The sequence below is a fragment of the Cryptotermes secundus genome, unplaced genomic scaffold, assembly GCF_002891405.2.
Source record: "Cryptotermes secundus unplaced genomic scaffold, Csec_1.0 scaffold816, whole genome shotgun sequence".
Lineage (NCBI taxonomy): Eukaryota > Metazoa > Arthropoda > Insecta > Blattodea > Kalotermitidae > Cryptotermes > Cryptotermes secundus.
In genome coordinates this window covers 970282-1042370 of record NW_019724601.1, presented here as the reverse complement: position 1 = coordinate 1042370, position 72089 = coordinate 970282, and the positions used below count along the sequence as shown (strand labels likewise).

The window sequence follows — 72089 nt, the reverse complement described above, 5'->3', positions numbered from 1 at the left end:
GGAGATCGTCTGGTCTGAATCCTGTCTGAAGACAGCTGTTCTGATGTTGGTTTCTTGTGGGTTTCCTTCATCTTTCTGAGGTGTATGTAACCTGACTTTACATCATTGAAAAATACTAAAATGAGCAACTATGAATGGAATTTGAAGTAATGTACTTTTGCTGCAAGTCCAGTAAAATCTGAGGACCTCAGTTCATGTTCAACTCATCTGGTAAGGAAAAAGGCGCAAATTCCGCTCTTGGAAGTTTTGCTCTCACTTATTTATAGCATTTACTGGGTAACAGAGTGAGAATATTGTTTTTAATTTCACCAAAATTTGTTTCCAACTTCAAATGGATGTATCAACAAATATTTGTCCCTTTGTTTCAGCTGGGGAGGGAGATGCTCTGGTTGTGTGTACTTATGAAGACTTACTCAAATCCACAACACTGCAAGTGGGAGACTTTGACTGTCCTCAGTGCTGCAAGAGGTACCGCTGGAAGAAATCGCTGCTGCGCCATATGAGACTTGAGTGTGGCCAGGAGCCCAGTCTCTTCTGTCCACACTGTGACTGGCGATTCAAGCACAAACACCATCTCATGTCCCATATTATTTTTACTCACAGGAAGAAAATGGAGTAGGCATAACCTATAAAGATTTTCAATTTTAATTCTACCCCTCTCTTGGCTGAAAGCTTGGGATTTTGTACTGAATTGTACTACTTATACACTCTGTGATACTGGAGAGTTCTTGTGTGGTATTAGTTTTAAGAAGTAAAAAGGTAAATGGTAAAGTTATCCCTGTGCTTAACTAATTAAGCACTACACCATGAAGGAATATGGGGAAGTGATGTATAGATCCACATTTTCTTGACCTCAGCACAAGTTTGATATGAGTCGTCAGCTTCACATCCCAGCCACTTTACCCCTGGTACCCATTGGATAGGAGGGTGAGTGGGCCCCTGAATGGATGTGGATGCTTCGGAGAAGAGAATATACACTAAGTCTTCTCAGTCTGTTATATCTTCACTAGTCATTCCTAGGTAACAGCATCTAAGAATGTAGATTCCTGTGCTCATGGCTAACCACCAGCTATGAGTGCTAACTCCTGACCCACAAGTGACTGACTTTGGTAGGGTCAGGTAAATTTCTGCTGACTCTTGCCTGCACAGTCACTCTTGGTTCTGGGTCCCATTGCCTAGCAGTGACCATCTCTTCTGGCTCTACTATTCCAGCTTTCAGGCAACATATTACAGTACTTCTAATGGGCTGGATAAAACCTCTGCCTGTATGTGTATATTACTGCCACGTTCCTTTGGACACTTTTACTACTTTTTAGTTTCTTTTCCTATTATCATCACGAAACAGTCCCAGAGTTGGGCCATTTGTTGACGAACTTGTGTAAAATGACTTTTGTGCACATAACAGTTTGAGAGTGACAACTCAGGCTCTTATGATATGGGTGTAGAAACTTTTTTTTTTTATTGTTGGGTAAAAAAAAACTAGGGTACAAAAGTGGCCTAGGCAATGCCCATCCGGCCTTCTGTAGCACATTCTAGAACCTTCTCTTTCTGTAGTAGCGGTGGGCCCGCGGTTAATTCCCATCTTAGCATAAATTTGAGAATGTTGTGAGTGGTCCGTGCCTTTTCCTCTTGTTCTTTCCTTACGTATCCGTTTTAAATATATATGGGAATGTTGTTTATGAAGTAGCAGACGCCTTGCAGAAATCTCTTTTCTTCTAACCTCAAGAGCTCTGTGACTGATTTTGGGTAGTCCTTTTTACTGTTCTCGGAGAGGATGCCCATCATTATTGCCCTTTGGTCGTCGCACTGTTTGCAATCCCAGAAAATATGTTCCTCCGTTTGCAACCCGTCACCACATTCACATTCGGCCGTGGGCACAATGTTAAATCTGTTTAGACTTACTTTAAGACTGGTATGTCCTGCTCGCATACGGTTTATTGACACGAAGGCACGGCGGTTCATTTTTATCTGACTAAACCACGGAATAGAGCCTTTTCTATAGTACCTTTCAAAGTAGCGTTCTCCCCTTTCTTGTTTGGTGTTTTGACAAAAGCTGTGGAGTTCTTCTTTCCCTTTCATTTTCCACTCGGTTTTAAGATCAGCCACGGGTAGTAGTAGTTGGCTATCTCTGCCTTCTTTAATTGCTAGCTTTGCCTGCGAGTCGGCCCTCTCATTAATTTCGACTCCACAGTGCCCCGGGATCCAGTAGAATTGGATTTTTTTCCCTCGTGATTCGAGTCTCTCTATTTTATCCTTTAGCATGTGGATGATGTGCGATGCGTTGCTTATTTTAGTGGGATTACCAATGCTTTGTAACACGCTTGCCGAGTCCGAGAAAATCGTGAAGTTTTGCCCGGATTCTGTTTTTTCGATGATTTCTAGTGTTTCGGCAATTGCTAATGCTTCTGCAGTGAATATGGACGCTATCTTGGATATTCTGAATTTCATTCGACGACCATCGTTTATATCTATCAGTGCCAATCCTACAAAAGGCTTGTCCACCATTTTTGAGCCGTCCGTGGCGAAACTTTTGCTGGTCCTAATTCTTTCTTGGAATATCTTGTAAAATTCCTTGTTATGATCTTCTGTTTCCTTTATTTGTCTTCCCTCATCGAACGATACTCTAGCCTCGTAGAAGAGACTTTCGTACGTGTAGTCGTAGGCCTTGGGACAGTTCCCTGATTGGATTAAATGCCCAAGAGGGGATACCTCTTTGTAACATTTGCTAATGACTGGTAGTTCATTTTCTCCTCTCCCTGGGTTATCGTGTAGAGCTGATAATTCTTCCAGCAGCTGGATCATTGGATGATTGGTTGATGTATAACACCTGGACACGTAGTTCTTTCCCAACTGTTTAAATCTACTAAAGATTGGGACTTCTTTGGCCTCAGCTAGCATTACATTGGTCGGGGTGCTACTCCTGTAACCCAGCGCTCCACGAATAGCCCTATATTGTATCTTCTCAAGCTTCTGAGCTTGTTTCTTCTTAAGTTTATGAAATAAAAATGCTCCATATTCCATCCTCGACCTTATCAGTGCCTTGTAGAGTCTAATTAAAATTACAGGATCCGCTCCCCACCAGGTGTGCTTCACACAGTTCATGATTTTCATCGGGTTTTCGCACTTCCTGACTATTGCGTTTATTTCGTCCTCCCAGTCTAAGTTGGATTTTAGGTGCAGACCTAAAAATTTTATTGATTTGACTGAGGAAACCTTTTCCCCTTGTACCTTAATCTCCCATTCTCCTTCAGTTGTACCTTTTTTATCGAAGATACACAGTTGACATTTTTTTGGTGCTATTTCCAAGCCACTTTCCTTTAGATAGAGTTCAATGCTTTGTATGCTCTTTTCAACTTCTGCCACACCAATTCTGCTACATCTGTGAACTGAATAAATTGCAACATCATCTGCGTATTCCAGGATTTTGCAGTTCTGGTTGATTTTGGATTTCAGTCCAGCCATATAAAGTGAATATAAGGTTGGACTCAGTACGCTACCTTGGGGTAAGCCTTTGTATGTCCAGTCTTTGAGCTCTACCCCCCCGTAGTTTGCCTCTAATTCCCTTGCGGAGACCAGGTTAAATATAAAAGCTATCAGGTTTCCCGAAAAGCCAACGGCTTTGAGTCTATCCATCAAAGTGCCGCAGTGGACGTTGTCATATGCGCTTTTAATGTCTAAGAATACGGCCGATACTGTGTTCCGTTCTTCAAACGCTTTTATTATTTCAGTTGTTAATATAGCTAGGTTGTCTGTGCAACCCTTGTTTCGCCGAAATCCATATTGTGATTCTGAGAACTTCATATTCTTCTCTAGCCACCAAGATATGCGCATGTTTATCATCCTTTCTAGCACCTTGCACACGCATGACGCCAACGATATGGGTCTTACACTAGTCTTATCTGGTTTAGGGATAAAGAATACTCTATATTTTTTCCAATCATCTGGGAACACTCTTGCTCTTAAAATGTCGTTATAAATTTCTAGCAGGATTTCTAAGGCTTCCTTTGGTAAATTGCGTATTATGGCGTAATCTATTCCATCCCGACCCGGGCAGGATCGGACTTTGAGGTTTTTAATTGAGTAGAGGAGTTCTTGGATTGTGTATTCTGAGTCGAGGAATGAATCCTGATTTTCGTAATCGAATGCCGGTGCTTGATTGGGTTCATCCACCCCGGAGCATAGCTTTCCAAAGGTCGTTATGGCAGAATTAGTTAGTTCTTCTTTGCATTCTCGTTCCCGATCTGTCTTGTTAAATCTGTATTTTAATCTTTTCATTCTATCCCAGATATACGATGGGTTTGTGAATTGATTTAATCCATCGCAGAAGTTTTTCCAGTAATCTTGTTTGATTTCTCTCAATCTATTTTTTGCAATAACCGCTGCCTTTTTGTATTCCATAAATGTCTCTTCGGTTTTGCAGTATTTCCATTTCAGCAGTTTGGCTTTCCTAATTCTGGTAACCTTGTCGCATTCATTGTTCCACCATATACATGCTGGTTGTTTTTCTCTGTTTCCAGTTGTTCCATGTCCTCCGTTTCCGAAGTTATTTTGGCTTTTCCTTTTGGGGGTGGTATCTGCTACCTTTCCTTTAATTATCTGGATTAAATGGTCATACCTTTCCTTTACATCCCTCTCTCTGTTCCATCCATCATGGGTCTTAACTTCCCTGATTTTTTCTATAACTTTATCCATGAAGACATTCCAATCTGTGTGTTTATTGTGCAATCTTGAAGCCTTCTTGCTGCACTCCTTTGGCTCTATTTTGCCGTTATACTCAATGAAAATTGGATAATGGTCGCTATTCCATGGGTCTGTTCCAACCTTCCAGGTGTATACTAGTGCTGATCCTGGGTCCACAAAAGTTAGATCGAGGGCGGCATTGGAACCTGTGGCATCGGAGATATATGTCGGGGAGCCGTCATTAAGCAGCGTGATGTTTGTTTCCAATTCAGTGATGTTGTGATACAGGTTGTTGCCTGTTGTACAATTCTTTGAATTACCCCACGTGTGATGGTGGCCGTTAAAGTCTCCTCCAATCAGGAATTTTCCTTTGAATTGTGTGAAAAATTTTTCCCATGCTCTTGGCTCGATTTTCGTGTGTGGCTGCTTGTAACATGACACCATTAAAATTCGATCTTGACCCGTGTGCAGTTCAATTGCACACGCTTCAATTTTGCCGTCTCCATCGTATAAACCGTTCTTACGTGAGTATTTTAGTTTGTTACTTATAAAAATGGCCACTCCGCCGCCGGCTCTGTCGTACCTTTCTTTCCTCACCACATCAAACCCATTTAGGTGTACCCTTTGTGTTTCACCAAGCCAGGTCTCTGATAGCATTATAACATCTAAGTTTCGGCTCCTCTGTTGTAATTCGGGAAGCTTGCTTCTTAGGCTCCTACAATTCCACTGAACTATCTTAATTGGTTGGTACCCTTTGCCTTCCATTGAGATGTTCGTGTAGCTCAATGGCTTTCCACAAGTGTTTGACCATAGCTTTTGAATCCCCCGAGTTTATCACTAAATTGATTATTGTAACCAACACATTTTTGACATCGTCCTCCATCTCTATGGACTCCAACTCGTCTAACGATTTCTCTATCGCATTCTGGCCTTTAGAGCTGTTCCTTTGCTCATTCTTGTTTAAACCAGGGTCAGTAATTTGAGTTCTGCTGTTGTCCGTGTTCATCTTCCATTGTCTTCTCTCCGGATTCCATCCGATCGTTTGGTTCGGGACCTTGTTGTATTCTCTTGATTCAAATATATCCCATTCCTTTCGTCTGCTCGGAGTTTTGAGAACCGGGAAGTTCCTCAAATTTAGTTCAGCATACCCTCGGTGGCTTCCAGCTCCTACTGGGAATGCAGGGCTCGACCACTTTTCTACAATTTTTCGTGCTTCGAAAAATCCAACATTTCTATGTGCCATGATTTGGTTAATTTCTTTCTGTGTTTTAATAACGGGGCACCGCTCGCTGTTTGCTCTGTGGTCCCCGTTGCAATTCATGCATTTTGTAATACAAGTCCCTTCGTGTGTTGCTTCTCCACATGAGAAGCATTGTTTTTCCTTCTTACAAAATTTACTTATGTGGTTGAATTTCCCGCAGTTATAGCACTGTCGTACTGCAGCGACAAACGTGGCGACTTCAACCTTCATACTGCAGAAATACACGTAGGGGGGCATTTCTTTGGTTCTAAACGTCAAACATACTGCTCTCGACTCTTTCCATACCCATCTTTCTACCTTAGTTTCTACATTTATCTCTTTGGTTCTCATCTTAAGTCTAACTGCGTCCATTATATAGAAAGGTGCGGGATGTTTGTTCTGATTGTCCAAATTAATCTGTCGCCTCAAATTTTCTAAATCCATGTCCAAAGGTACATCTTTAATGACACCCTTTTTGGCAACCATATATCTCGGTATGTATGCGGTTAGTCCTTCGCTTTGGAGTATGGGGCTGTCCAACACTTTATTTGCTTCTAGTCTTCCTAAGAAGGTCACTTCCCAAATAAATCGAGCGTACTGTTTAATACATTGGAACCTGATCTTGTGTTTGGACATGACATTGAAGATGTCAAATTGTCCCCACTTCTTCACCTTTTCCCTATCCTTGGTTGGGGAGTCAGGCTTCTTGGCCTTTATGTGAATGCTATACGGCCCTTTATCATACGTATTAAAACGTAAGTCGTTGAATTGCCCATTTCTATTGCTCTTGAAACCTTCTCCTAGCTCTTCTTTTCCAAAGTTTGTATCTTCATTTCCGAGGTCTCGTGCTCCGGATTCTACCGTTTCCGTTCTTCCTTCTTCAGCCCTTTCCTGGATTTCATTCTGATTCTGTATCTCTTTGGACTTCTGATGGCTATTTGTGCTCTTCTTTACGACATCAGTTACCAGTTTCCTTGGTTTTTTACGGCTTCTAACGGTGCTAAATTGTGCCATCAGTTCCTCTTCTGACGACAGTTCAGGTCCTGTTTTTCCTGCCACCCTCTTCTTCTGTGTAACCGTCTTATTGTTTATCTCTGCATAATCCACATCCTCCATCACCACTTCTTCCCCTGCTTCGTCGTGTATTCCTACCTCTTCCATTGTATCTGCTTCCATTTCTAGGCCACTCATTTTATATTGTGAGAGTCCCCGGTCGGAAGCACGTGTGCTTCCGGCCGTTGTGTTTTTGCTCGAACCCCGCACTATACGTACTCGTAACTCGCGATAAGGAAACCAAAACTAATTCTGCAATATACGGACTCTTACTACTGTTGTCTAACACCACCGTATTAGAGTAAAAACCGCACTTTCTTCACAAAAAGCGAACGTAATAACACTTAACCTCACCCTATACACACCGATACCGTCGGAATCTTCTCTTAAAAATCGTGTAGAAACTTCAAAGCAGGCAGAGTATGATGCCATCTAGTGTCAAGATTAAGAATGTGTGGAGCTTTACCTTTTCTTCTTCATATGCTTTCCTGATGGGATGTTTCTTGAACAATTTAATATTTTTATTATTTACATAGTGAAAAAATATATTTTTCAAACACAAAGCCATTCAATTTTGTTCAACAAGGACATTCTCAGACTGAAATGTGCTTATGATTTAATTTAAATATATCTCATTTTTATTAAATGTCTTAAAGATTACAGCCTTCTGGATTATAAGACCTTGTGTTTCGGAGAGGGTCCGATATTTAGGGGGAACATATTGCCTCATTCTTCAAAGTTGAAGAGTAAGTCAAGCAAGAAAACTGCAAAATCAAGTGGCAAGCTGAGGTCAGCTTAGTTGGGCTTGCTACCTACTACATCTGTTGTTTCTTGTTTCATTTAGTCTTCAACCCTGCAGATGGAGGCGGTATGTACCTGCAAAACATTGGACATATCCAGACTACAAGGTGTTACATCCCAGAGTACCATAATCTTCACAGTCACTGCCGTTAGAACCTGAAATCCAACATCTACTACATTTCTCCAGAAACAATAGTGACTGAATGACAGTGTGTTTAAAACATAGCTTTGATTGCATTATATGTGTAATATATAATTTTCTTGCATTTGTGATCAAATTAACTGGAAGTTTGAGAATCCTGTATGCCCTAAAAATGGTAATTCAACTTACATATTACTGTGTACTAAATCCTTGTGAATTATGTGTGTACAGGATAAAAAATGTAAGATCCAAAGAAAAGAAAACATTTTGAAACTTATTTTAAAAGTACATTTGTTTTTCTGATTTTCTAGGGAATCTTATTTAATTTCTCTTTCTTTGCAAAAAAGAAAAACAAAGAATGCTATCCCAAATATTATTCTTCAGAAAGTGCTATGTCCTACTTTGATACATGTGTTAATCTGTTACATATTGTCACATGATGAAGTGACTATAGACTGGGTTTGGATTGGTATAATTGGATTTATTGACCACGTACAAATCACATCTACAAGTAACCAAAACAATCTCACTGAATTACACACTCAAAATATCATTGCAACTGCGGCGCACACAAATTCTTCTCAGTCTTCACTAGCCGTTTCCTAGTAACAGATTTTAACACTGTCCACTTATGTCTTTATCATCTGGCACATATTCCACAACTGAACTAAGCTCTAAACTTCATGCTGCTTATAACCCCTTAGTGCAGACCAACAGAAAACATTACTCTTTTATTGTCACATGCATGTCTGTTGGGGTTCCCATGTGATTGCTAATCAGCTAGTCCACTGGCATGCTGACAGCTGCCTAGCAACTGTTTGTTGTCTTGTTGCTTGCCTCGCGATCTCTACCTAGCAATGAGTCCACAAGCTACAATATATACGAACATTGAAGATGAACCTCTGACCTTCCCAGAAATTCAATCCTGATTCTTCAGTTTCCCAGCTCATAGCCTGATTACCTGGCTTCTATGTCAGATATGTGTTGGGCCGTACAAAAAACTTTGTGACAGATTAATTCAGTTGTAAAGTGTGCTTTTAATTTGACAAATATTTTCATGCTGACAAATTTGTATTCTAGTTCCAGTAGTTGGCATAAAAGAAATAAAAAGCTGAAGATTTCCCCAAGAATTGATTTATTGTTTTTTCCCCCCCATTTCAAACTGAGTCAACAAGTTTTCACAAATGTCTGTTATGACTGTATAGGAATATTAATATTTATATGAGTGTTTGGGATTAAGTACATATATATATATATATATATATATATATAAATGAACCGTGTATGTTAATAACAGATATGAAATACAAGTTTCTTTGCAGTTTGGGTGATCTCCATACTTTGTTATTGATTCCAGAACACTGTCTCTTCTTTCCAGCATGCATACATTCATTTTTTTTTTAATTCTCATCTATGTGTTTTATTTTTAGCATAGACATCATTGGAAGCATACCAAACCACTTGTCAAGGTGACTTTACCTTCTGTTATAATAGTATTGCTTGGAAACCATGCTTGTATAAAGACATTGATTTATGAATTAAACATACCTACAGAGCACCCATTTTTATGTTTATTTCAAATACACAATAAAAATGTCTAAAGAACAAGACTAACAAACTGTGTTATTAGTGAAATCCATCTGGAAGCATACATATTCAAAAGTACACAAAATATTAGTGAAGCTGTTATTTAAATGTGGTTCCAGGCCATTCATTGTTGTGTCCTTGGGACTTCATCTTTGACCACAAACTTGAGTGATTACAAAGCAAGGAGATGATTTAGTCAGTAGAGAGATAGTTAGATAGTTACTTAGCCAGTCAGTCAGTCAGTCACTAGAAGAATAGTGAAATATATCACCAGAGATACAAAATTGAACAAGTTACTATATTAAGTAAACTCCCTGTTATCTTGCATGTGCAGGGACTGAAGTGTGCAGGTTTCATGAGAAGACTCTTACAGGTATGCAATACACTTTAGTTCTGTATTGGAGTATTCCTAGGTGACAGAGCATATTCATGGATGGAATGTTTTGTATATATATACCATTAACCTGATTACGAATTCAACTAGCCTCTACTGTAATTACACCTGTGTGAGGGAAGGCAATGGGTAGCACTGCTAGTGGTGGCTGGGAGAACTACCATGTGGCTAGTAAACATATGCACATTGCAAATTTGATTTTGAATAACTTAAAAAAATAGTAAATCCTCTTTGACAGTTTTCTGGTTGGACTAGAATTCATCATGATTAGATACTGTATAACTGAAAGAGTATACTGCATGTGTATAAGAAAAGATGGGAGGTCCACATAGAAAGATAGTTAGCTGAAGATTGCATGAAATTATAATTGACTTGACAGAGAGTAAGAAGAAGACCAGGCCACGCCATAGCTCAAGCGGTTAGTCGCTGGCTTCCCACAGCGGCGGTCCAGGTTCGAGCCCTGGTCTGGTCAAGTGGGATTTGTGGTGGACAAAGTGGCGCTGGGGCAGGTTTTCTCCGAGTACTTCAGTTTCCCCTGCCAATCTTCATTTCACCAATTGCTCCACAATCAGCCTCACCTATCATCTGGGGCTGGTACAATAGTCCAGAAGTGGCCGCAGTACAAGGGACTTAGTCCCATTCCACTAGCAATAAAAAAAAAGAAGAAGACCAAATAGATCCTGTAGAGAGGAGTGTGAGGCTGGTACAGGAATAAATTTGTCTTATCCATGAAGATAAGAAGAAGAATAGGAAGAAGGAGGAGACAAATATGGTGTTTTCTTAGCCTTTTTATGTTAATAGATACTTTTTAGAAGCCTTTATATTTCTGTCTGAATGTAAAAAATTATATTCTCATTTTTATACAAATTTCTCTTGATCTAAGAAATTATTCAATACCTTGAATAATATTCAAGACAAAGATTCCACTAAATAATCCAGAATAAAATTAGAAGAAAAAAAAACATATGTATAGGACTGAAGTTGCCTGAAAGAATATCTGTTCTGTTGAGTAGCTTTATCAGCAACATAATTAGACTTAGAGCCTTCAAGTGTCTGTACTCTTGGCTACCTCTGTCAACAATATATTCATATATGAAATAAATGAACATGAAACCAAAGGGATACCAGGAGTGCTTTCAAAAAGCCCAGCATTTCAGGGGAACATATGCTGTCTTCAGGATCGAAGAGGAAGCCAAGCAAGAAACCAGCAGAAGTAGGTGGTATGTTCCTCCAAAACACTGACCTCTCTGTGAACTACAGAACATTACAACCCGGAAGACTCTGATCTTCCTAGTCACCACTCTAAGACCCTCAACTCCAATAAAGACAGTATTAACTGATTTGACATCTCGGAAATGTTATAAGTGACACTATCCAGTATTGTACTAACAGTTTCTTTTTTACTGTTTCAGTAGAATTGGATGGAGAGTATAGACGAGTAGCAGGTGTTTTGCCCTCCATTTTATCCAGCAAGCGTCAGAATGAGAGTGCACACAGAACAGAAACAACAACACAAGATAAGAGTTTGTTTGTGTGCCCAAGATGCTGCAAGATATATCAGCTGTACCACTCATTACGACGACACATGAGAGTAGAGTGTGGTCAAGAACCACGCCATGCATGTACTAATTGCGGTCGCAGGTTTAAACATAGATTTAACCTTTTGGTTCATATGCGAAATTTTGCATGCAGAAAAGAATAACCAGATCATGGCATCTATTGCCATCAGTCTGAACCTTGAAGAATACTGTAATAAAACCCCCATTCAAGGTTTCTTTGTGAGTAGTGAAGTTCAATACTGAACTTAGGAAACTCTTAAATAGAGGTAATTTTACACTGAAATTATTGACTTTGGATCATGGAAATTGAATCTTAAATGAGAGAACATTAAATTGAGAGACTTTAAACATAGGTTTCACTGTATCTTCTGGGATTTGAAACCATGTAATCTGGTAGGAATTTACTGATGTTCCTCCAAAATGTCAGTGATTTTCTGCCATATAACACCATGTAACACCCCAGACGACTGTGCTCTTCATACTTATGGCCGTGAGAACCTCAGAACTTTCATATCCAAATTTCTTCTGCTACAAATCTAAATTTTTCAACCATAGGAATTTTTGATTCCTAAATTCAATTTTTTTTTACAGTATATCAGTTATTTTATGTATAAATATTAGCCCTTCTTCTGTGACTGTGTTTAGTATTAGGCAAGATCAGTGAAAGAAATATTTTCTTGAACTCTTCTCTTAGTTAATTCCAATCCTCTCACCTGACAGATTGAAATTTTTCCTGTGCCAGTTCCAACCCTGTCAGCTGACAGACTGAAGTTATTCTTGTGCCAGATCCAGTCCTGTTACCTGACAGACTGAAATTTTCCCTACACCAGTTCCAATTCTGTCACCTGACAGATTAAAATTTTCTCTGTGCTAGTTAAAATCCTGTAACCTGACAGAATGAAATTTTCCCTATGCCAGTTCCAATTCCATCAAGAGACAGGCTCTTGTCACTGTGTACATAAATGTCATTTTCCCCTACAAATCCCACTCAGATGCAGAAAAGTTTTGAGTGTAGCTTTTCAAGCTTGAAAGAGTCAAAACACATAGTGATTATTAATTGTTTTTAACTTCTCTTTCATTTGCATTTTTAATGTAGTTAAGTTCAGAATCCTTTGTGCAGAAATGACTGAGCAAATAAAATCCCGTTGCGGAGACATGACTGTGAATATATTGAAACTATGGTTTTTCGACATCGTGTATCACACCAAGCATGTCCATCCCTCTTGTAGCCTCAAGCCACTTTCGGACATTTACATGAAAGGAGGCAACACACGATTTTAATGTTTATATAATAAAAGGAACATACCAGTTTGATTATTAGACATAATTTGTCACATAAAATTTTACTCAACAGAAGGAATAAACATGAAAAATTTTCTTTAACAGAATGCAGTATTGAAATATAATGAAAAATTAATTTATGTCAATTACAGTAATATGGTAACTAGCTCTCTGACAGTTTATTATCACAAATTCCAAAGCCTACTGTTGGACCTGATCCTGAAACAGTTTCTTTCTTCTCAGTACTTTAAATGACCACTTTCCTAGAGATTTCTCCACCAAAATTCTATACTTATTTTTTAGCATATCTATCTCAGTTGTGTGCTTATTCCTTTGTAACATCTGTAAATTCACTACCCTAATAATTATAGATGGCATCTAGTAGCATCGGTGTACAGGACAAGTACATGAAGAAACTATATACAGCAATATGTATGCTTTGCTAAAGGTTACATCTCATGTCTGAAACACTTTTTATTATATTTGTTTAAATTTTTGTATGACGACCTTCATGTCCATTTGTTTGGACTTGTGAAATGAAATGTATGTATGTATGTATCTAATATGGACAAAACTGCTATTTGACTGCTAAATTTTAATAGAGCATTATCAAAATTAGTTAATTCAGGGCATTGTTATTACAGATTTATAGACAGGTACACAGACATTACAGAGTTAACTTCTTGTTGACTAACATAATCTCTGCGATGTCAGCTGCTCTGTGCAAGTAGCCATACCATATCTAGTAATAAGGATTATACTGGGAGTGGGACCTAGAGACTCATGTAAAAGTCTCTTTAAGAAATTAGATATTTTACCATTGTCATGTGACTATATTTTTTCTTTGATGTTGTTTGTGATAGATAATCGAAATAATTTGTATTCAGGTTAAGAAGTTCATGGCCTGAACACTAGAAGCAAGAATCAAATTTATATTCCAACTTCACATCTTTCTGTTTTCCAGAAGGGCACTATGTTTACTGGTATTAGGTTATTTGATAGATTGCCAAAGACCATTCAGAGTCTTAGAAAGGATACAATCAGTTTTAAAAATAATTTATTTTCATATCTCATAAATAACTCATTTTATACAGTTGACGAATTTTTGGAGCATACAGTAAATAGTTAGTTATAGTAAGTTTTGAGGTTTTCACGGCGATGACACTGAAGAAAGTCGTCTTCTGGGTTTAGGCACCGTGTATTCTTCGTAGCAGTAGCAGCTACTGCTCTCCGCATTCCAAGCCATTCAACTGCTCTGAAGATGGAGGTGCTACGTTCCTCCGAAACGTCGGCCAAAACGAAGAATACACGGTGCCTAAACCCAGAAGACGACTTTCTTCAGTTAGTTATAGTGTTTGTTTAGCTTTGTATTGTCTTTCTGCTTTGTTTGTTTGTTATGCTTGGGATCAGTTTCATGTCCATTTTATTTTGGACTTGTGAAATGTGAAATATGTGTATGTATGTATGTATGTATGAGAAGTTTCAAAGCCTGTGCTTAGGTTGTAGCAGTATTTCATCTTGTCATCAATATCATCCATATATGATAGCTTTATGCTTTTCTTTGCGGCAGATATGCAACGCAGATAATTGGAAAGCAATATATTCTGCAAGAGCAAGGATTTTCTGCCATTTATATACACTTGGTTGCCGACTTACGACCTATGCGACTTACGAATGGCTGCACTTACGACCACAAAAGAAATGATAAATAAACAAATTAATTAATTAATTAATAATACATCAGGATTACATTACATTACTGTATTTAAAATGAAAAATAAAAGATGATTGATATGTAAAAGTTTTTAAAAATAAATTATAAAGATGATAAAAAGGTTAAAAAATACTGTTAACAAATATATGGCCGACATACGACCAGATCGACTTACGACCTGTCAGTCAGAATGGAAGTCAGTCGTAAGTCAATGACCAAGTCTAGTTAAAAGGGCAGGTAATGTGATGTCTAAGAGTGTCAATATGTGCTTAGAAGTTGTTGTAGAAACCACCTGAAATAATAAAACTCGGAGTTGTGTAATGCCAGTGTATGTATACTTTCTTATTGTAACATGTGTGAGTATGTGCATATAAGTATGTTAATAATAATTTGTAGCAGCAAGAATACATGGCTTGTTATACTTTTCGTATGATGCTAATCAGTATTAATACACAAGCACAACATATCCATTTCAATATTATAATAAAACTGAAAATACAAGAGAAAATTAAAGCTTTTATGCTTTAACTGTTCCTTCTGAAGAGACTGTGGTCTTCTGGGTTGTAACACCATACAGCATTGTGGGAGGATACTGAGGTTTTGGAGTAACATGTTGCCTCCATCTTCAGTATGGTATCGCATCCCAGAGGATCACAATTTTATGTTTATTTTTCTTCATCTCCTATGCAGGTCAAGACAGATGGATCTGTGCTGACATTAGGGAATACTCTGATGGATGTAGCTTCTTATCTCCTTGGTGTTCCTGTCTCATCAACCTTGTGAATATACTGTAAAATAAAAAAAGGTAAAACTATCCCTGTAACAGGCCATAATTGCCCATAGGGTTGTGAGACATCAAAGCTCCCACATTTTCTAGACAATCAGCATACAGATGGAAGTGAGCTTCTCAGCCTTACATGCCAGCCACCCTTTACCTCCAGGAGGATTCCTGATATTCATTTCTGTTAGAGTTTAAGTTAACCCCAGGGCCATAGTGCGCCTGGAAGGATTAGGTTAGTTGAAAAAAACAATGACTTCATCAGGAATTGAACCCCTAACCTCCTTGCTTTTAACATAGTGCCTCAACCAACTATGCTAACACATGTTCCCTTAAATAAATTTACATAATTATTAGTCAACCTTATTATGGCTACATGCCTGTAGAAATTTGTTTTCTTTTCTTATAAGTTAAATTATAAATAAAACTGCTGCCTTATTGGAGGATTCTTGATTTGGTGTACTTGTATATTTACTTGTATATCTCTGCCTTGCTCCTGGTATTGGGAACCAGCTGAACCTGATAATGGTGGTCAGATGTATTGATGGAACAGTTTTCATGTTCAGTTATGAGATATTTCAGAGATGTTGAATTGGTCTGTGGTATCACTTATTTCTTAAAAATCAAATAGGCATTGTCCAGTGAAATGCCTTATCCATCAGTCTGAAATATATCACTTTGGAAATTCAAGCTACACCAGCTGCCATCAAGTTCATGATCTGAATGATTATAATTTATTGCATCCAATGGCTGCTGATGAGGATGGAAGAAGTGCCCCCCATCCAAGATTTTTGTAAAGAATAAAATAAAAAGAATAAATAAAATTCAAGAATAATCTGTGGCAAATACTAATACATAAAATTAAAATTGTTCTTAAATGTAGTGCCATCTGTGTTTCAGTGTAGAGACACAATTGTAGGGTGGTCTGTAAAAATATTTTTAAATGGCTTAAATGTAAGTTTGTAAGCTAATTCTGTATACAACAAATGAATTTGCACTATAAAACACGAATTTCATTCATGAAGTCGCATTCAGTGTGCCTGTATTGATGATCAGAATTGCCAGTATTGGGATTTGCAATTGACTGTAGCAACTCTATTGCTGATTGGCTCTACCAGCAATCTCTGTAAGTGACCATGAAACCAGTGATTAATGCAAAATTGCAAAGGGCACTCAAGTATATATCCATGCCATTTGTAAGATAGCTGACAGCACTCTTATGATTTCTGTGTAGGCAATAACATACATGTTAAGTAACACATTTCTGTTATGTTTCGTTGTTTCAGCTGGCACAAAAGACCATCGAATGGATGGTGATGTGGGCTGGATTGATGCATTGACATTTTTACCGTTGGACAGTAACATGTTTGAAACCACAGAGCAGACATCGCCTCACATGAAATCTGCATCTGTGATTACTCAACAATCCGCAGAACTCAGTTTTCCATCACTGCAAGGCATGCAGCCCTTCAGAACTATCCTTCCTCCTGCAGATGGCTTCCCATATGTGTGTCTAAAATGCCATAAAAGATACCGTTGGAAGGACTCACTGCGCAGACATCAACGCGTGGAATGTGGACTGGACCCTCAGCATGCATGTCCCACTTGTGGACGCATGTTCAAACACAAGCACCAGATGGTGGCGCATGAACGCATCCATCACCCACAGTTTCGCTAGATGTTCAGATCATTTCTTCAGTGTTCTTCCAATTATTTGACAACCACATTATATTAGAATATTTTGTTTTTTTGGGGGGGAGGGGTATTTGTATGATGCTGTCAATAGTGAGATTCTGTAGTGTCAAATGGCAGGATAATGTAGGAGTGATGAACTGCCAAGTATTTGGAAAGAAGCGGTCATGGCTTAGATCGAGGTACTGTCCCAACATTTGCCTGGATGGGCTGAGGAAAGACAGGAAGAACCTGACTCAGTATAGTCAGTGTCTCAGCCAAGACAGATCAAACACCTCCTGAGTAAGAACACATTTCATTACTTTGAATATAAAATGCACTTTTTTCACAGTTTTTCCCATTGAAAAATTGAGGTTCATCTTAAATTGAAGGATTTATTCACCAGTTTGCAAAATGTCCCTGGGGTAGCCCGGAAGGAACCTAATGTAAACACATTTGGGTTGAGTCATCAAGCCAGATCATCCTCCCATCTTTAACTGTGAGTCAACCCCCCCAACTTTCAGTTCAGTCATTGCCTGAAATTCTTATTGTCCAGGTGTATTCAGTTTTTATCCATGGAAAAGCGTTTTACATATGATGCCACATCCAAAAGAAGAGTCGTTCTGTGTGCTGAAACACGCTCTAATGGCATAGATTGTTATAGTTTTGTCTAGTCATTTCATAAGAATGCTGGGTTATAGCCATTATACATGCCATGTAGTTTCCCCATTAATCTGCTTGGATCACATACACAATCACCCTTATGACCATCATTTCTTCAGAATCCTCACAGTGAAGAATGTAAGTTTCAAGGAATACTTAATTCATTAACTATTTGATATGGCAACAGTGCTCACCATAATTTCCATGAGTCTCATATTTGAAATGTTAAAAAAATGTTAGAAAGAAAATTATATAAACTCTAACTTGTATTGAAGATAAGTTTAATGCATGTTTTTAAGTGGTACTTTCATTGTTCAACTTTTTGTCATACATACATATTCACACATTTGCAACAAATTGCATGTAACCATTACAGAATTGTGATATCAGTTAGTAAATGAACTATTGAATGGTCTGAAGGGGCAGTGGTTTTATGATACAATATTTTAAGAAGAACTGACTTGTGAAAGTATATTCTTATTTGTATGTATAAAGAGAGCCTAGAAGCATGTTTAAAAAATACTTCATTTAATCCTTCAGTTTCAATATTAAGGCTTTTAAAAATATTTGTATTTTTAAATTATAAATTTGATATATGTCAAAAAATTGAAATATAATAAATGAAACTGAATAGAAAGTAATTAAGTACTGAATTATCATAGTCAGAATGTAGTTTTTAAGTTACAATAAAGTCTCATTATTATTTGAAAGTGTATTTCTTACAGTATTTTATGAAGTTAGAAGATAAAAAGAGGAATGTATTGATACCATAAATTTATTGACATTTATTCAGGAATTAAGTATAATAGAGAACATCGGTAGTGTCAAATTTGAGGTTCTCACAGCTATGCTTGCTGCCTGTTTCATGCTGGTTACTTACTTGGCTTACACTTTGACTATGAAGATGAAGGCTTTATGTTCATCTGAGACACTGATGAACCCCTGTCAGGCCACACAGCATCACATTCCAGAAGAGAGTACTCTTTAGTGTCAATAGTGTTTGGGAAGATATTAGACAGAAAATAAAACTTCAGCCAAGGAAATTCTAGGTTATTACAAATCCAGATCTGATGAAGAGTGCTGAAAGTTTTTATATCAAAGGAAGCAGGCTAAATTGCAGTTGTTTCAAGTCAAATGACTAGAGATAGGGTAAAGTAATCTGAACACATAGAACAAGAACCACTCGAATTTACAATAACAGCAGACAGGGTAATGTCTGGTCAGTCAGAATTATAAGATTGAAAGAAACAGAAAAGTTAGGAACTCATATAGGGACATAAATTAATCAAAAAAGGGCTGCTGATCAACTAAGGTATTTTGAATATGTAGCAAAGTTACTTCTGTCAACTATTAAATGTAGTCCTACATATAATACAGTGTAAGATGGACTGAAATACATACATCTGACCCAGTAGTTCCCGAGACCTTCATGAAGATTGTCTTTTTTCTTTTTGTGTGTTTTTTCAAATCGTGTAACCATATAGAATTGATCTAAGTTGGAGGTAAATCATTCAGAAAAAAAAATTTCAATGGTAAACTCTGTATTTTGACAAAATATTTCGATAATTTTGTGAAATATGTTGGGCAGTGATTAAGAATTTTAAATTCTTTAGGTTATCTTTAAGTTAGAGAGAAACTGGATTCTAAATGTGAAATTAAATGTATTCCAGTAGCCATGCATAATTAGAAATGTTATAAGAATACTTTCCACTCTTCAGTACATTAACATTAAAGTAGCTTGTGCTGATTTTATAAGTTTGACTGGTTTAAGATATTTCAAAGTATTGCCTAATTTGAAGAAAATATTTTCCACCTCTAACACATTCATATCTTGCTTTTGTTTCAGATCAATCAGGAGTACTGAAGAGTGGCAATGCTAACATTACATGTAACTGTACTAGTCCATTAAATCTATCAGATTTATATGTGTGCCAACATTGTAGCCACTCATTCAAGCATTCAAGTTCCTTTTATTGTGGAGTGGAGCCTCGATTCCAGTGTCCTATTTGCAAAGTGAAATTCAAAAAGAAATACAACATGATAGCTCACAAGACATGACACTGATTTTGAATGCAAGTTTCATTGTAGTCACAGGATTTTCAAGTTGTCCCATAATTATGATGAGTAGGTGTTACAAGTTCCTGGTTTACATTTAAGAAGTGGAACTTTTGTTATGACACCGAATTCTGTAGGCATTGCTGCATACATATGAGAACTTCTTTTAACACAACTGTTGTATGCAATTAATTATTTATGTACAGTTCATTCATTTTCCAATATATTTTGACCTATTGGCCATTATTAGGCTATTTGACATATCTTGTCACTTAACTGTTATTGGCTATATTGGCCAGTGGCCAATGGCCAATGACAGCCAGTAGAACACAAAATGTTGCATAATAAAGGATCTGTATAAATTTAATTCAGTTGTATACAATAGTTGTGCTGATAAACTTCTTGTTATTTCATAATCAAAAACCACAACATAACACTCCAATACAATTTTAATATATACAGTGTGTACCTTATGAAACTAAATCCACCTGTGAATTACAACAGACAATGAAATATACAGAACCTGTAATCACTGGTTCCAGCCACTATCTCAGTTTGTGTCAGTGGTTCATCTTTTCTGATTTATGGAAACTAAAAGGCATTAGAAACTAAATCAAATTGTTGTTAGTTATTTTATAAAAATATTTAACTTATTTTCCATGAGTTTGTAATATGTTTATAAAATTTGTGACTAGAAAACTTCAGACACACTGTGTTACTGTGTTACTTATCTATATGTTAAATTTATTTAAGTTACAAGCTGATGAAAGTGCAACTGACAGTGTTACACAAACTACCTTAACTCCTGTAATTACATCCTTATCCATTACACAGAAGGGACTGAAACTGCTGGCAATTGTTTTGGATTTCATTTGTCTTATAATATATTACAGCTTCAAATCCAAGTCTATTTAGGGTCTTCTGTTTGACATTATGTTATATAGAATTCAGCTTGTATTTTACAGCTACTTGTTTCTTCATTTTAACTGCATCTTTTGGGTTGATTCTTTTGGCTGCTACTAACTAATTTTTCTTCTTCCAGATGGTGGAGATAGTCGACTTGCATCAGGAGGGCACATGTTGCTAACACCTGACCTCTATGTGAAACTGTTGGCAACAGGTGGTGGTACCACTGTCACACCAAGGGGATCTACCACAGGAGCCACTGTTAGTGCATTGGGTGCATTCACTTGTACGCGGTGTGGGAATGCCTATGCTAGACCTCACAGCCTCAACAGACATCTGCGTTTTGAATGTGGAGTAGAGCCAAAGTTTGAGTGCCCAATCTGTCACAAGAAATCAAAACACAAACACAACCTTATGTTACATATGCGCACACATCAGAATCGTTAGTTAACTTCAGCATCATGTGTTCTTTAAATATATAATTCTGTGTTCAGCATTAGGCCAAGTGGTTTCAGTAGCTTGCAAATGAAAAAGATTGTTTGACAAGATTGCTTATTTTCGTAATTTGATTTGTCCACTGTTAGTACAGTGTGAGAGCTGTCCCTTAATGCGAATATACTATTGCTATAATAACATAGGTACAGTAAATATCTGGTTATCTTGTATCCAGACACTTGGAATTGTCATGCAACTGACAAAAGCTTCAAAGAAAATTCTCTTTTTTTATGAAGTCACTTCAAAATGAAGTTCCAGTGGACATATGTTTGTCTGCCATGTGGTAGTTCCCCAAGTTACCATTAGCAGTTTTGCTTATCATCCTTCCTCATGCAGATGCCACTACTGTTGCAGTTTTCCATGACTACAGTGTGTTGACTGTAGTCATGGACAGTTGACTGTGTGATTTTGTTACATTTAATCCCAAATCTTTCACCCATCAGTCTGCTGTGTCACCTAAGAAAACTCCCATACAGGAACCAATGTGAAAACTTATTATTTTGATTTTGAAATAGAAAACGGAGATATGTAGGAGCCTGGTAATGGTAAGAATTTTATGGAAAATGGTTTCCTGTAAGTTCTTCTCATGCAACTGGCAGAGTAATGGTGTCCAGAACATCCTAATCCCCATACTGCCACATAATGTCTAGTGTCCTGAATATGATAGGTTATCTCAGAGTATCATGTTGTGTTTTATGTGCATTATACATATTGTACCACATTACATGAGAAATGCTTGGATATAACTCTTCACAGATTATATACAGTGTCTTGTATTTTACTCTGTTCTGTGTTTTGGCCTTTAGAATATCATAATCTACCAGTCTCCTATAATGAACTTTTCTTATTGCTAGTGGGGTGGGACTAAATCCCTTGTATTGCGGCCATTTCTGGCCTATTGTACGAGCCCCAGATGATAGGTGAGGGTGATTGTGGAGCAATTGGTGGAATGAAGATTGGCAGGGAAACCGAAGTACTCGGAGAAAACCTGCCCCAGCGCCACTTTGTCCACCACAAATCCCACTTGACCAGACCCGGGATTGAACCTGGGCTGCCGCGGTGGGAAGCCAGCGACTAACCGCTTGAGCTATGGCATGGCCCTCATAATGAACTTACTATAGGTATATGTAGAATGATGTTTGCCAGTAGTCTTATTATGTTGTAGTCAGTTATATTTAATTAGTAAATATAATAAGCCTACCGGAATACTTTGGTAATTATACAGATGTATGTAATTGAGTTACATTCAGTTAGTAAAACATAATAAGCGTACCGCAAACTTCTATAAATTTTCCACATGAGTACACTGGCTGTCCTGGCTGGTTTCTCATGGGGTTTCTCAGTCATTATATCATAGTACTTCAGTCAAGCTATGAATGCTTTCATCCGCATCCTTTGCAATTCATCAGTCATCAATCATCCTATCACTTGATGCCACGTAGTCTAGAAAATGACAGCATTATGAAGGAACTCACAGAAGGAAGCAAATCGGTTGAGATACTTATATGTAAAGCTTGACAGTATCTCTCTAAACATCTAAACATGTAACAGAGTAAGAGACAAGATGCAGTATGTTATATGTAAAGAGTTATACACAGCATTGATTATGTAAACAGTACATAATATAGGTACACTTCAGACCATATGACCAACATCATCATACTTTGAAACAGTCCTTTTGAATCTATCATGACCCTTGGATGGTTGACATAGTCTTAAAAGAAGGAATGGGAATATGTAACTTGCCTGTGAAAAGATTTCTTCCTTAAAAAGTGAAGTTCTTCAGTGCTTAGTTTCTACAATTTCATATGTAATCCAACTTATATTTTTCTTGGGATTAAATTGTCAATAGGAGACCCAAACTATATTCTGCTCTCCAACCCATCAGTGACCAGCATTGTGCATGCATTCACAACTGGCATTATTGATTTATGAAAGGAAATGGAAAAAATTATGCGTGTGCTAGAGGATAATCCATATGAAACGTGTGTCATGTCTTTAGAATATGTAAGCTTGTAATGGGTAATGAACCTACAAGTAGCTTATATTTGATCAACTATAGGACACTTCTGTAGAATAAATAAATTTTGTTCTCATGGACTCTGGTCCATATTCTAAAATTTGTAAAATATGTAAATTATCATCATCACCATCATCACTGTTTTCTGTGTTCAGTGGTGTCCTTACTCAGGTGTGACAAATGAGGGATTGAGTTGGTTGATACCTTTCAGCCCTCTGCCAAAAACAAATGCTTGAGATGTAAGGTTTTTGAAAGTTATGGTCTTACATGACTTTCAGATCACCAGAAAGGCTGTTCATATGTAATCATGTTGATGCATAAAGAATTAAATTGTTGTAATTTTGGTTTAACATATCATTTTTGACCATGAGAAAGGCTGTTTTGTGTAATCATATTGAAGTGATTTCAGTTTCCCATATATTGTGACCACCATCTTCAGGATGGAGGTAGAAGTAGGCTGCAGTCTGATATGTAGGTTCTGCAGTTTAAGTAAGAGTGGGGGTACGGAGTGTTGTACTATCCAATGGGAAGAGGTCATGGCCTGATTCATGCTTCACACACAAACACACATAGGCATGCATGTTCACACACACCTTACACTCACTGTGAGATTTATAAATCAGGCAATGGTTTTTCCCATCATTCTCCACACTCCTATTCCTACTTTTGTTGTGAACTCTAAATATTGGGTTTCATCCTCCATCTTCCATGTTCTCCCTTAGTGTAGTGACTACAGTGTATGCTGGAATGTTTGAATAACCTCAACAAATGAGGCAGAAAATTCCTGAAAGCCAGAATTTTATATCAGATAGAGACTACAAAATGCTAAAAGTGTGAAATGTTACAAAGAGCAGTGGGAACATCATCATAATTTTAAATACAGTTCATAAATTTTGGACAGGATTTCTTATGTGATGTATATACAGCTCATTGTTGCCTTCACATTGGAGTGTTCTATCTTAACTTTTGTAAGTAAAACAGTATACTTCTCTAATGCTCCATATTGTATTGCATGATCTCCATGTACTTCCATAGATTCACCTTATTTGCAAGTATGAGATTTCTGTATGTCCTTGTCCTTTCAAACCACAGTTGATTCTCTAACTTCAAATCCAGTTTCTTAAAAATTGGTATCAGTGGATATGGTACACTCTAGTACTCAAGTGATGAGCTGTGTATATCCAGTGAATCTATGTAGACTGTAGATCATGTCATGTTATCCTCACAAATGGATGCCAGTTAACATAAACTCTACTTAAACATTCGCGATTTGCCTTACTCCTGTTTCTTTAATGTACATTATAAATAACCCATGAATGAATCATTCTTTAAATGCTGATGCTTTTCCAGCTTGGCTCTGTTTTTAAGAACTTCAGGTGCATAACATTTCTTCAGGTATTGAGCCTTCCATGAATATTATCAGTACAACTTGTGTTGCAGGTACAAAGCAGATCAGGAATAATTATTGTATACCATGTCAGTGATGAGGCTACCTCAACTGTGTTTCTTACAGCTGCATATGTCCTTATTCTTCTTGTACAGAGCGAACATAAGGTTACTGACCCCCTTAGAGTATAATAGTTATTTTATGCGAGATTTGGAATTTTTATAGCAATGAGAGTTTGAATTGTGATCTTCTAATTTCAACACTGCATTCAGGTGGATCCAGATGTCTTGGAGGAACCTGATGTCTCTATTTTCAAGGTCAAAGTTATTTTGAACCTGAAGCTGGAGGCAGCAGATATACATATGTTCTCTTCACAGTATTATTAAAGTGGGTGACATGTTTCAGCACACATATGCCATCTTCAGGCTCTCAGTTATCTAAACATATGCATAAACTTTGTGTTAAGAGATATACATCATATGTATATAATGCAGTGAAATGGATTCATTGGCATGTCGATATATGCTGAAGCATGTTGCCCACTATGTAAGTACTGAGAATGTAATATATGTTGTGTGACAGAAATACTATATATAGTCCCCCTAGCTCTTAATGCTGCTATCTCCACTTTTATTACTATTTCTCAGGTTATAAATTAATTAAGTTCCACAAGGGATACAGAGTCTATATCCATGACTAAACCTCGTAAAGTCACAACAGAAATTAGGAAAAACAATTCCCTTTTGTTCTTTCTCTGTGTTCAACTGTTCATATTTCGAACATTTTAATCCTGAAGAGTTCTGTCTTCTGCGATATAACATTGTATAGTCTGCTGAATTTCAACGGACTACACGGTGTTAAATCCCAGAAGACAGAACTCTTCATAACCACCGCTGTGAGAACATCAAATCTTACACTGGATCCATGTTTTCATGATTCTACAAAATGCGAAGATGGAACCATTAATAACTAAGGCAGCCCTATACCAATTACTGTCTTCTGGAATGTGACACCAGCTTCTCTGCTACATCCTTATAAGGAACCTGCTGTGTTAATTTTCAAGGCAAAGAAGTAACTTTGCTCTTAACTTTTTCAATCCCAATTTATCACAAAGAGGCCATCCCTTCCTCCTCATTATTATCCTTTGCCTTACTCTTCACCTTTTCACATCCTCTGTGTCTTCAGTCTTCTCTTCCTTTATCTTTTACTTCTTGCCTTACTCTGTTTCTCTATTCATTCCTCCTCCTCCCCATTCTCTCAATTCTTCCTTTTTTTCCTCCTGTTCTCTATCTCTTCTTCCTCCCCCACCTCTTCCTCCTGTTCTCCTCCTCTTCCTGCCCCCACCTCAATCTGTTGCTACTCCATCTCCTCCTTCTCCTCTTCTTCTTATTCCATCTGCTTGTTTAAACTATGCTATTATGGGTTATGATATCATATAGTCATGAAAATCTATACTGATGTTCAAGAATTCCTGTCCCCTTTTCTCTCAGTTTGCGTATCCCACCTGTGATAATTAATATTTTAGTACCGGAAAGCGAAGTTTTCTTACATTTTTTATTCACTGCTGCTGCTGCTGCTGGTCTTGACAGGGTTCAATCTACTCTCACCCTCTGATGAATCTGAATGACCACCTTCTTTGCAACTTCCCCATGTAACTGCATCCTTACTTCACTCATTTTGACCTTGAAAATGGAGGTAGCATGTTCCTTCAAAACTATTGTAACCACCTGCAAGACAGTGTCACATTTGCCTGCATCGCTGAACCACATCCTGAACCTTTACACTTTGACCCTGAAGATGAAGACAGCATGTCCCTTTGAAACACTGGTATCCATCTGCAGGGCTGTATGGTGTCACTTCCCAATAGACCACAATTTGAATACTGGTGAGCTGTATAAAGCTCTTAATGTTACATTGTATAAGTTCCTCTGTTTCCTGCTTACTTATAACTGGACATAGAGCATGAAAATAATTATTATCACATATTTGCATAACTAATAAAAATGTTATATTATTTTTAAAATCATTGTATCAGCATAGTCACCTATTTGAGAATTATGCATGATGATGGACCTTCCAGAACATTTTGGCAAGCTACAGAAATATGGTATGTGTGGTAATTTTAATGATGCACTGAAGGTATGATATTGTGTATCTTCCTTGAATATTTTTATAGCAAGTATTTTGAACCATTGCCAAAAGAGGGAATCATGTTCATTCCCATCTAACCATTACAGAGACAGTATACAGTGTGTATAGTAGAGAGCAGTCATTTTTGTGAAAACTATGTCATAGTGTACTGAAAGAGGCACGGAAGTTACTATTGATTGGGTGAATTTTTCTTTCCTGTTGGTGGAAGGCTGCACAGTTTGGGGTGCATTTAGATTATGGATCCAGGCTTAGCACTCATATGCATTTTGCCTCAGGTGTTAGAACATATTTATGGTTCTAGGCTCATTTGTATTCAAATGTTTTGTTCCTTTATTATAACACACATTGTAAGAACATCTCAAAGTTTAACAAACCAGTATTTTTATTTTGTGCATAAGAAAAATCTTTGAAATATGTATTTTATATTGTTTCATGACTGTTACTGCATACAAAATCTTGAATAGGCATAAAATATTTTTGTTCTGATGCTTCTGTGCATTTTGTTATGGTAATCTATGTGTACATAAAGAGAGTTCTGTTTAGTGTCAACAAAAATTCTTGTGTATTTTACGGGATTTCAGTTGTTATTAAGATGTAATGTGAACCAAATGCATTTATGTTTAATGTTTTATGTTCTGAATATATTTCAAAAAACAAATTTGTTCTCTTTTTTGTATGTTTCTGTGATTGTCATAACTGCAAAGCAGTAGTTAGCTTAGTACTTGTCAGCCATTTCCATGCTGGGTCATTTTATAAGGCCACCAGTAGGTAAGGCCGTATGACCTTTTCCACATTTTGTCACATAAAATTACAGTTAACATGTGGCATGCCAAATCTTGTAGTACTGTAAATTTAGTGCACATATTTATGTGTCCATAAATACACTATGGCTAAATGTTTAGAAACACATTTTAACTCTAAATGGAGTGTGCTATGGCATATCATGCTGATAAAGAACAGTGGATTGATTTAGAAAGTCAAGAGGTGGCATTAGAACTTACACATTTACTATCACTAAAGATTCTGACATAGGAAGACCATAATTTTTTATAACATAGAAAAGATTAAACACACAACATACAATAAAGATAAGTACCATGGGCTTCTGACTACCTCCTCTTTAGTTTTCTAAAATTATTTCAGAAATATATTTTAATATTTTATGTAATATTAAAAGAATTGAAAGGTGCAGTATGTGTTCAGTAATGTTTTATAAAATATGTAAATATATAACTGTTCATGTTAAGGACATTGTTATGCATGTGTCATATGTATTTATTGTTATATGTATATTTATGTTTTATTTAAACAAGTCTCTGTAGAATGTATTCAAATTTAACGTAGAAGCATATAAAGAGCTTGATTTAACCCCAGGTGTGATATCTCTGGTTTTTCCAGTGATAAGCCTTTCTGAAAGTATAACTGTTGATTTATAATCAGCTGATTATGCATTTTTAAACAAAGACCTGTATTGAACTGAATAAAGAGAAGCAGGTTCATACTAAGAAGAACTACAGTAAATTCTTTTCTTTGATTATTTTTAGTTGTATTTTTTAGAAGTAAATTTATCTTAACTGCAACTTTATACTTCTGTGAATTTAACTAGAGGTATTTAACTTTCTGGGATTAGGGGTTCATTATGGTTTTATATGTCTAGAATTACAGAAATGTTCCTTTCCTGTCAGGATTTGAACCTAGGATTTTCTAATATTATCATTTCACAGGATTTAGCTGAGAGTTTGATTATAGTTTTAGTTATTTAACATCTTTATTTTTCTTATTTTTGTAACTGAAAATATTGTCTTCTGGGATATGACATCTTGTAATCTGGTAAATTGTTACCAATATTTGGGAGGAATGTGCCCAGGGCTTGAAATGGGTGTAGATGTGGCTAGATATCAGCTGCTTAATTCCAGAAGAATTAATTTTAAGGAGTGCTTTGAAACAATGGAACTACTGTTTTCACCAACAATATTTTTAAGAACCAATTCATATATCCACATTTTAATATTTCCTTTTAACAGCAACAGTAGTAGTAGTAGTAGTAGTAGTAGTAGCAGCAGCAGGAGCAGTAGTAATGATAGTTGCTAGACGATTTACATGATTCAGAAAATCCATTTCCATCCCTGAATGTGCTGCCTCCATCTTCAACAGATGGAAATTGGAGGCAGCACGTTCCATCAAAATGTCGATAACAATCTGGCAGACTATGCAGCATCACATCCCTAGAAGATAACTGCAATGAGAACTTCAGATCTCAGATTTACAGTTTCTATATTTCAGTGATGAAGACTTATGTTTCTTCTATATCATTATGCTGAAGTTATTATTTACATCCATTTAAATTTTCTCACAAGTAAATGCATTGGTAATTTTGCATGTCATTTACGTTTCTCTTTAAAGTGATTGTCCATAAACTAGATGATCAGGGCTTGATTCTTTGTAGAAGCAGAACTTTTCTTTTAGACATCATTTCCAGCCTAGTACTGGGATCCATCCTTGGGATGAAGCAACTGGGATGTCAAACTGACCACTCACCTCCAATTTCCAAGGTTAAGAATCTGCAGAGATTTATCCTCATGACTGTTACATGCCTCCATGGCATAGTTATTAAGCACAGAGACAACTTTTCCTTTCATATTTACTCACTCCTTGGCTGTACAGTCTTCTAAGAGCCTTAGCTTTCTTTACAACAGATGCCTCTTGCCTCCATTTTTCACTCTCAGCTCATTCTTTATATCTTCCAGCCATCTCAGACTGGGCCTTCACACGTTTCTTCTACCTTTGACTGACTTACAGAAATTTTCTTACCCATGCTTGTTTGATCCATTCTGGTCCCATGTCCCAACCATTCTGACCTGTTCCTTTTAATATCTGATACCCAGCAATTTTATATAAACTCAGTAATGTAAAACGCCTGATCTGGAACAAGGTTGCAGTTGCTGGGGAAGTGATCAGAATGGATCAGACAAGAGTGGCTAAAGAAATTTTCTTAGGGAGAGGAATATTTCAGTTAGTATAGTGACTAGGCTGCAGACTGAATGATTGGGTAGCCAGGGTTCGATTTCCTGCTGGTATGGGATTTCTTATCTCATCCACAATGTCCAGACTGGCCCTGGGTGCCACACAGGCTTCCATTCAGTGGATACCATGAGCTTTTTCCCCAGGGGTCATGTGACTAGTGTGTGAAGCTAACCATTCAACTCTGTCTGATGCCAAGGTTAAGAATTCATGAAGCTTTACCTCTGCTTCTCCATATGTCTTGATGGTGTAGTGCTTAAGTAAGAACAGGAACAACTTTTCCTTTTTATCTGTTACCTTTTATGGTCACTGATTAAAATTTTGTACTGCAATGTTCTAAAAGTGAAGCAATATGCTCTCTATCAGAACTTCTTACCTGATTATTGTAGTAAGTATGTAAGACTTACACTTTGTTCAACACTGTGGTTCACTGAAAGAGGAATGATATTTAATGTGGTCTCTCATTACAGGTTCTATCCCTGAATCCCTATTTCAGTATGAATAGTTATGAATAGTTTTGTGTAATATATTAGTAAGTGCAGAAACCTTGCACAGGTATCCTCTTGGCTTAAACAATACTAGCCTTCCCACGCAGGGTCACATAGCCAAAAATCTGTTCTTTCACTGCCTTTAATTTTCACTGTAGCCATTTCATTTTTATTTTAGGCAAATAATTTTGATATTTTTTAGTGTCCAGTAAAGAAATTAAATTGAAAAAAATGTAACATAGCTTGTTATTGTGAACTCTGTGGAAGTTGAAATTACATAAGTTGGGGATACCTGTGATTGCTAAGGAAAATATATCTTTTATTTGCTTGAAAAATATGAATTATATGTTTCACAGTTACTTTCATGTTTCATATATGTGGGAACAGTACAAGGGATTATGTGAAAGGAACTGATGAGATAATCTGTATATTATAGTCCCAGGGATAAATGATCATCATTACTGTGTAAAAATAATCTTTTCCAGAAGGCCAACAAATAAAATACACAAAAACAATATCACTCTATGTGCCATGAAGAAAAGCTTCTTATATATGTTTTTTTAATAATATAAGATGAAATGCTTTCAGTTTTACTGTCACATAAATGTAGGTACTGTATCCTAAATGCAGATTGTCTTAAAAGTAATTTACCTGATTTAAGTTCCTACATGCTGCTGCTAGTTCATTATTATGTATTAGTTGACAGAAGGTGTCAAGATAGTGCTGACAATATTTTTCCTACCTCTGCAATTTGATAGAAAATCTGGATGAGTAAAGAAGTGAACCGTGACCAAACTGATCCCAGTAATCTTATGGCACAGGGCATGTATGGGTTTGGGCTGCCTGTACACTGGACTTTGGACTTAAATTCTGGACCATGAAATTTTCTCCATGTTCACTGTGTTCTGTAAAGGTAGAATCTTTAGGATGGGCTGATATATTATCTGTGGTGAATCTGCAATATTTGAATCAATAAAGTGATTTTCTGTGAATTGATGGCCATGATTTAATTCTTGACAGGGACAAAGCTTGCAGAGCCTCCTGTTCTATGGTTACTAAGTTTCTGTTATTAGAGGAGGCCAGGACTTGAATCAGACTTTACCACCAATGATCCTAATTGCATCTTTTGTTTGGGATTTTAGCAATAAAGCTGGCAATTAATAAATTTTAATATTAGGTGGTAGCTACTGGTCTTCTATCTCTGCATTAAATTCAGTTAGTATTAGTATTAGTATTAGGTACATGGACATCGCCATATAGGAGGTTATCAAATGAGAGCTACATTCCAGCCTCACAAACAGAAAACCTCAGATTTGACATATTAAGTTGTCCATGCTGTGAAGGAGGAGGAAAAGCATCCTAAGGTAACAAAGGAGCTCCAAAGGAACAATTTTGGTCTTTAGAATTTCTTTTCTGTACCTCAGGCCACCTCTGTTTTAATTCTAGTGCATCGCTTTATAAATTCAGTTCAATGCAATTCACATCTTGCATCCCATTCAAAAACAAACACTAGTGAAGATAACTCTCTTCTGATATGTAACATAGTGTATTCTGGTAGAAGTTTACTGACATCTCAGAGGAACATGCTGCCTTGGTCTTCAGTATAGAAAATGTTCTTGGTGTTTACATAAGTTTTGCCTTGTGACCAAATACAGGACAAAACTTTCTTAGCATATGGCACAGGCGATTTTTCCAGACAATGTTGTGATGGTGAAGCAAGTGGTGGGTAGAGCTGGTCAGTCATGACCATTCTGCTGTTTGTTTAAGGATACATTGAGCTTCACTGTACCAATGTCAACAGCAAATCATCAGAAAATTATGTTGATATTTTCAGCTTGCACAGTACATGTGGGCAGGCCTTGGTAATTACCTCACCATTTCTTTGTTGAAAGACAGCACAACAGCTCTCATAAGTATAGATATGCATCTCCATCCCAAATTTCTTTATCTTACTAATGATGGAGGCTATAAATTACACCTAAATACTGGAAAGTCCTTTGGACACCACTGTAATCCAAATAATATATCAGCTCTATGACTGTCTTACCTTCCCTGAATGCTGTACTGAATATGTACGTAGTTTTGTCTTTTTCTGCATACAAACATTTGTGTAAAATATAGAAAGAACTCAGGTTAGGTATGGTAATTGCGATTAATGAAGTTATCATTGCTATGTATACAAGAGGCTGTATGATTTATTTGTAAAACATTTTATAGTAGAGCACTGATATGTTTGTTGTTGTAATTAGTAAATATAGTGAGAAATTTGTCATTATAGCAATTTGAATATGAGAGTCTTCATAAGAATTAATAGAAAGCAGGTCAGTAAATAAATACAGTTGAATTTAAGAAATAAATTTACCTTTTTATGTGATTTACATTGAGACAATTAACATTACAGTACACATTTACATTTACGGTCTCAACACTGAATACAAAGTATTCATTCCTCACATATTTCCAACTTCCTTTAACTGTTATTGTATTTATACCTTCTCATCACTGACTTAAAACTTTTGTCTTTTCCAGATATTGTAGTATTTGAATTGTATAGTGTGGTCCATCTTGTTAGATACTTAACATGTTCAGTTCTGTGCCCACATAATGAGATTTTAACTTCTGAGCCAGCCATTTTTCAATGAAAACACTATTTTGAACTTACTATATTCAGAACAGAAATGGAAGAGGCCAAGGTGTTGTATATATCAACTCATTCAATCTGTGGCAAGCTACTTTCAATATTTATTAGTTTAACTTCATCTTAGTGACATCTATAGAAGAAAATTACATTTATCTACACAATGGCAATAGCTCTCTAGTTGATGGGAATTGACACTGGCATATGGTAAACTTCAACCTGCCAGGCACAATAGTATCAATTGCAAATCTTATACACTTTCCATATAATTTTTACCAAGTTTGATTCAAAAGAGTCATTCTCATTCTACTTGTTTGAACTGTACATTTTTCAATTGTTAAATAATAAATTAATAATTAATAAATTAAAGTCTTTGCATAGAACATATGTAAATGGATTAATGAATATTAGATCACAGGATATCATAGAATATTGTAACATGTCTGGAGTAGATACTTCCATGGTAATGCAATAACAGTGGGCCATTGCGTAGGAATTGCAGAAACAACGAACGCGTTTCCCTGGAGATGAACAACAGAAGGCTGTTGAGTAACAACAGATGAGACAGAACTCATTACCAGTGTATAAAGAACGTTCCCGAAGTAACGGATTGCCGAACACTTGAGACCGAACCTTGGCGAGAGGTGTCCTCTACTGAGTCCGCAGAACACCTACATAAGCCAAGAGCTACAGACAGCAACACACACAGTTGGAACCTAGTTGCCATACAACACAGTTGGAACCTAGTCACCATACAAGACAGTTGAAAGATAGCCACCACAGAATACAGTTGAAGTGATAACAATTATAGGGTGTGTAAGATTGAGTCTCCAATAAAGATTCACTAAATCCGAGGCCCACGTAAAGTTATTTGTCATGTGACACACCCAACACGTGACAATATGATATGATATGATTTACTCATGACAATAAATGACATTATTTAGAATAAATATATAGCCTTTTAACAATAATTTTGTTTTGTTTTATATTCCCTCCCTTGAAAAGTTCGGTGCAAGTGTCAGAATGTTTCATACAAAAACAAAGATTATTATATTATAATTATATGAAGTTGTACAAAATGAGAAGGCATCATATTTCTTGAGAGAACAAGAGGTTCTTGATCCATGTTGTATGTAGGTTATGTTGAATATTTGGGTGTATGTGAAATATGTTTATTTTAACCAGAGATTGAAATTGGAATAACTCTTCTCTGGAGGGGAATATTACCATTAAACTCTTGAGGTATTAGTTTTCAGCAAAATGCACTCCCATATTTTGAAACATTCAAGCTCAGACTTAAAGTTACATTTTGATGCTCATAGCTGTTCTTAGTAGGATGGAAAGCCATACTTGTTGGCCCAGAATAGTGATTCTTAATGTTTTACATCTTACATCTGACCAATCATGGTAAGAAAACCAAAGTTCCCCCCCCCCACCGCCGCCTAAAAAGTGTATGTTTACAGTTGCATTCATTTTAGTATTGTATTAATCATTAATTTAAATTCTTATGAACTTCAAGATTATAACAGTTCTTGGTAGTATGTGTTATTACTATAATTATATAAAAGCAGCATAGTTCTACAGCAGTAACCTTGAGCAACTGTACTGAAGTGTTTTCAAGGAATTTTACAGGAAAACAGTCTACAGCAGAGAAATAAAGCTTCCATGAATGCAAGAATAATATGAAACATATAAATACACTGTGTGGGCAAAGTGCACAAAGTTTTGTTATTAAAGTAGTTGGTTCATAGTATAGTTGCCATTGTGGTTTAAAGGGTTGTACAAGTATGAAGATGGGAATTATTTTTAATCTGTATTACTTACCACAATTAAAGTGTTGTATAATTTATCAGCTGCAGTTTGTAGCAAGCTTTGACACTTACCATATTTTGTGGGCTGTAAGACACACCAGGGTATATGACTTTAGAGGGAGAAGTTATGAAAAGACCAGCTGTACCTTCAGACTGTAAGGTACAACCGATTTTAGGGCAGGAATTAAAATGTGTTTTATATTCTGGAAAATATGTAAGTCACTTTAGATAATAGTGACAATATAGTTAATGCTTTAACAATGTTAACATTACAGTGATGTATGATATTGGTTCATGTTAAACAACATTAACATTGTTTTTCCTTCTTGCAGACAGAGGAATAATGGACACGGAAGGCAGTTGGAGAGATGAGTTAATGAGTAACACATCAACTCTTCAGCATGTAATTCCTAGCAGTGAGAGTGGTAACCACAGCAACTTCCATTGCAGTCACTGTGGAAAAAAATACCTGCATAAGAAAACGCTGCGACGCCACATGCTTTATGACTGTGGAACAAGACCTAGATTTTCTTGTTCCATGTGTGGTTTGAGAGTTCGCCGGAGATATACACTCACAAGGCATCTAGTGGCAGTGCATTGTGTTCAGAGACATGAAGCTGAGTGTAGCGTGCCATCAGTGTTCCGTAGGAAGAGGAAGCTAACTCACTTTCTGTGAGACGAAGTTATGTTACCGGATTCATAGTCAGTGTTACTGTCAGTTACTTGTCATTCATGTGTAAGTAATTTCAACTGACCTGGTAATTTTGAATTTGAGGTCCCTACAGCAATGTCTGTGAAGTGTACATTCCTGGGGGTTGTAGCACCACGTGGTTCAAAGAAAGCCAGACATTTCAGAGGAATATAACACCTTCATTTTCAGGACCTGATAATAAGCCAAGTAACAAACCAGTGAGATGCAGGCTGCCCTCTTTTTGTTTGTTTCTTGCTTGGCTTACTCTTTGACTGTGAAGATGGAGGCAATAAATTCCTCCAAAATGTCAGGCCTTCTCCAGACTGCAGTGCTACAACCTAGAAGACTCTACTCATGATACTATGATGTTTTTGCTGACAAGTCACAGCTGGAGATGGAAGATATGGAATGATCTTAACATAACCTACAATTGTTCAGCAAGAAATATTATTTTCTTTAGATAATTTTATTTTATTTTGCCATATACATTCATGCTATAAAAATTTAAGTGTTAATGGATGCGTACAGAATTTACTCTTGCAGTTTATTTTTCCTTACTGAAATATCAGAATTGGTTGTCATAATTTATACTTGTCTCAAGTCCAAAGATAAGTGTAAATATGCAGCACCCTCTCTTAATTTGTTTTTCAAAATGTTTTCCAAATAAATCATATAAAATTGGTGGTAGAGGTTGTTATATGATATTCAGACAGTGTATACAGTAGCAGTTAGTAATGCCCAGCTGTTATTTATATTGTACTAAAAGCTATCTAGTACAAAATGCTTTCAAATCCCACCTTACCATAATATATTCTCATCTTATTCCCACACAGGTATAGAATATTGTGTGTACGTTGTGTGCATCCCCACAACGAATGGTGTATTTTTTTAAAGTAAAATAACTTTATAGTACAGAGTTACTGAAGGACTCATATACTCAAAGCAGTAACCAACTGAGCAATTTCATCATCATCATCACCACCACCACTACTACCCTCATCATAGTCACAATCAGCACTATCAGTAAGGGAACTGGTACATTTTTTGACCCATTCTAACCTCATTTGTGCACTAGTATGTTCATAGACATATCCTTGTTTATTAATTAATTATGCTTGTAATTATTTAAGTGTTTAGAAAGTCAGTTGTATTTCTGGTTTATCTTTTGCTTTTGTTGTCCAGCGTCACTCCCATATAAGTGGCCATAAGGCTAGAATATAGTCAGTTTTTATAATTTTATTTTTAATATTTGAGCAATTTAAAGATATAAACTGTATATTACAGACAGTAAACCCTTACCCAATGTGGATTTGCTTACACTGCAAAAGAGAATGGAAATGGCTGTTTTCCAATCGCAAAAAATTATAATAAATGCAGTCTGCCCCTGGCAGCCATGGCTTTGAGATATTGTAGTTCACTTATCCTAATGCTGAAGTAACATTTTTACTTCCTAAGATAACATTGATCCTGCATCTACAAACCAAGAAGTTATCAAGACGTTTAAGTGTTCTAAGAGTTCAAATGATTGCAGATATGCAGTCCTGGAATACATTATGGTGTTTTTGTTGACATAAAAAGGTATAGCTTGAGCCATTCATTTTTGTGTCTCTAAAAATGTGTGTGTTATAATTGTGGAATTTATGTGAATACATTCATATGTCCCTATTAACCCATAATGTATTAATTTTGTCCAGTGCGTATTTGTCTAACACTACATTCATGAGGAACCTAATCCCTGTGTTGGACAAGGGTTTACTGTATCTACACCACGAATATATATTGACATTGTTTATCTTTCTTACAGATATTGGATCAGTGGACATGGAGGACAGTTGGAGAGATGAGTTAACAGGCGATATGATGCCACTTTGGCTTGAAATGCCAAATGATGGCGATGGTGGTGATTCCAGCAATTTCCCGTGCAATCGCTGTGGGAAACAGTACCTGCGCAAAAGAACTCTTCAGCGTCATATGCGATATGACTGTGGAACTGAACCAAAATTTTCTTGTTCTATGTGTGGACTGAAAGTTCGCCGGAGGTACACTCTCACAAGCCATTTGGCAGCGGTGCATGGTATTGAGAGAAATCAGGCAGAGTACAGTGTACCATTACTGTTCGGTCAGGAGAGGGAGCCAGCACTCCACTAACTCAGTTTCTGAGACCCCGAAACTGGTATCATTACTAAAATCCATAATGATCATTATTGTACAGATCTCTTCAAGTAGACAAGAGACATAATTACATCTTATATTCGCTGTTTATCCTGATAATTGTATGACACCCATAAATATATAATTTGTGAGCAAAATGGTAAGTTTACTTATGTTAAAGTACATGGTACATATAGCAGTCACAATGCTTTAAACCTTATAAGCATGAAATTCGTCAAGATCATATTTACTCGTAAGAATTCAGTTCCCACCTCATAAGAAATTCCACTGCTTGTGTACCTCCATTATAGAGACAATTGTTAATGCAGTTTAGGGAAATAATTGTTTCTTATTCCAAGAATCATATGTGAGCCATAAACACGCATGAAGGGCATAGTATAGTGGTGCTCATGTTTTATCGTCCTAAGTTATTAACTCAAAATTCTCAACACTTTCTGCTTCATATGTGTGCTAAGCTGCCTCTTCTCACCTTCTCTGTTCAAGTAAGACTGTTACATTTTATAGGCACAGTCTAGAATAGGGTGGAGTCTTGATGTTTCTATGGAATGAGAGATCCCTCCCACTCAGCTGCCATGACAGTGTAATATCCACTATGAGTTAAAGGATTAAATTATGAGTTTTTGAACTTAGTTTTTCAGTGTAATATTATTGAGTAGTAATGCTGCTATAACTCCATCATCTTTTCTTTCTTGATATTTTTACCCGTTCTCAGTTTTTATACTCAGTAACTGTAGATTATTTCAGTTCTCTAAAATCAAGCTTATTTTTATTGCAACACCAAACTTTAAATGCTTCATGGGTGACTTACCCTTGAACTGAATTTAATATTCCACAGTAACATCACTTACCTGGTGCTTCATGGAACAGTCCTATTATATGAGCCTCACAACTTAATAAACTAAATAAGAAAGAATAGCCTTGTCTGTGAGGTTAAGTTGTTGCAAGGAAACCTGCTTGCAGAAAGGTTAATATTTATGATGTTTTGAGAATTGTCTTGGTCACATCTTTGGGTAATTGATTGTGATTGTACTAACAGATATTTTTATTTGTTTCTATTAGTCAAAGTGTTCAGGTTCATTAAATATAGCTGTACATCCTAAAACATAAACTTACAGAAGTATAATACTGAACCTGTGTTCACAGCAATTGCCATGGAAATCATATTTACCGTTTCAGACTTTGAAAATATGTCATACTTCCAGCAGGCAACCTTACAGAAGAAACATCATGTGTGTTCAACAAAATCTCTGCTATAGCAATTTCATTTTTCATCATATGTTGAAAATAGGATTAGTAACTGATGACACAATTATCTCCATCACTATTTCATAATGACACATTCTCAAAGATGTTTCAGACACAGAATATTCTGTGAGAGGTATGAAATTTGGGCACTAACATTATTTAATAACCTGTAGGTGATGTTTTTCTACACATGAGAAATATCTGCCCCTCTCCGCAAAGGGAGGTTATGTAAATTGTTAAATGATGTAAATGTGTAAGTGTAGTAATAAGGAGAAGACATGTGATAAATGGTACATGTCATGTAAAACATGTTATGTCAATAAAGGAACAAATGTGAATACTGTGTACCATAAACATCCAGATGGAATGGAAGATGATGTTGGATTTCATAATTTTCATTTTTTATTCTTGTGAATGTGACTTCTAATCACAGTGTAAAGGTCTAGTTCCAATGCAGCTAGGTGCTGTCTTTTACCTTTCTGGTCTCCATCTGCTTCAAGGCTGAAAGGACCTATCACTGAGGCAGGCGTGGTCAGAGAGTGAAATTCCATGTGTGACCTTGGTTTACATTTAAGGTTTCCGTTGAACCTAGACCTATGGCAACCACAGTTCTGTTGTTTTGTTTTTTTAACTTCCAATGTACTGGTTCTGTTTACACCAGCTGATACTGGTATTTCTATTGAATATATTCATGCCATACTTAATGTACCTGGGGGCACGTAGTAGTGTAGTTGGCTGAGACACTATGTTACAAGCCAGAAGGTCATAAGTTCGATTTCCAACGAGGTCATTTGATTTTTCAATTGACCTAATCCTTTCAGCCGCACTATGGCCCTGGGGTCGACTCACCCTCAAACAGAAATGAGTATCAGGAATCTTCCTGGGAATAAAGGGTGGCCAGCACATAAGACAGGCAACCTCACCTCCATCCATGAACCAATTGTCTAGAAAATGTGGGATCCTCAGCATATCACAGCCTTATGGGCCTCTGCTGCCTGTTACAGGGATAGCTTTACCTTACTTGACATATTTGGGCTATGGGGACTGATGTAAACAATTCACATTCCTGTGTAACACCTTAACACCATCTTGATGTGCCATAAAATCCAAATTTATTCCCACATTTAGTTAATTCTGATTTAATGTCACTGTGGTAGAAACAACAAGTGATTGTTCTGTCCAGTGGAAATCTTTCCCATATGACCATTGTGTTTTCATATGTCATTACTCACATTAGGAATTAATTTGATATTATTGATTGTGTAATTATATTGAAATGTGTAGAAACAGTTTCTTTGAGTACACATGTAAAGAAATGATTTTGTGAGAATTTTATATAGTAATTATTGTGAGATATAGATGCACATCTAGGCAACGACTCGGTAAACACATTCCCACAGCAATGAATGTACAGGCAACAACTGGATAACTTCTATTGCTATGCAACACACTGTAAATGCAACAACAGAGGAGGAAATGTTTTCAATGTGGTTCGCTAATATCCATTGCTGAGCAATGGATGTGTTTTCTGTTAGTTTTCCTCGAGGCTATATAAGTAGTACAGAACCAAATTGAGAGAGTGAGAGAGAGAGAGAATAGGAATGAGAATGGAGTGAATCTTAGGCAGTCATCTATTGTGAGTACAAGTGATTGTACAAGCAGGTGTTAATAATACACGTGGCATTATTATAATAAAATGAACATGACATACTTTAGTATAACCAAGATTTAGTGAAAACCTCAATTTAGTGTATGAAAAGCTGTTCCTCTTAGAGAGTCATTAAATACATATTTCTATGTACATATTGTTTCACACTGCATTAATTTCTTATTAACATGCATGGTCATGTATACCAAACATGTTTTTATATATGTCTCTATACTATGTCAGTGATGTCATTTTTTTCTTTTATTACAGGTTTCATTGGAATGCTACAAGGGGATGGGAGTAGAGGATCATGGGATGCTGTTATGAGTGAAGTATCAGTCAGCAGGGGAGCTGAATGTGGAGACCTCAATCGATGCTCAGACTGTTACAAACTTTACTCAAGCAAGGGTGCTCTTCGACGACACAGACGCTATGAATGTGGAGTGGAACCTCGTTTCAAGTGTGATTTGTGCAGTCGCCGCTTCACTCATAACTTTAACTTGAAAAGTCATCTCATTTGGCATGTGAGACGTTCAAGTGTAGAATAAATATGCAATTAGATAGATCAGTAGGAAGTGGAAAACTTCCATGAAACTACTCAAATTTCTGTAGAGAACATACTCTTGGTGTTACGCTGCCACCATCTTCAGGACTGAAATATTTAGGGAGAAATCAATTGGATTGTGTAGTCAAGTTACAAGGAAGGATGGTCATTCAGATCCAACAGAAGGGATGAGGACATTGAACATGGGCTGGGCCAACAAGAAAACAGCGTGAAAAGGGACACTTTCCATAGAGTCTGTCTATACCACCAAATTTCTGACCTTACACACTACAACTCTGAAGATGGTGGCAACATGTTGCTCCAAAACATTAGTATCCTCATACAGTACTATGACTTAAACTCCGTGGTTTTTATTCCACAAGCAAATTATACTGACCAAGCAACCGACAATTGTCGGCGAAGTTAGTGCCAACTTTTATGGATAGAGGGTGTTGCATGGTCAGTGCAATGGATTCCCGTGGCCATTAATCTTGGTTTTCTAGACCGACAGTACTATGTCTTAGGCAGTAAAAATTGGATGTCGTCCTTATCATGTTGTGCTGACTGATAATGCATGTTCAGTTCACAGCTGTATCATCAGAAAAACCTGCTACTCTACTCACAAACAAACAAAAAGAAAACGAAAAACTCTGTGGTTTCAGTCTGGAAGCAAACTATACCAACCAAGCGACTGCCACTTGTCAGCGAAATTAGTGTGCTCACAGCCATGATAAGTTGTTACATTTAAGGACAAGAGTACAATTATGTAAAGAGGTATCACATTGGTAAGCATAACCATTGTATTTATGTTACTAAGTACAAAGTCATTGGACATGAAACCCACTATCATATCAAATACTATTTTGTGTAGATTGGTAAATGCTTAGGCTATGACTGATTCCTTGTTAGTTATGTGATCCCTTTCTCTAACCTCAAATTAGTTCTTGTATTACTCAGTTTAAAGCTAACACTGTTTGGCAGATTTGGGCTAATTGACCACAGAACATTGTTGCAGAAAATGGTCAGAAATGAATTCATTCTCAAAATTAGTGACTTTCATGAGTCTGTGTACTCTTATCCCAGACTGGTCAAGTAGCTTCAAACTGGCTACAAAAATTGAGTGTCTTTCTTTAAGTCCATTTCTGCACTTCTCCAAAAATTTGTCAACCAACAGCCCTTCACATCTTTTTCATTAGTACATAAAATGTGCTGTACTTATTACTACTTAGTTGTAATAACATATTATTGTATTAATTATATTAAATAAACTTTGTTTATCAAGAAATATGTATATAAATTCTTCTCCAAGTTCCTCAGACTCCAGTTTTCTGGATCCTTAAGTTTACTGAACATGGATCCTCCAAAGTGTTGGTAACCCTGACAGCCCTGTAGATTTGAATGTGTTCATGGTTAGTGGCGCACACACTTCAAGCTCATTCTCAGGTTCTCACCAGGTGCTCACTGGTGAGCATTTCATTGCTAACACACACTGCAGCTCTAACAGTCCCTTTATTCAACAAATTAACATTGTGTACTTTTTCTTAGTAATCACTGTCCTTTATAAACTTACCAAAAAGAAAGTGTAAGGGACAAAAATCTGTAGAACAAGTGCCAAAGGAATTGGGCCGGCTCTTCCTGTACAAGAATGAGGAATCTTCCTGTTTGGAAAGGCATGAACATGATAAGAGAAGTTTTTGCTGCACCATCTAACTGAAAAATTGTTCTGCAGGAATGTGACACCAAGCAGTCTTCTCCCTCATAACTAGGAACTTTTCACCAATGACAATAAGTTCTTCAATAAAAAGGAAGGACTGATAATGTCTTTCATAGCAGAGTGCCACACATCAATTTCTGGTGAATAATACCCACGTTAAATGTAACTTCACGAGGATTTTTACTTCCTGAGACATGACAGTCTTGCATGTTGACTATTCTATGCACACAAAATGTTGCTAAATCAGAAGACAATAAATCTGTTGAAGGAGGACTCATCCTCTTCAGTGTGGGAAAGCATTTCTAAAGCAGGATGTTTTCACAAATCCTGATCCATATGTGTTATCTTCTGGACTAACTGAAGCCTGTAAGCACACAATATTAGTCTGCTGTGCAAAACGTCATGCACAGTTGAGTGAGACAGGCCTAATTGGCCTAATTATCAACTTGCTCAGTGAAAAGATTTGTGAGGGTTCATGTGAAATATTTCACATATGCATCGGATATTGTCCTGGGACAGCATACAACGTGGAGGCTCATTTTAGTACAAGACCTCCCTGCCTTTCCCAGATGCTCATACCAACACATCACAGGTTTTGAAATTTATGCTGCTTGCTTTGGATAAACCTCATTAAACTGCATCAAATATAGGTGTATGGTTTCACTCTTCCAACTACAGAATTCAGTCAACTTTCTGCCACATGGAATACATCTTCTCTTCAACTAAAGCAAAACAAGACAGGACAAAGCCGCTCTGCATGCAGGTACACGAGGAAGGTGACTTGATGATGAAGCTAAGTCTCCCCCCACCAAAAAGTAAGTAACCATAGTGCATGAAAATTTTTGCAGCTTAATGACTGCTTTCATTTAGCATATGTAATATTTTATTTTATTGTCATGTAGGGGCATACAACCTGTGTTTCATTGCATGTTTTGATAAGGCTATATTTAAACCTTTGTTTGGTGTGCTGGGCTTGTAAATTCCATTCTTATGTGACAGATCATTTCCACAAAGAATTTATAATCAATTTCTTAACTTGTATGAATGAAATCTAATTGGGACGTTAAAAAAAATTGTCATGTGTAATGAACGTCCGATTTTCAAGTTCTCATAATTCATATACTATTCTAGAGATGGTAACATTATGAAAATAACAACTGACACTCTTAGCAGGAAGTCTTGCCAAGGCTAAGAAGCAGCCAACCAAGCATTTGCATGATTTCCTACCAGAACCAGGAAGGATTTAAATCTCAACCTGCTTGTTCAGTTCTGTTTGTGAATATGTATTTACCTAAAGCTATGTATTTGTTTCATTCCAGACTTCATCCGAATGCTACAAGCTGGAGCAAACAGAGTATCTTTGGATACCTTACTAGGTACTGAAACAATAAGAACCGAACAGGAGAAACTTCTTAACCAATGTTCATGCTGTCACAAGGTCTATTCAACAAAGAGTGCGCTTCTCCGTCACATGCGTTATGAATGTGGGGTCGAGCGTCGCTTCAAATGTCATGTCTGTAGTCGTCTTTTCCGACACAAGCATCACCTGCAATACCATCTTAATTTACACACTAAATATAATGAAGGACAGAATATACAGTGGGAAGATAGACTGCTACATCCTTTGTAAGACATAATTGGAGCAGGGATGGAAATAGTTTTTAAAATTGGGTAGACACTGCAGGTCAGTAGTCAAGTCAGAGTGAATGGCAGATGCATATTGTAAAGGAATTTATGACAAAGTTGGTTTAGGAATTTATTCCTATATATATTGTTGGGAGCAATAGTTATGATGTGTTTACTCACACAAAAGAATGTTGTTAAAAAATGCACTCTGATGCTAACTAGATGGTGTCTCCCCACATCTTCACCCATTTGCATGCCTGAAAGAGATGCAATATGATGTGTTCTGGTTGTCATTTGCACACATATGTGATTTAATTGCAAATTATTAAAGTTGTGTTTCTGCCAACGCCTCCATTGGAGCTGTAACTTAAAGACACTTTCATATAAGCTTCTTTTGTTATGTCAGATGCAGTGTGATCAAAAAGTCATGTAATACATGATAAATACAGCGATGTTTCATGTTAGTTTAATTCAACCATTGTTTTTCATAAAATTACAATATTCAGTGATTCTGTAAAGGTTTGTGACAATGTATAATTCATTTTAATGAATATAACGTTGAGCATCATCTGTTGTGTGGGGTATATTTTATACATGCACTGTTTCACAGACAGACTCTCTTTCTGTCATCAGATGTAAAGGGGAAAAGATATGCATTGCCTTTCATAAAGACAGTTTATATTTTTTTTTTTGTCAGAGTAATTTATCAGTAGTTAAATTGCATAAGTGTCACTCCATATTATATTAAAATCAACTTCTAATTTCTCAGTATTATTCAGTTTTCCAACAGATATATAGCTCATTATGTACATGTATTAGTAGATCAAATAGAACATTTAATAACCTTAATTGGATGATTTATCATTACAATCAAAAGATTTACTGTAATAGTAGATGCAATGGATTGGTTATTAGTGGATTATGTAAAGTTAAGAGCTGTCAGTTAACGTTTACAGATATCCATTTCATCTCATTGTTTGTATGATGCATGTTTTGTGGGCTATACTATGAATCCATCAGTATCTAATGATGTATATTGTTGAATGATAAGATGCTTGATGAATTGGAAAGTATTTGCAATGTTGTGGTCTATTCAAAATACTGTCCTGGCATTTTCCTGGGTTGGCTGAACAAAACCACAGGAAATCTCAGTTGTGAGAACTGGTGCCCTGTACTCGCTTTGAACCCAGTGCTTCCTAGATATCGGTCTGGAGTGTTACTGCTACAGGAACCCACTCAATTTCTGGTGTGTGATTGAGGGTGTTACCCTCAGACACAGTTTTATATATACACATGCACAGTAGATATGCTTATTGACCAAGCAAGTAAGAATAATAAAATATAGCAATAACTGAAAATCTCACAGTTGTATTTATTTTTCTCAGAACTGATGATGTGTACTGATGCAGGTTGGTGCTTTACTACTCATAAACTCATGCAATTTATATGATGTATTACATCTTGGTGTCATTGTATGCCATTATAATGTGGACATATTTTTTAGAATAGGTTTTATTCCCAGCTTCATGTGAATGGTTACCATTTCATTTGCATATTTTTATTTATGGATTTATTTTGATATTTTAAATCAAAGGGCTCCAAGTTTTGCTGTGAACCCTGCCACTCTTGCCAAATATGAGAAAAGAATTGACTGGAGAAAACATTTTCTTGCATTGGGATTTTCATTTATTCACTTTAATCCCCAGCAACACTTACCATTTGCCACTGTATTCCTATCAAACAACATGCTTGGTGATGAGTATTTCTATGTACTCAGGATGCCCCATGTTGAGATCTTGTCACAAAGACCAGTTGTCATAACTGACATTTTTATATGAGATTTAAGGTTCTTGTAGCAGTGACCTACTGTCTTCCAGAGTGTGACACCATGTATGTCATACATATTTGTATCGACATCCATCTTCAGGGTAGAAGAGTAAGCTGTGTGGGAGAGAATGGTCAGTGACATATGAAACTAAGGATAATGGATGAAGGTAAGAGTGAGTCTATGTACAAGTGCAGCCTTTGTCTGGATGGCAGGGATTTTTTATGCCCCTGCCACTGATTCACTCTTAACCCAATTTTTTATCTGGCCTTCTGTGTGTCACTGACAATTTTCTCCTGCATGGATGACTCTTCTACCCAGAAGCAGCAGCAGGTTCCTCAGAACGTTGGTACATATCTACCTGCTACATGACTCAAACAGGCAATGGGTTTTATATCAGGACCCTTGGCCAGAAGAACGAAGAATCTGTTGAGATTAAACAGAGATCAACTAAGGTGGGTGGTAGGATTACTTACTGGACACCTGGACACCTGAAAGGACACCTTTTCAAGTTTGTACTGACAGATAACCCAACTTGTGAAAGGTGCCTAAAGGAAAACGAATCAGCCCCACATATCCTGTGTGATTGTGAGGCCATAGATTATTTAAGATTTTGTCACTTGGATCAGTTTTTTATGGAACCAAGTGATTTTCATGGTGCCCCATAAGCAGGGTCCTACACTTTATTAAAATTGTAGGATTAATAAAGGGCTAATCCAAGGGAAAGCACAATAAATCATTGAAGGTCGCAGTGCAGGGGCCGGTTTTTATGGCTCACTCCTTACATACATACATACCAGCTACACACTGTCACACCCCAGAAGACAGTAAAGTTTGTGTCTCCATAATTTTCTTTTGTTCCTTGCAGCAAATTCCGGAGCATAACCTTAAAACAGAGCATGATCATCTCCTTCCATACCCTTCCCCATCTGTAATATAATGATTTCATCAGAGACTAAATAATTTGCTCAGTTGAGAAATCGTTGTTAAATAAAGCAATATATAACTTTAATTCCTGTACTTACATTACTTGCATCTTTTTACTGGTAAGTGCCCTGAGCGTACTATCATACTTCAGTCAGATCGTAAGAATCCCCATTTGAGGTTTCTTTTGGGAACTGTGCGTTTGAACAGTGAAGAAATTCTTAAATGGAAGCGATATATCCCTAAGGTTATTGACTTAACAGAGCATTAATGGGGAAAAACTTTATAAATATATAAACGTTAAATGTGAATTCCATTGTATTTTATACTGAGAAAAAAATATATCCCTGTTTATTATTTTGTTTACAGTTGCATAATTGTTTTATTTCAGAATTCATCTTTATGCTGCAAGATGAACAAAGAAGCACATGGAATACTGTACTGACAGGTGCCACACATGGTAAAAGTCCATATCAGTGTTCAGTCTGTCATAAGAAGTACTCAAGCAAAGGCGCTCTCCAACGGCATGTACGTTATGAGTGTGGAGTTGAACCTCAGTTCAGGTGTCACCTGTGTAATCGTCGCTTCTGTCACAACTATCACCTCAAAACCCATCTCAGTTTGCATGAGAGACATTCAGGTTTTCAATAAAATTATAAACTGTTTTACAGACTGCAATAACCCTTTAGAACACTGAATGCACAATTGTGAGTGTCGTGGCATATATTTTCTGCCACATCATAACATTTCACTCTGCATTCACAACAGATCTCCGTCTCTGATAACTGTTTCTTGGTGTTAATTTCTGTTAGAAGAAAGTGCTACAGCTGAAGAAGAAGCAGAAGAAAAATCAAAACAAAATATTTTAATATTTATAGGCAAGGCCAGATTTACAGTTGTGAGGGCCCCAGGGTAGTCACATGTGAAGGCCCCTGTCAGTAGCAACAAATTTAGATTATGACTTTTTTTTTGTATTTTCTATAATAAGGAAAAATGCAAATTAACTTTGTTATTTTATGGAAACAAATAAAGCAATGAAATATGTGAATTATATTTCTGTCTTGTGGAGGTTCCAGGGAAACTGTTCTGGCCGCTCACCTTTAAAGGTGGCCCTGTTTATATGTCAGCTGTATTTATTTATTATATAACATAAACAAGTCTAACTTTATTTTCTCTCCTATACCTCAATACAAAAAGCTCCACTGAAGAAGCCAGAATAGTGTATATGCAGTAATTATAATAGTAGAATTTATGTTTTGTTGAAATATGTTTTTAGATAATAAAAATTATTCATGTTAATACAAGCAGAAAAAATATAAATATTCTTTATCTACATTTTTATTTTATGGACTTGCAAACACCAGCTGGAAACTTGGTACTGCATCTTTGCTCCATCTTCTTAATAAAAGTGAGTGGTTATAAATGTTAATAATGTTTAGATATTTGTAAGGTTTGAGGTTCTGGCAGTGGTTGCTGTGAAGACTGCTGTCTTCTGGGTTGACACCATGCAGTGTGGTGGCTTGTTAACATTATTTTGGAGGAAGCTAGTGCCTTCATCTTCAGGGTAGTCACCATCATTAGAACCCCAAATCTCACATAATAACCCTTTATTGGAAGGCTGCTGTGTGTACTCTTCTACCCTGAAGATGGACGCAGTAGGTTTTCTCCAAAATGTTCTTAACAACCTACCAGACTACATGGCATCAAGTCCCAGAAATCATTAATCATTTTTCAGAATTTTGTTCATGAAACTTTCTTGCAGGCCTTACTTTAAATTTCAGCAAGACACACACAAACATAGACTGCTGAAAGTTGCCAGTAAATAGAAGAAATTATTTTGAAATTTATGTGAACTCTCTACAAGGAAATAAGACTTCATGTAATTATGTAATTGATAAGCCATAAAGTATTGAAATATACAAATGAAGGTTTAAGGTCTGCAGTCACATATTTGTATGACTTTGTAAAGGAACAAGTCACATGACCCCAAATGTCTTTTTCTTTAACCTTTTTGCTCCTCCTTTAACTTAACCCCTACACTCTATAACCAACCAACTGCCAAGTCAGAAATGAAGACCCAAAAACGTAAAGGTTGAAGATGTGATAATGTGCTGCTTGGTCAGGTCTATTGCACACCTCAGAGATTAGTGATAGATGTGTATGAAGCAATAATGGAATGGTGATTAGCAAGGGAAAATTGTAGAACCTCGGATTCCTGGTCCAGTGCCACTTCATCCACCATGATTCTCATATGAAATCATGTGGGGTTGAACACATCACTCCTTGGTGAAAAGTTGGCGTCTGATCACTCATGCTGATGAAGTAATATCACATGTTTCCAGCTAGCTTTATTTATTAAAACTGTAATATATAAAGGGCATCCAAATTAACTGATCTGATAGCATCACGTTGCACTAATGTTTAGATGGTGCAGGAAAGGGTTTAAGATATTAAGATATTTTATTTATACAATGTTTTTCAAACTTCTGCAGCTTTTTTTTCTTTATATGCTGAAGTTTGGTTATCTACATAATGCAATTAGACCCATCTCCAAATATGCTCTTTTCTGGACTGTTGTTTTTTTTATCACATTAGTACTGAATACATTGTTCTCTCCAAAGACAAAGTAATTACTTCATCTTGAGGTGATTCCTCTATGTGGGCCCTCAAAAAAAGGCCGCTGTTTTTTTACTTTCCATCTGCAGTGGCCTAGAAAGAGCTGTCAGTTCATTCTTCCTATTGGCCCAAAACAGGTTCTGTCATCCCCTGCCCCCCAGCAGATCTGAGTTAACACCTTCCATGCAAACTGCCTGTATAACCTGACTTCATCTATAGTCACTTTGACTCTGAATGTTCCTCTGAAATGGTAACCACCTTCAACACTATCACAGTGTCAGAGCCCACAGGATCACAGGCTGAACACCCATGTTGTATGTTATTTGAACGTTTGAATTTTCATGCTTGTTCAAAGTATGTAAACTGGAGAGGTAGTAAATCTTTTTTTTTCTTGCATGCAGAATCAAGAGAATAACAGGAAAATAATAATGTTTTAGGTGTACTTATTAAAAAGTTTTGTCTGAAATGTGTGTCAGTGCTTACTGTAATGTAATGTAATATAAGGTAATGAAACAAATTTCAGAACTACCTGTAACTTAACACATGGAGCAGAGTCCTTCTTGAGAATCTAACGGTCACTCATCTTATCAAGAAATGACCTGCCCTTCACACAACTAACACGTTCATTACAGTGCTGACTAAAGCTCCCACCGTGCTATGTGTCCCACCAAGCTCATCTGTCTGTGTTTGGTTGCCCTCATAATATTTGGTGAAGAGTATAAATTATGAAGGGTCTTGTCTGGTGAGGGCAGTTAAATAGATTTTTTACTGTAAACAATGCCTAAAAAGGCATCAAAGGACAGTAATATGATAGTTTTTATATTATCCAACAGTATTCTACACCATCTTATGGCAATTAATTTTTTAATCCTAGCAAGACAGAAGTACAGTTCGGTGTATGCATTGTGTTGATGGCTTGTACTTGTTGCACTTTATTCATTCTGGAAAACTTCATTGTCTTGGTATGTTTGGGAGGGTTAAGTGTAACTTTGTCCCCCCCCCTCACCCCATACCAAACTACTGCAGTGCTCAAAACTCATCATGTAGCAAGAAGTTTACGTGACATGATAGTGGGGTTCCAGAATTGACATCTGTACACTGTAAGTCTAAAAGGATTACCTCCCAGTGTTACTGAACGAAAAATGTGTTAAGATAAACTTAAAAGAATTGTCATAAAATGAGTCAATTGATAAATAAAAAGAAAGTAATGGAACAGAAGTAAACAACAACAAAATGAGGGGCAATTGAACTGGCATAATACTGAAATCATAATATTATATTTCCAGAACTTAATTTTATATTTACCTTTTTCTGCAACTCTAAAACAGCCGTTTGTTTCCTGAGATGTATGGTAATGGATGAATGTGAATAAGAGTCATTGAATATTTGAGTCAGTACCAGACTTTATAGATTAACACAGGTGCTGAGAAAACATATGTCCATCACCTGAAGTGCATCATCCATATGCAGCATTTCAAGAGTTGGTTCTACTTCCTCTTCAGGTTCTTATTGTACTGATAAATTTATTTTGTGTTTTAAGATAAGCGACAGTAGTTGATATCAGTCTTGGATCCTTCTGAATACAAACCACTAGGCCAGTTGTCTGCGGACAGGAGAAGAGACAACCTCCTAGGCATCACACATATATTGCATACCTCAGAGAGTGTTCAACATGACAATGGTGTAGTGCATGAACTAGTGTCACAGAAATATAGAGAAGCTGCACTTTTCATTCATTCATTCATTTATTTGCATTCTGTTAATCCATACAAGGTCAAACCAACCTATGGGATATAGAACCTGTCAAGATACAAATATAATATAAACATAAAATAATGATATATACATACATTCATAATGAGCACAATAAGGACATAAAGTAAAACACAGTATTGCATAACAGCAGTGTCACAAAACACATTTTGATCAAAGACACAAAGCAAAACACAGTATTGCACAACAGTGTCACAAAACACAGTTTGAGCAAATACACAAGATAATAGTGAAGACAATGAAGCATGAATGAATTGAACTTACAGTGGGAAGACCTCCCACAACTAATCATTGTCCATTGCATAGATTTCAAGGGCTATGCTTCTGTACATCTTCCTAATATGATGCTCAGGGTTTTAATAAACACAATTCTGTGCCTAAAAAGCTAATAGAAATCTTTGATATTAGAAAAATGTAAACACTAATAAAATCTTTAACATTCTGAAGTATTGCAAATTCTATGGTATTGTTACATTTTCTGTGGCATGGAAATGAAATAAGTATCACCCATTCTCTGCAAAATCTTTTCTTTCTTGTAAGACCCATGTGTGTTTTGTTTCATAGGTAATACAATCAGAGGTGTAACTGAGGCAAAGACACGACTTCTACCAGGAATACCAGCTACGTCTGCTGCTGTTAAGAACATGATATCAAAGAGACAGCGTTCAAACGATATTACTGAACTGCTCTCTGGAGGAACAGGAAATGGGCCTCCATTTCCGTGTCATCAGTGTGAACGCATGTACTCCCATAAGTGCAACCTCATGCGTCATTTGCGTCTTGAGTGTGGTGTTGGTCCACGATTTGCCTGTGGTCTGTGTGAGAAGAAATTTAAACATCGACATCACCTACGTGACCATGAGCGCACACACGTGCACCTCCAGTTGCCACAACATTCCTTATAGTCATACAAGGTAAAGCAGTGCAACCAAGTACAGGTACTCAGTTCCCACAATAATGAGCGTTCATAACTACGTGTATACAGAAGCTCTGAAAACAGTGTATTAGACCTCTACAATATACCAACTGAACACATCAGCCATGTAATGGTGTTTCCTAGGACTGATATGTAATATCATATTCGTCAGAGAGCAGAATTCAGACTGAAAGAACCGAACATTGAGAATATCTGTAATAATTTAAACAGATCGGAATATTACAGCTCAGGAAACAGTTATGTTTCACATGTTATGTAAATGCAAATTTAAAGTTTTTTTAATGAACATGCTGCCTCCACGATAGAATATGTGTGGCACAGTGCAAATGAATAATACAGTGGTGTGTACATAGGTCGTTGCTCTGAAATATACCGGGCTTTATACAAATAATGGCGGGAAATATGGAGTTTCAAGGGAAGCTGGTAGATGGCAGTAATAATGTTTACTGCTGAAAAAGTAGTATCGAATACAGGAGCGATATGCTTCATATTAATTGGAAATAATTATGACCATGTCAGAACTAAATAGACGTTCAGGCATCAGTTGCAAAGCCTGGGGATTGACGAACGCGTATTGTAAAGGAAATTGTATTACATCTATTTTCTGTCGGTAACTTTAACGGATTCGTTAGCTGCCTTAAAAGAAAGCATCGGAACCAGGTCAAACAAGATAGATGGCGCCTATCTGAAGTAATACTAACGTAATGGAAGGAAATTAAATTGAGGTGACTCGAGCTGTAACACTTGTAACATATGTTGGAGCTGTTCGGATCTGGGCCGTGACACAAACCACTCTGGCTGAGGCTTTTCATGGTTTTCCTCAGACCATCCACGCAAATTCTGGAATAGTACTTCCAACTAGGCCATAGCCCCTTTTTTCCACGTCGTTTCCAATTCATTGTTCACTTAATTACCATACTTTTTGACACTATATAGTCTGAAGTGCTAGCAGCGTCAGTAAATAAATACATCATGTAATGATATACAAAAGTCCCAACTAACGCATTGATCTCAATTAACCTAATAAAAACTAAATTCGCCTAACCAAATGTTCACTTAAATCAAGTGTGGTGAATTTTTTGTACTATATGAAACATCTAACTTAAGGCCTAACCAAATGAAACAACCACTGAACCCAACTTTCACCAAAACTTAAATTTCGGAATGCATAACCAAATTTCGCGCCACCCAGACATGCCACAGCCAGGTGATAATTTTGTTTCAGTATGCATCCATAACCTGTATAAGCTAGATGCTGATAATGAAAAAAGTTTGGACCAATATTAAAAATACATATATAAAATAAAATTTTTCGTGGCCACGTTCAGGTCAAAATAATACAGTCATGTGACTGGACGCTTAAAAAGTACTAATAACAAATATGTTAATGGTGCATGGAACATGATGATGATGGAGGAACAAGAAACAAAATGGTTACAACTGAAATCAGATTTTCCCAAGAACATCAAATCTGATAAATTTTTTATGTCAATTGTAAAAAAAAAAAACAATGACTGCTTGAATAGGATAAACTGTTTTCATGCTGAGTTCCATTTTATTAGAAATACACGCTTCTGTTTCATATTTTCCTGGTAACTTATGTATGAGACTGTTCAAAGTAAACAGCATAAAGCATCAACAAATAGCAAAATTTTTTAACCCTCATCAGAATTTTACAGAATATATGAGGATGGAATTCAGTGTCACAACATGGATAGCTAACAATTTTTAAATTCACTAGCCTTCAGAGCCTCTTCCACATTGATGCACGGTAAAATGTAACACTCATGCTCTGCATGTATCAGAGTGTTCCTTGTCCAGTATAAGAAATTCTGTTGCCTTCATTCTCATGTACCATTCCATGCACATTTGATGTGTTCACTGGCTGTAATTGATAACTGTCAGTTAATTATACTCAACAAAGCTTTAAAATTCATAAGACTCTTGTAATAATGAATAGTGCCAAAAAAGTGTAAAGAATATGTTTTGCAAATTGAGTTAAGGAAGTTGTTTACTACTGCAAATATAAACAAATTTAGACAATTGTGTTTCCTATTATATAATGAGGACTGTCTCATAGAGTTACAGAAAAAGATAATTGAACAATCAATACAAATCATTAACCCTTCTGCTGCACCATATGAATTCACTGTAGCCTGTTTCTCTCAGACCATATAATTTAAATGTGCTCTATATTATGTATTTTGTTATTTTAAGCATGCAAGGAATATTGAAATTTATTAAATTATCCTGCATTGGGCACAGAAGGGGTTAGTATCCTCAGTGATTTAATTACTTGAGGATTAGGTTGTATTTATTTTATGTGCTTCTTTTGCCTTAAATACTGTGAATGATGGATTCTATATATATTGAACAGAGTTTGTGTCCAGGTTTTCCTAATATTCCTAACTGGTGCAGCCCACGGTGTGTGCATACTTCACAGAATGAATTCAAAAGGTAAGAATTTGCAGAAGCATTTTTGTACTCTGTGGCTTTAGTCATGCCTGGCCTCACACTCCACTTGACACTGGGATATGTTTTCTCCAACATCTACATGTTAGATTTTCCTAAAATGACTGAAAGACTCTGGACATGACATAACACTGTACCAGCATTCAGACATGATAATTGATATATCATGATTTACTGTGCCACAAGAGGAAGACTGAAATTATATGAAATGCTACAAGATCTGTTTCAACTTAAATGTTCACACTCTGGAACTGCATGTTGTCAGCAGAAGGTGTTTTACCACATCACCTCTCAGAGTGCCAGTTGTTGAAGTAAGAGCTAATCTAGTCACAATATTTGAAGTAAATATAAGTTCTGTTAATAATCAACATTCTGTTATGTATTGTAAGTACTGTTATGTGTTACTAAGCCAATCTTTTCCTGCATGTGATAGCAATCTAAGGAAGAAATAATTGAAAGTCAAGAAAAACATAATAGTATTAATGAAAGATAAAATTAAATCTTAAGATCTATAGTTAAATAATCAGCCAGCCCACAGAAATATGATACCTAAGCAGCTGATAGTTACTGAACTAGTCAAGAAACTTTGTTGTTTAGAAAATTGAGGGTTTGTCATCAGTGTTCTATAAGCCTGCTATTGGAGCCTGTCCTGAGCCAGTTAAACCAATTTCTGTCAATATCCATTTAAATGTTATCTTCCTGTCTGTCTCCCAAGTGATCTGTCTCCAGTCAAAGTTTCCTGTACATTTCCTCTCTGTCATCTTTGCCAAATGTCTTGCCAATCTCTACACCCTAACAACACTGTATAAATATCGCATACTTCATATTTCAGAGTCTGAATGTTTGTCCTAAATATTATATCAAGCCTGCATTCATAAAGTCAGATTTTTAAGACACAGTTACACTTCCATGGACACCACTAGGATATTTGGGGGGGGGGGGCAGCCAGGAAATTGGCTTACACACTCACTTTTAGCCATGCAAGATTGTTTTTACTGAACATTCTGCAGCATTCAAAATATAATATACTTTTTGACTTCTTTATAATTTCTGTTATTAATATTTTGTATATTTCCTTATTTTCCTTTCAATTTTAATTTTCCCCCCCCCAAAATCCCCGTGGGGCAGATGCCTGGCTTCTTCCCCAGCCTGTGCCTGTGTACGCTTATGATATAACTTTATTTTCCCTGCATGGGACTCTTTTTATAGGAATCATATGCATACCATTCACATGATAAACTGTTGCATTTTTTAGCACTACAGCCTTTATCTGCAGGTTCCTCTGGCTCAGGGTAGGGACTAGTGCTGGGGAACTACTTGGTTAGCTAAGCAACTGTAAGCTTCTTGTGGAGAACTTCGCTCTGTGTAATTAATTAGTTATCCCACAGTGGTTTTGACTATGCCTGCTGGCAACCCTCTAAGATATGACAGATATTTGTATCCAGAACGGAAAATGTTGTCTTAGTGTGACTTTGAAAATGTGTCTCGTTCACTGTTGCTCAATTCTTAATGTTGTGGTTTTGCTCATCTGTCATGTAGTACTTTGTATTATTGCTGTTTAGGATAGTTCATAGACATGTAGTTTAAGATAGGTTAAGTGTTAAACAGAGAGTTCAAAATGAGTTTTTGTACAAAAATCATTGTGTCCTAGGTGTGCTGTTCATCATATACCTCACTCTGAATATTTGAGGGCTTATTGAATAATTTTCCAAGACTGTAAACTCACTGCAGAAAAATTCAGTACTTTGTTGTTGAATACAATGATGGTGTAATTAATTTTCTGCGCTGTATCTATTGAAGTTATAATTGTGGGGAAGGTACTCAGAGTATATTTTTAGCTTTATTAATTTTTATCATGACTCATTTTTATTGAATGTCCCAGATTTTTAGAGGAAAAACGGAAATGTCCCATTTTTTTAAATATATTATGGGAACCCTAAAGTAAGGCAATTTTTAGGCAGTGGTGGGCCCCAGGTGAAGTATGATCTGTGGCACCCCTGTACCTACACATAATACAAAGTTACAACTCAGAGTCTTCCCCACTGAACTGAGAATATTTCTGACATCTGCCACCAGAAGATGTTGCAAGATAGTATGGGTTATTATTGTATGACATATTTAAATATGGTGCCAATATAACCTTTATAGCAGTCAAATCACAGCCCATGTACAGTACTTATATAGTGTTTTTATTATTATAAATTCAATGTCATGGGCCAAATTACCTTAACCTCCCACTGTATCCTCCATTACACAAATTAGTTATGTATTTCTGTCCATTATTTTCACTAATATAGTTTCCTATAACCTCTAAATTTTCAGACATCATCTCGAATTTTAACATATACAAAAAGAAATGATACATACATAATTTGTATGTATGTTTATGATGTCCCTCCATATCATATTTAATGTGCGTTACTTCAGTGTTCAAAACCCAAAGCTGAATGTAGAATTTTAGCATTTTCCATGTTATGTAAATAATCACATTAATCACATAATCTTCAAAGTTACAGCACTACTTAATATTTCAAGGCCATGTTCATTCATTCATTCATTCATTTCCTTTATTTTCCATATATTCATACAGGTAAAAAACCTAGGATGTGGAAATAGTCCCTTTGATAATAGATGTGCATTAAATAGTGCAACTTTTGCCTTCACCTCTTAAGTTCCATGGTATTTGATGGCATGAAATTAAGAAGTATAAATGAGGAGAAGCTTTCAGAGTCATGATATTCAGACCACATTTCACAAAAGTCCATCTGTTGGTGTATATCTCATTAAGAGATTTAGATGTCATGCTGTAAGTCTCTCATTACAATTAAGAAGTGTTATATTCAGAGAAGTGACATTACAGTATTCTGTTCATAACATTTCCATCAGTAAGGGACACTGTTCATTTCCACATGGTGAACATGCTCATCTGTAACAGGAAAAGGGTTAAGCAACGGTTGATCCACCTTTAAATATGCTAATACTTTATTAGAATTATTTGTAAGTGAATGATGTGCCAAAGTTTATCTGAGTGTATACAAATATTCATATGATTAGTAGTAATCCAGTAATGTTATTTCTGTATTCAGTATTTTGTATTTTTCATTTGTAAATAATGTGATATATTCTGGAAATCATGTTTTCCTCTGTAATTCATGGAATGAAACATTAATGTGAAGGAGGGAAGTAGAGTTTGAAATTTAGTTATGTGGTGTGACCATATACAGAACACAAACTCTAAACAGAACAGAACTTAGATACAGAAAATGATGTGTAATAAAATGTCTACCAACAAATAGTTTAAGTAACAAGAAACTGTGGATTAAATAGCATGACAAGAAGTTAAAATGAAATGCAAGAAGTATTCTTGTTGTGGAACTACATGCACTTCTTATAGACTTAAGAAGCCAGTTCATTCCCAAGAATTGGCCTTTCGATCATTCAGTTGAATGGCCCTGAATTTTATGGCAGTAAGTTTATTGTACACTGCTAACCTTGGTAATCTATTTCTTTGCATTTTTCTACAAATTGTGTCCAGCCTTCCTTATAGTCACATATGTCTTCCACTGTATTTTGAACTTGAAACAGCCATTACTTGAAAATGTCTCAACAGTCAGAAATGATGTTTCATAGAAATGGAAATTTAAGAAACAAGACTTAAAATTTATCTTTGAGCTGTAACTCAGTTCAGGCATTTATAAAGTAAAATTTCGCCGCCTGTTGTGTTATTTAATTCAGACTGCCTAAATTTACAACTGTATCTGAATATGTTGTTCAAAGAAAATGGGATGTGCCATGAAAACAGGGAAACATGTTTTTTTAGTTGTGCCAAATGTATTAATAATATAGGTTAATGTGATGTGATAAAATTAATTTTCATTTTATTAGTTCTGTAATATAGTCAGTCATCATCCACATTTGGATTTGATGATGTTGTGCAATCTTCAGTTGTCTTCCATATTCTACATTAGTGCCATCGGCTGATCCAAGTATACCTTTCACTGTAGCTTGGTTGCAGCTTCAAATCTTGCCCAGTGTTTTACAATATATGTGCATTTGCATCATGTTTCATCGCTGACACATAATCATTTGTCTGCAGGGAGTTCCTTTAACACTGATACATAACACATTCTGTTGTAAGACATGACATTCCAGAGCAAGGGTGGGAATGGAGCTGTCTCCGTAACACTTTCAGATTGCTCGATGGCCACATATTAAGAAAGAAGCAAATAATTAAAAACACAAGAAAGCAAACAGTCAGAATTTTATAAAGTTATGGAAGGGCCTGTGTTAAATAAGAGCTCTGAAAACTGGAAAGTGAATTGGTCAGGTGAAAGAAAGATCAAGTCAGCTGAAGTAAAATAAGTGATAGGATTTTATTCTTGTAGACTTTCAGAGAAGTACAGAAATACAGATCTAATTAGATGTCTATACACTGAACCTGAACATAGAAAAACAAAGACAGAATTAGTATGTACATATTTTATGAATGGAGGAAAGTATGCTCCCCATGATACTTTTAAATTATAAGCAGGATGGATGTGGGGGCACAGGAAGACAAATGACCAAGAGGAAAAAATTAGTTTAGTTGAAAACACAAGAGGGCATAGGGTCTGACCCTTGAATCAGAGGAAGAAGAAGAAGAGCAAGAACAAACTATATCAGAACTGTGTTTCCTATGTAGCATACATTATAAATATATATTTATTAGTCACAATGTTAAAATAATATTAAGGAAAAGTTTATTTTTGTTTTGTTTTATTTGGTTTAGCCCTTTTAAAATTGCGTTATGTACCCTTACGTTCTTCTGTGTGCAAATAGGATAGATAAATTAATCATATACAGTTTTACTTTGTCCATAGACATGTGTAGCCCATAAAGCTCACATAACCTGGTGATGTGGTCCGTCAGCCAATGTAATTGCCCACCCTTGTACTAGGTGCATAAAATGTATGTAGATAAGTAAGCTGTTGTTGTCAACAAGATATTACATTCACCTCATCATCAAATTTTCTGTCATAAGATTAAGAATCAACAGAGGAACTTCAACAAAGATTGTTGTCACAATATTGTCAGCCTTGAATTAAGTATATTTTGAAGTTATGAGGTACAAGTTGCCAGCAGTTTGTTAGAATTAAATTCTGTCACTTCAGAACAGCGGTTCTGACCCTTTTTGATTTGCTGGATGATAATGTGGCAGTAGTTCTTCTGAGGACCTCCATTCCTTCATGGAATACAGATATCAACAAATCAAAGTGTTAGCTGAACATCAAAAATGTATATTTGCAGTACAAAAATTAATATGCTTTATGTGGTATTAAAATGAAAGAGACGTCATAAGTATCCACAATCATTATTTAGACAGGTGGACATATGGGCACAGAATATTATGAAACTGCATTTCCTTACAGAGAATGGAACTAAGCTGAAAGCAACTGTTGTGTAACCCAGAAGGTATGGCAAACATATTGTAACCCTTAATCTGATTAATCAAATATGTAACACTTGTTACAGTGAAGATTATTGAAAGAATAATTATTTTCATCATATTTTAAAATTTTTCTTGTAACCATGTTATATTTTGATATCCGTGTTTTCTATTTCACCTCAGTATGTGCCAATTATAAAGTAAAATAAAGATGTAATTAACGTTATACAATTATGCTGCTGTGTTGATAGGTTAATGTGACCTAGATTAGTTTTCTTCCAAGTTCAATGACAGAATCAGATGTTAAGTATACAACACAATAAAATGAACTGAGTATATTTTGTATGTTTGAAATAATGATTACCAGTCAGTTTCATGTTGTAATATGAGCTCAGGATGCATATGAATGTTTTGTGTCAGTTTATAGTATATATATTATCAACATTTTATCCTATGAACAAAATTCTGATTACTTTGTTTCTTCTTCAGGGTATGTGAACCCTCCATTATTCTTTGTATAAATTGCAATAAAATTGGTGTTGTAATGGAATTTTGGAACCGTCAATATATATTTCACAAATTACATGCTGTTAATATCTGCATGGATTCAGTACTTTCCATCTCCACTGCATTATTTCTCCACCCACCTTTGAAGACAAGTTGCTTTTCCTTCCTTTTTGTCTGTGGAAAATCATTTGTTTTTACTGCTGCTTCAGCTCATTTTTCTTCGTACTTTTTCCAGTTTTGTCTGTCTATTACTTTACTATTAAGCTCATAATTATGAAGTTCTTTCCTTACATCTTTATTTCTACCTCTCCTTTCTCATAATTTAAGTCTTATTTCTCACCTTGAAAATATCTCCAGCTCTTCTACACTGCTTCTTTCACCTGTTATTGAAGACTAAGTATCATATCTGTAAAAGTAAATAAAGTAAAGGTATCCCTGTAACAGGCCATGAAGGCCCATAGATTTGTCAGACGTTGAGGATCTCACATTATCTAGACAATCGGTTCAAAGGTGGCGGTAAGGTTGTCAGCCTTACGATCATATATGTAGAACATGAAAGTACAGTCATTTTGTAAATTACTTATTTTTTCCTCTTGTTTAGTCTGTCTTTCCTTCCTTCCAAATTTCCTTTATTGGCAAAATGAAAGAAGAATTTATGTCTCATACAAATGTAATTTATTTTTAACTCTTTTATAAGTTATTTCATTGGTGCTGCATCCTGTGTGAATCTATTTTTCTCTCAGAAATCCATATCAATATTATGTATGATATTTGTAAAATTTGTTAGAAACTGAAAGAACATCAATATCTGAGCTAGGTATAGACAGGGATTTCTTTTCTTCTGAGATCTCTTTAATAACAAAACCTGTGGTTTTTGAACAGAATTTTGTATCAGAGACAGAAAGTTCTACCAAAATGAAATGTACACTGTTGTAAATTTGTTAGAAATGAGTATTTTAAGACTATGTATGATTGTAGAAGCCGCTACTAGCTTCACTTGCTTTATTGGCAGTCCATTTAATTTACTTGTTTCACTGACTTCAGTGTTGACAACGTAAAAATAAATGCAAACACATTCGCTGGAAAAATAAACCATTACGCCATGTTACCCATACGAAATGTGTTGGTGTAATAATCTACCTAAAACACGTAATGGAAGCTGCAGTAATTTATATAACGACGGAAAACTGAGTGTAAAATAGAAAAAAAAACTTCGACATTTCCGCTGCGATTTCTCCCTCCAATTATGTCTTTTGATGAATTTATCCTGGACTTTGATACACACAGTTCAGTATCCCCATTGTCTGCAGATTATTGGTTTCACTAGTTTTGCCGCCGTAAGAGAGTGTAAAGATATCTTCGAAGGTCAGTGCCCCTCCTCTCAAAAAGACTGCAGTAGTTACAGTTCGCTGTTTTTACTTTGTAACATTCGGTAGTATCTGCAAGAAATATTTCCATGTTTATGTCCATTTGTATTTGTTTCCTATGTGTTCAATTAACCCCTAATCCTTCCAGTCGCACTATGACCCTAGGGTCGACTTAGCCTCTAACAGAAATAAGTACCGGGAATCTTCCTGGGGGGTAAAGAGCGGCCGACGCATACGGCTGACAACCTTTACAGCCATCTGTAAGCCGATTGTCTAGCAAATGTGGGAGCCTCGACGTCTCACAACTCTATAGGCCTCCGCGTCCTGTTACAGGAGTATTCCTTTCGAAGTCTCGCTCACAAAGCCAATAATTATGCATATGATGTTCCAGGCATAACACGTGAACTGGGAATTTGTTTTGCCACTGAAAGTCAATCAATTCACATTCAAAATGTTGCGACTTTTAAGAAATGTGAAAGTAAATGGTACCGTCCCCTGGGATCTGACGTGTAGTCTGGTAGCTGCTGCTTGCTCCTTGATAGTTGCTGCTTAGTTAACCTTGCATCCCAAAGATGGCGGCAGTATGTTCCTCGCAAACTTCAGCAGTCTTCTCGAGGACTACATGGCTTCACATCTCAGAAGGTAGCAGCACTCTTCATAGTTACCGCCCTTGAGAGCCTCAAATCCAAATTTTTGAACACTGGCATCCCGATTGTCGTATTCTCTTCTGGAATAAGGAAACACGCACCTATGAGAGAATCCGTACAATTTTTAACTCAAATGTCATGCCTTACATCAGTGATATTCTTGCAGGAAAAAACTATTGAACTGTATTTTGTTCTAAGTTTCTCACAATAATCGGATCAACAATTTTGATCGATTGGCTAATAGGAACGTATTTTATTGTATATTGTGCATTTAGTTATATATTGTACTATGTGCGCGATAGCGCAGTTGGTTGCAGCACTGTGCTACAAGCCGGAAGGTCGAGGGTTCCATTCCCGATTAGGTCATTGGATTTTTTCAATTGACATAATCCTTCCAGTCGCACTACGGCCCTAGGTTCAGCTCAGCCTCTAATAGAAATGAGTACCACGAATCTTCCTGGGGCTTAAAGGGCAGTAGGCGTGTAAGGCTGACAACATTACCGCCATCTGCGTGATGATTGTCTAGCAAATGTGGGAGCCTCGACGTCTCACACGCATATTGGCCTCCACGGCCTGTTACAGGGATAGCTTTATCTTTACTGTGCCATAGGTGCAATATTTACTGACTAGAATTTACGGACAAACCAAGACTTCGAAAATAACAGATTTATACGTCTAGAAGCTGTAAACAGTACACGTGATTCATTTTAGGTAGCGTGGAATTAGACAACACCAATTCAAAAGCAGACAAGCTGCTAATAGGGCGCCGGCCGCCCTGTACCCCCAAGAATATTCCTGGCACTCATTTCTGTTAGAGGCTGAGTCGACCCCAGGGCCATAGTGCGGCTGAAAGGATTAGGTAAATTGAAAAAACCCGCCTCATCGGGACTCGATCCCGCGACCTTCCGACTTGTAGCATAGTGCCTATCACTTTCGCTTCCTATGTTGCAAGATAAAAGGTAAAGCTCGCCCTGTAACAGGCCGTGGAGGTTCATAGACGACCCCAGGACCACAGTACGTTTGGAAGGATTATGTCAATTGAAAAAAATCCAATGACCTCATCGGGAATCGAACCCGAAATTTTCTGGGTTGTGGCATAGTGCAACCTGCTGCGCTACCGCGATCGTCCTATGTTGGCATCACTGAATGATACGTGCGCGCCTTGACAGATTAGTAAAGCGTTATGTGACGTCGGTTCCGTAGCGGCGAGCGAATTGGTACTGTTGATCGGTTTTAGAGGTCTAATGGCAGTGTTTATGTATTTATGCATGTGTATTGTAATTATGAAACAGGTTTCACGTCTGCGAGAAACTGTGTGTTAGTGTGTGTGTTCAAGTGAACAGATTATCTATTCAGATAATCGAATACAACGATTCAGCAATTCCAGTGTGCAGATGCTTCAGTGATCAGGTAAGAAACCAAACAACTAACACGTGTGCTTGTAGACAATAATAAGGCTAACAGGAATTACATGTCGTCTTAATTACCGTGTGCTGTGGGCTTAGTGGATACAGTAAATAGTATTAAATTAGTATTGTGACGTTTATTCAGTTGTCAATTTAAGGGGACCAGTTACACAGTTGTAATTGTTCATAGAGGGCATGATAATCTTGATGACCTTGTAAATTTTGTATTTTAACTTTTAAACATTTCGTTTGAATAGCTTGGAGATTATTATATGGATACAACTGTTGAAGTTCGGCCACACAAACTTGTTTGTTAATTAAATTTCAGGTTGGTTAGATTTCTGAACATGTTTAGTTTAATGAAGATGCATTAAAGACGTATGTGTAATTATTTTCTTTTATTGATAGTGGGGTTGGGACTAAGTCCTTTGTACTGCGGCCACTTCTGGCCTATTGTACCAGCCCCAGATGATAGGTGAGGGTGACTGTGGGGCAATTGGTGGAATGAAGATTGGCAGGGGAAACCGAAGTACTCGGAGAAAACCTTCCCCAGCGCCACTTTTTTTTTCTTTGGCACTACAGCTCCAGTGGGCGTAGGCCTACCTCCATGAACTTCTCCGTTCACCCAGCGCCACTTTTCCCACCCCAAATCCCACTTGACCAGACCCGGGATGGAACTCGGGCCGCCACGGTGGAAAGCCAGCGACTAACCGCTTGAGCTATGGCGCGGAACCCCATATAGATACGGTAATCTTGTTACATATATTACCATATCTATGTACCGTATAAGCCCGAACGTAAAGTGACCCCCTATTTTTGCAGAGTCGAAGTAAAAAAAAATTTTTTTTCAATAAAATTAGAATATCTCTTAGTCCTGAGGTTTTTAAACAAAAATAATTTAAATCTATTATATAGACTACGTAAAAGCTAAAATTGCCCCTCTGCATGGAGTTGTGTGGGAGTGGAGGTATAGCTCCACCATTCTTGACCTCGCCAATAGGTGGAGGTGATTGGTCAGCTTCACACCCCAGATGCTGCACCTCTGGGGAAAGAGCACCAGACAGCAATTGGATATGAGGCTGAGTGGGCACTAGAGCCGGTTTGGACGTTGTGAAGTAGAGAAAAATCTATCCGTACCGGGAATCGAACTTCGGATGTCCAGCCCGTAGGCCGTCGCTATGCCGACTGAGCTATCCCGGCTCCGAACTTTTCGTAAAGTAAAGAGAATTTCTAATGTAAGTGAAAAACTCTTAGCATCTCAAGAAGGTCTCTGCTCTGTGTAGATAATTATGATCCTTGAAGTTTAAGTGAACATTAGGACTTGAGCGGATTATGCATTGTTTTGGTAGGATCTAAAGGTTTGTGACGATGGTATTTTTCTACAAGTATTATGTTTTTGGACATTGTCCATCGTCTTGTCTCTTTTCTAAAAACCGTCCCGTTTCTTTTTGAAAACACAACGTTTCAGAGACTGGATTCTCTCCCCGTCCTCAGGTAAAACCTACTCAGTTGGGTCCAGTAGATAGAGCTAGCCCCTATCCTATGCCAGTTTCAAGAAGGTGTTCATAAACCAAACACAACACAAACCGCCTGCGAGAGCTAAGAAAATATCAACTATTGAAACTCCACACGTTTGAGGGCTTGCGCCAGAGAAGTGTCTCGAATGAAATAATTGCAGGAGAGAAGCAATACTCCTTGTAGTCTGCTGAGGTATTGTGTTCTTTTTTTAATTCGTTTAGTGGGAAGTGGAGTCCAGCTGGGTCCACTCGGCACGGCGGCCACTGATTGGCCTGTTATACCTGCCCCGGGTGATTATGATGGAGCAATTGGTGGAATGAAGATTGGCAGGGGAAAACGAAGTACTCTGAGAAAACCCGCCCCAGCGCCACTTTGTCCACCACAAATCCCACTTGACCAGACCCGGGATCGAAGCCGGGCCGCTGCGGTGGGAACCCAGCGACTAACCGCTTGAGCTATGGCGCGACCTCGGGTATTGTGTTAGTAAGAGACAGCAGAGGAAAATACTATATCAATAATATTGTCACGACCGAAGTGAGCGGAGAAGTTCATGGAGGTAGGCCTAGGGCCCACTGGGGCTGTAGTGCCAAGGGAAAAAAAATATTGCCACGTGATTGAGTGACTATAGACGGGGTGTGGATTAGTAATCGGTTTTATTGAACCCTTACAACTCGTAACTACAAGTAAGGATTATGCTGTCACTCTTCTACACAATTCACAAACCATTACAGGACACACTAGGCTTTCTCAGTCTTTTACACTTTTTCTAGCCGTTACTTGATAGCGGCTTCCAACAACGGACTTTTCCCTTCTTCTGGGTTCCCGAGCTGTCACAGTGCCTCAGCTATCAGCTTCTCACAGCAACAGCTCAGAACGACTAAACTCGGGCGGTTATTTTACTAACTGCAACTCCTACCACGTTTGTTTATAACATCTTGGCACGGAGTACACATGAGAACGCCGCTCTGTTGCTGTTTACGAGCCGCTGCCTAGTAACGGCCTGCTCTTCGTGATTTACCTATTGTTTCCTCGTTTTATCCACTTTGTAACAACTTCATTTAACAAAAGGAACGCGCGTGTTTGTAAACAAAACAAGGATCGATTTCCTTGCGAGTATTTTATTTGCTACTACAATTTTAATCACGTGTTTTGAGCAGTGTATTTACAATGTGAATGTTATATCCATGTGGTATATGTACACCGGATAATAAATTATTTACACTAGACTTTAAAATTGTTAAAACTTTATGGCTTTTTGAACATAAAAATGCAATCAACTTTTTTTGGTCTGTTGTTTAATATTTCACGGCGTATTGTGAGTTCACCAGACGAGGGTAGCTGCCAACACGATTTCGGGTAACAGCGCATGCGTTGATGTAGGTACGTCTCAGCAGGAGGCATCGATGCTACTGAGAAATGCTAACAATTATTGTTACGGGATATATTATTATTATTATTATTATTATTATTAAATTAAAACTGCCAATAAATTTCATTAATTGAACACAACACCATGACGATGTATGGTGAAGTGGAGTTAATTTCGCCAGCATAACCTCATGAGGGGATGGATTCATAATCCGACCGCTCTGTCCCCGGCGAAACATCCTCAACAGTACCAGCTGGAGAGGAGGCTGATTGGTACCGAGAGACGGTCTGGACGCTGTGGAGGCAAATTCTGATAGCACTGTCAGAAACAGAGCCCCGTTTTTTCGCTCCTCCAACCCATAAAAATGGGTAAAGTTGACCCTGTGCTTAGCTAATTAAGAACTATGCCATGAAGGCGTATGGGGGAGCCATATTTTCTTGACCTCGGCACTAGTTGCAGGTGAGAGGTCACCTTCACGCCCCGGCCGCTTTACCCACCGGGGAAAGGTCCCCAAGTGCGCATTGAATAGGAGGCTGGATGGGCCCCAGGACCGGACTGCACGCTTTGAAATAAAAAGAAATAATTTGCTCCTGCCGGGAACCGAACCCCGGCCGTCTCTATGCCGATTGAGTTATCTTGTGGTGTCCAGGCAATAAGCGTAAATTGTGGGTTGGTTATTTAATGACGCTGTCAATATCGAGACCATATAGCGTCGATAATAGGATGATTAATGAGTGTGGAGCGGGTGGCAGAATATGAATATGCCAGGGGACACAGAACTACTCAGTGCCACTTTGTCTACCGCACATTCCTCTTGACTTGACCCGGGATCGAACCAGTGCCGTGGCACTGGGAATCCGACGACTAACCGCCTGAGCTTAAATTATGAGATATACACTGAATCATATGGGAGTTTTTTTTTCGTAGGCACTACAGCCCCAGTGGGCCTAGGCCTACCTCCATGAACTTCTCCGTTCACTTCGGGTTTTCTAAATCTTACACATTCGGTAGGACTCCTTGGGCGGGTGATCAGCTCGTCGCAAGGCCTCCACCTGTACACAAACACAAAAAAAACGCACACTCACAAACTAAACATCCATGGCCTGAGTGGGATTCGAACCCACGATCTCGGTTTCCAAGCGAACGAAGACAGTACATGCCTTAGACCGCTCGGCTACCGTGACCGGCCATGTGGGTGTTTAGCATGACTCATTCGTGATAATTCTTGATAAACTTACGTGTCTAGAAATTGAAAGGGAATTTCTTTTGGTATGACAATGCGAGAAGGGAGCTTGTTGGAAGGTCATGCGATTTGTATTCACTGTGATGCAACGCCGTGTTTGCCAGAGGGTCATCCGTTCCCAACCACTTTTATCTCTTCTGTCGCCACTTGGTCATTTACGTCAAATTATTCTTGTCTTCCCCCGCTCACCCCTCACTACCGGCTCCATACCCTTTCACAGACTAAAACTCTTTCTGTGTTATCTAAATAGTGTGCAGCACCCTCTCACCCTTAGCTCCCCCCTTCCAATCCTTTTTTGTTTTATTCAGTAACCAGTTGCGATCGTGTGTGCAATGTCCAAACACTTGCAGCGCGATAGCACCAAGAGGGAACTGAAAGTAACACAGTGCTCTCCGAGTTACGGACGTGGGCTAACCACGTAGTCTAATATTACGCTGCTACACTGGCGTTTGTTTTGTAAAATTCAGTTTGAAAACCGTAATTTACATTTCTTTACTGGATTATTTACGTCGCTGTCGGCCGCGCCATAGCTTCCCACCGCGGCGGCCCGGCTTCGATCCCGGGTCTGGTCAAGTGGGATTTGTGGAGGAGAAAGTGGCGCTGGGGCAGGTTTTCTCCAAGTACTTCGGTTTCCCCTGCCAATCTTCATTCCACCAATTGCTTCACAATCACCCTCACCTATCATCTGGGGCTGGTACAATAGGCCAGAAGTGGCCGCAGTACAAGGGACTTAGTCCCACCCCACTAGCAATAAAAAATACGTCGCAGTCAGTGGCTAGACAATATTTGGACCGAAGAAAGATGAAGTGACGGGAGGTTGGAGAAAACTGCATAATGAGAGCTTCATAACTTGTACTCTTCTCCAAGTATAATTAGAATGATCAAGCCAAGGAGGATGAGATGGGCAGGGCATGTAGCACACACCGGAGAAGAGGAATGCATGTAGGATATTGGTAGGAAATCCAGAAGGAAAGAGACCACTAGGGCAACCCAGACATAGGTGGGCGGATAATATTAAAATGGATCTCGGAGAAATAGAATGAGGTGATATGGACTGGATTTATCTGGCTCAGGATAGGAACCAGTGAAGGGCTCTTGCGAACACGGTAATGAACCTTCAGGTTGAATAATGTTGAGAAATTCTTGAGTGTCTGCATAACTGACGGCTTCGCAAGAAGGGCTCAGCTCCATGAAGTCTGTTAGTTACTTATCAGTGGCTGGAATGTAGGATGATTTTTGAAATGTTGATCTGGAAGAAGTGGTCGTGGCCTAATCGAGGTACTATCCCAACATTTTCCTGAAGGGGCTATGAGAAAACCACAAGTGACCTCAGTCAAGGTAGCTGGCGCGCCATTAACATTTCGAACACTGGTTACGCTCTCTGAAGATATGAGAAATGTGTACAGAATGTTTATTAAAATTTCTTATGGGAAGAGACCGTTTGGGAACCTAAGCATAGATGGGAGAACACTGTGAATCTTACCGCACATACCACAGTGGTTACTATATATACCACCTGCTGTAATATTAAAACATCCGCGTTTTGCCCACAGTGCATTTATACATTTCACATGAGCATCAGAATAAACGCCGATCTCAGTGGCCGCGCGGTCTAAGGCATGAACCCTCTTCGCCCATGAGTTCGAATCTCACTCAAGGCATGGATGTCTGTGTCCGTTTATTTCGTGTTTGTGTTGTTCTGTGTGTAGATAACGGCCTTGCGGTGGGCTGATCACTGCTTCAATGAATACTGCCGACTGTGTGTAGGATTAAGAAACTGAAAAATCTGCCATGTGCAAAGGGCTATAGAGCCATAGAGAGAGAGAAATGAGAATAAACACTGAATGTTCCCTAAATGTGATAAACCGGTCGGTATTTGTAAATGAGATTGAATGTGTTTTCTGTGTTGTAGGAACCGAATTTTTAGATATTATTTAGATGAGTTTTTGGCTTCAAAACGTTTAAAAATATGACCATTGACGGGGGGGGGGAATAATTTTCTGTAACGCTTTATAGGGTTAAGGTGTTTAATTTTGCACCGCCATCTGTGAGCCAATTGTCTGGAAAACATCTCAGAACCCTATGGGCCTCCACGGTCTGCTACAGGGATAGCTTTGTTTTTTTGCTTAACTTAAGTCCGATATTACCTGACAGAAAGGCCGCACCATAGCTCAAGCGGTTAGTCGCTGGCTTCCCACCGCGGCGACCCGGGTTCATCCTGGGTCTGGTCAAGTGGGATTTGTGGTGGACAAAGTGGGGCTGGAGCAGGTTTTTTTCCGAGTACTTTGGTTTCCCCTGCCAAACTTCATTCCACCAATTGCTCCACAATCACCCTCACCTATGATCTGGGGCTGGTACAATAGGCCAGAAATGGCCGCAGTACAAGGGACTTAGTCCCACCCCACTAGCAATAAAAAATACCTGACAGAAATCATACTCCACCTCCATTACAAGTTTCACTTAGCCAGTGACGTTTAGAAGAATAGATGAATTAGTTGAGTAAGCTCGGCGGAAGAAATATCACGTCATTTAACGTTAAATGAAGCTGCACTCATAGTTCGTTTGCTCTATAAAATGTTAAGTCAGCTGGATGTTAGGAAAGTTTCCTGTAGCCATTCGCAAGTTGGTAACAATCTAAGTTGCTACTATTTGCTGTGAAGTTCTTACGCTGAAGGCAGCTCCATTTATCACAAAACTTGAAGTGGTGCACTCAGACGAAATAGATTTTCTTCTGGCTGATTGGGGATTGCGAGATAAAAGTGGGCAGTTTGATTAAGGTACAATGTGTACACACAAACGCTCCACTTAGTAGTGTCTATAACATTTGTAAATGCCGCACATTGTACGCATTTGGAGTTTCGTAATGTCTCTAACATTAACTGCATGAATAAATATTGTGACATGTTTAACCGTTGCTGGGCAACGGGAGGTGGAACGAGTTACCACGAAGACAGACCCTTGATAAACGGTCAGTTGCCAAGTTACGCAACAGTAAGGAAAGCGGTGTTTCTCCGTGCCGTGCCGAGTAGAGCCGAAGTCAGCCGAGCCGAGCCGAGCCGAAGCGCGCTGGTTTTTACTCAGCAATAAACAACTCTCGGCAGCGTTCCCCAACAGCGCCTGTAAACACGACGTTTACGCAACAGTGGTAGCTATCACGAAACTGTTTTCTGTGTTGTCAGTGCGGAAGCTACATAATGAAGAGTATTCGTCAGAGAGCCAGTTACTAGAGAGAGAGTTACTAGTATTTAGTATGAGTTGAAGTCCAGCAGCCACGAGTTGAGTTGTATCGAGTGAATGGCAGTGACTACAGGAGGAGAAGTAATTGTGAAACCGTTAATTGTGTAAATGTAAGAGAGAGTGTTCAATAAATTCGCTAGATCCAAAACGGCCTGAAGTTATTTGTCGCGTTACATACCCAACACGTGACAATATATGTAATAAAGAATTTTATGCCATCGCTGTTGTTAAGAGTAATTATCCGTTAAAGAAATTGATGCGAAGGCCTCTTTCTGCTTCTTAGGTATTATTCCACTGGACAATATGCTTAATGTACAAATACGTGTAGGTAGCGGCCTTGCGACGGGCTGATCCCCCGTCCAAGGGATCCTGCTGACTGTGTGTAGAGTTAAGAAACTGAAAATGTGGCCAAAGCCCGACGAAGGACCGTAGAGTTATAGAGAGATATATGGATAGACAGAAAGATACATTTTAGGAGTAATTAAAATTTAATGTTAGGGAATCAATGAATTTGAATAATTTTAGTATATAATCATAACAATAAACGTTTTCGTCTTTCGATGAAGAACCTTGTCTCTCAATTCCTTGTACTTTATTGAAAATTATTATCGATATATATCGTTATGTAGGGTTTTTATGCTAGTG

At 37.4% G+C, this 72089-nt stretch overlaps 2 protein-coding genes across 2 annotated transcripts; both read left to right on the top strand.

Moving 5' to 3' along the window:
* The first annotated feature begins 34790 nt into the window (after positions 1-34790).
* LOC111862497 (C2H2-type zinc-finger transcription factor M5-like) lies at positions 34791-39421 on the top strand. Its single transcript, XM_023847968.2, has 2 exons — positions 34791-35274; positions 37034-39421. Exons 1-2 carry the CDS (start codon positions 35271-35273, stop codon positions 37375-37377), a joined length of 348 nt encoding a protein of 115 aa, XP_023703736.1. The 5' UTR covers positions 34791-35270; the 3' UTR covers positions 37378-39421.
* On the top strand, positions 38896-52221 carry LOC111862470 (zinc finger protein 577-like). The gene is made up of 5 exons (XM_023847932.1): positions 38896-38899; positions 40565-40756; positions 43872-43928; positions 47319-47501; positions 51881-52221. The coding sequence occupies exons 1-5, from the start codon at positions 38896-38898 to the stop codon at positions 52219-52221; spliced, it is 777 nt and encodes a 258-aa protein (XP_023703700.1).
* The last annotated feature ends 19868 nt before the right edge of the window (positions 52222-72089 follow it).

Coding starts and splice junctions, on each gene's coding strand:
- LOC111862470 (XM_023847932.1), top strand. Junction 43,929..47,318: donor ATCTTTGGATACCTTACTAG/GTACTGAAACAA, acceptor GTTTTATTTCAG/AATTCATCTTTATGCTGCAA. Junction 47,502..51,880: donor TCAGTTCAGGTGTCACCTGT/GTAATCGTCGCT, acceptor TTTGTTTCATAG/GTAATACAATCAGAGGTGTA.